General features: G+C 43.2%; 1 protein-coding gene across 1 annotated transcript; it reads left to right on the top strand.

Annotated features, from left to right (window-relative positions):
* Positions 1 to 25,932: 25,932 nt before the first annotated feature.
* On the top strand, positions 25,933 to 57,482 carry SLCO4C1 (solute carrier organic anion transporter family member 4C1). Its single transcript, XM_033164600.1, has 13 exons — positions 25,933 to 26,495; positions 32,877 to 33,140; positions 40,001 to 40,198; positions 40,764 to 40,860; positions 41,357 to 41,478; positions 42,161 to 42,270; positions 43,085 to 43,229; positions 45,357 to 45,552; positions 48,401 to 48,557; positions 50,479 to 50,660; positions 53,638 to 53,702; positions 54,527 to 54,664; positions 56,185 to 57,482. Exons 1-13 carry the CDS (start codon positions 26,258 to 26,260, stop codon positions 56,307 to 56,309), a joined length of 2,037 nt encoding a protein of 678 aa, XP_033020491.1. The 5' UTR covers positions 25,933 to 26,257; the 3' UTR covers positions 56,310 to 57,482.
* The last annotated feature ends 14,607 nt before the right edge of the window (positions 57,483 to 72,089 follow it).

Raw genomic sequence — 72,089 nt, 5'->3', positions numbered from 1 at the left:
ATAATCCCATTTTAGCTTCCAGGAAATTCTCAAGGGTTATCTACTATTTTCCCGTTCCCCTTCAACTCTTCCACCAATTACTTATTTGTTCAACCCTGCTTCCTGGCTGCCTGCCTGCCTACCTGCATTTAAATTACCAGTTAATAATAAACCTCCATTCGCCCATTGTTAACTGTCCTGCTCTCTGAAAAGACCAAGGCCGACTGACTTTTGTGCCCAGATTGAAATAGAGCTTAATAATGTGTCATCCCAAAATACTTGCAGCTCCTCCACCACAACCATCTGCCCCCCCCCTTCCCCAATGATTTGCTAGGCAGAAGGAACAAATGAAACAGTACTGAAAGGATTTGTTGAGGTAAAGGACAAGTTAGAGATGTTCTAATGAACAGAGAAGAACATGCTTTAATAGATACGGAAATAGACACCTGCATTGGAGAGAAATTTTGGTATCTGGTAAATTCATTTTCTTTTGCATAAGCCAGTAGTGGACAGTGGTCAGTCACGAACGAGGCAGCAATGGGGTCAGTATGGTGCAAGCACACAGGCAGAGTCAATCTGGTGCTCCCGCTGTTGCATTTGCACCACACCAACCTTGCAGCTGCCTTGCCTTTCCCCCCTCTACCTCTTGGTAAGAAGCAGCAGTATGACTGACTGGAGGTCAGGTGAGTGGTGACCCCCACCACCCTGCCCCCTACTAGTATGAAATAGGATTTATTCAAATTGTTTTTATTTCACTGTGGTGATGAAAACTTATTAGCATAGTTACTGGAAGTTCTATTTAAAAAATTGAGACTGACTAGTGTCATCCATTTGTAGCAAACATAAACATGCACTTCCTTCCTAATTTCAGTAATGATTTGAATGAGATACAGTAGATTTGCATAAATGAGAAAGGGTGGATAATTACAGGGGATTGCTTGATATGATTAAACCATTGGGCACTAGGGTGTGTGTGACAGAGAGAGAGAGAGAGAAAGGTTTGATATACAGATTATTTGGTGTGCTTCATTTTAGACTTAATAAATATTCCCAGATATTGTAAGTTCTGATCTTGTCGCCTCACAGTGACATGTTAAAATATTTGAATGACCATTCATGTTGACCTCTGTCCTTCAAAAATAATATAAACTCCAGGAAAATTCCCTGACTCTATTTCTGTATCAGACTGATCTGTGGAATAATTTTTTCTGTTTTCTCCTCTCACCCTCTTTCAACACAGCAGCTTTGCAGAATTATTTGTACTGGCAGATGCAATGATATTTCAAAACATCCTCTAGTTAACTTTACTTTCAGTTTGCTAAGTTTTTACTCTGCCTGCACTGACTTGGTTGGTACTGACTGGAATTTGCACAGTTATATTCAGAGTTTTTCTTTCTTTTTTTAAAAAAATGTTTAGGGGTACTCTCATTTTCCTACTCATATTGAAATACTGCCCCTCAATGAGGTCAAACTTAGATTCAAAAAATGTTTAGGGGTATGCGTACCCCTTTGTCCCCCCAGGAAAAAAGCACTGGTTATATTACATATTCACCCGGAAAACCGTAAGAGCGATCCCATGGCAATGGGGGTAGGAGATTTTGCTGCAACTGGTGGAGCAGCTGCCATATCTGAAAGCCTGCCAGCTAACTGTGGCCAGGATGAGATGTGGGTGGTGTGTCCTTTTCTCTCCCCTTCATCTTCTTCCCCTCTTTTTTCTCCTCTTCCCATTAACTCTGAGATGCCCTTAGAAATAAATAAATGTTCCAGATGTACTGAACAGCTGTGATCAGTTTGCCCCCCCCCCCAAAAAACAAAGACTGCCAAGATAGTTCAGTTGGTAGAGCGTAAGAACCTTAATCTCAGGGTCATGGGTTCAAGCCACACATTGGGCAAAAAGATTCCTGCATTGCAGGGGGGTTGGAGTAGATAACCCATGTGTGGTCCCTACCAATTCTACAGTTCTATGATTCTATGACTTTGGTCCCTGCTCTTCATAACTCCAATTTACCCCCCCCCCCCCCACCGCCAAATAAATATCACACACAAAGTAGGGAGGAGGAGGTATTCATTTGTAGAAAAAGAGATGCAGTCAGTACTTGCTTGCTTCATATCCCCTGTACAGAGCAAAGCTTATCCGTTATTGATGAAGAGTTTTGAGTTGCACTGTACAAACATTAACATAGACCTGTGCTTGGAAGAATGCCTAAAAGTGTGGGGGAAATACCTTAAAGACAACTTTAACTGCGTCACCTACTAGATCTTCTATACCCTGTGTGATGCGATTCCTATGCATGTTTCCTCGGAAGTAAGTCCCACTGTATTCATTTGGGAGTTTACTCACCTAGTTAAGTGTGCATAGGCTTGCAGCATCAGTGACTGAGACTGCACTCCTAATATCCACCTCATTCTGTTGAGCTTATTGTATAAAGTGGCCATCAGATTAATGCTTCTGTTTGGATTTTGGCTTTTTGCCAATAGGTTTACCTGTCAGTGTATGTTCTTTGAGGCTAAGTCCCAGATTATTATTATTATTTTTAAAAGGCTATCAGACAACAAAGACACATGGAGGGTAGTTAAAAAAAAATTAGTTGAGAACTGGCTGACATATAGATTGGGGTGGGGCCTCCCCCTTTGGCCCATGAGGACATTTTGGCCAAGCAGCACCACCTGCCCTTATATCAGGTGTAGGTCTGGTAAGGGCAGGGCTTGGTTGAAAGAGCATTTGCAGGCATTGCTGACCAGCTGGTTGAAAGTGGTTGCAAAGGCCCTTTCAAAGCGCAGAGCAAGATACAGGTAGCACTTTGAGAGGGGCTTCTGAAGATTCCCCCCTTCAAAACACCTGGTGTCAGCTTACTTGTGAAACTTGGCCCAGGAGAAGTAGGGGGTGATAACAATCTGGCTTGCTGGGCTACAAAAGCTCTCCATCCCAGTGTAAATGTTAAACTCAGTTCAATCTCAGTTTTCAAACGATGCTCAAAACAGATGCTACTAAAATAAAATTGTGTTCCCTTTTATATGATTCCTCTTTCTGCTGCTGTTCAAGTAGGTTTTTGCGAAGTAAGCTGGTACTTGCAATGGAAATATATTGCGGTCTGTGCAGTAGAAAGCCAGGAGTTATATCTGAGACTTTGTTTGGCATCTATTAGGAGGTTACTTCCCTGGAGCTAGAGGATTCTGAATGCACAAGATTCAGTTCAACAGGCAGAGAAAACAAACCTGAGCACTGTGTGCTGTTAGGCAGGAAGATAGATTAAGAATGAATGTTCTGTTTTAGTCCTCACTCGTGTCATTCTAATCACTACTTAGGACCTCTCTCTCAAATAGAAATAATTTATTAGAGATAAGAGTAGGTTAACAAAGTACAATCTTTTATATTTGAGTGTTTCAGGGAGCAACCCAAAGCCAAGATCTTCCAGGGGTTGGCATAAGTGGATCTCTGGCTGGGTTAGGGCTGCACCAGCTGAAGTCTCTCATCCCAACTCAAAGATATGCCAGCATAAATCCTCCATCCTAGCTCAGCCAAATGAACCCTCTCTGACCTGAAGCTAGGGTAGCCAGGGGAAGTCCTAAAAGAGCAGGATGGGGCAATGGAAATCACAGAATGCACAAATAACATCTACATTTCTGTACTCCTATTCCAAACTATTTTCATCTTAGTCACATGGACTAGCAACTCAGTGGAAGTTACACTGGCAATAAGAGAAGGGGACGACAGAGGATGAGTGAGATGGTTGGACAGTGTTCTCGAAGTGACTGGCATGAGTCTGGCCAAACTGCGGGAGTAGTTTTTAAGAGTAGTAGACCCATTCTTGAACAGAGTTTGTAACTGAGGTAAAGTTTACCTCAGTGTAAATTATGTTGGCTTCCTATAGTTTGAATTGTTGTTTGTTGCCAAAGTTTAGTCACCTGCCAGCGTGAGGGAGCCTTGCAGCATCCAGGAACTTTGTTTTTTTGACCCCGGAGGTACCTGTGCAGAAACAATAAGAAAGAACTTTTATCTAAGATGACAAAACTTACACAATTGAAAAAGTATGTTAACTTTGTTAAGAAAATATCAACATGTTAATCTCTTTGTTTACAAAATAGCTTCTGATTATGCTGAACTGCCAGTACTATTTTACAAAGGGGATTACTAGAAGGCAAAGATTGCTTCATGTCTTTCAAAGGTTCACTTTTCCTATTGGATACTTAGGTACACAATTTTATTGTACAGTAGAAGAGGGGAATGACTTTTGCCTAAATCTACATGAATGAATAGTTGCAAGAGCCTGGAGAGTGGATTGCACAAACATACTTACAGCAGCGCCATATCTTTCAACTTGTCAAACAGGGCAAGTTTCTCCTGCTATTGCTGCATGCCAATTTGAAACCACATTATAAAACATTATTGCTAAATCTTAGGTGTGTCAAGTTGTGCCAGTGGAGGCAACTCAACCTACTCATAGACTGCTTCACAAAAACAATCTCTTCATCACAGCCCTTGTCTCCCATATGTCTTATGGCTCTGCATTCTCTATTGCATCATCCAGATGATGAATGCATTTATGCAATTCATTTGTCAACATTACAGTGCATTAAAAAATGTCAGTGGGTGCCAGTTTTTCTTGCTTTAGAAGCAGCTACTCACAGTAAGCTTGTAGGTAGTTGAGGCACACATTTCATCCCTCCTTGTAAATGTCTTTACCTAAACCACATCTGGCATTTAGTGACTCAATCGACAGCACAAATGGCCTGCTCATATTTAAGCTGGTTAACTACAGCCGACTTACATTTAAAATCTTTTTACCTGCTTCCACACTGGGCATTTACTGTGGAATAGTCATGCTTTATTCATTCACTTTTACAGGACACCTGAACAACACTGTGAGTAAAACACAGCCCACTCATTCCCATCCACCCCCTACTCAGCGTCCAATTTTTTTTTCCAGTTATCAGAAAATTCAGCTTTTAAGAAACTGAAAGGAATACTGTAGGTATGGAATTTCCTCATGTGTAGATGGCTTAATGTGCTGCTATTCTGGTGGATTCTAGCTATATCTTTCTCTGTGTTCTGTCTCTCTTTTCTAGGAATCAACACCCACCTGGAAACAAGAACAGGTAGACTTTCACAAAAGTTATGTATATATATCTCAGTAGTTACTATTGTTGTGGCATGCATCTGCCTCAAGAGAGAATGGAGTGCACCGTCGGGGGTGAAGTCAAACTGCTGCGTTGACAGTACTGAAGTGACCTCCCCAGGATGCAAGCCTGGGCAGTGTGTATGCAGGTCCTGGGCTGCCCAGACAAGACCCCCCCCCCTTTTCAGTCTTGCTGTTGTGGTCTAAAGGAAAGCAGACCTATAGGCTTGGCACCAGCTCAGCTGCAGAAGTTGTCAGAAGGAGGCATACAAAATGCCATCCAACTGCCTTAGGGACACCACTCTGGTTTTCTGTAGGGTTTATTCCTTAGCCCTTTCTTTTCTTTTTTTAATATCATCATCATTATTATACCCAGGTGGCACTGTGGGTTAAACCACAGAGTCTAGGGCTTTCTGATCAGAAGGTCGGCGGTTCAAATCCCTGCCACGGGGTGAGCTCCCGTTGCTTGGTCCCAGCTCCTGCCCACCTAGCAGTTTGAAAGCACATTAAAGTGCAAGTAGATAAATAGGGACCGCTCCAGCGGGAAGGTAAACGGCGTTTCCATGCGCTGCTCTGGTTCGCCAGAAGCGGCTTTGTCATGCTGGCCACATGACCCGGAAGCTTCTGCAGACAAACGCCGGCTCCCTTGGCCTATAGAGTGAGACGAGCGCCGCAACCCCAGAGTCGGACACGACTGGACCTGATGGTCAGGGGTCCCTTTACTTTTACCTTTACACACACACACACACACACACATTGAATAAACGATCACATTTATCTTTTCATTCATTTAACATTTTGGCCTTTTAGGGCCGCAACTTCCCTCAAACTCTCCACATGATTTTCTAATATCTCTTTCTTTATACTATACTTCTTAACTCAATCATTGCTTTAAATCATCACATCCAACTTAATCACTATAATTTCATATTTACAACGACATTTATTCAATAATCTACAAAGCTCCTTGCAATCCTATCAACGTATTTGATTGAATACCATTGTCTTTTAAATAATTCGTAAATTTGGTCCAGTCTTTGATGAATTTCTGGTCCTGCTGTTCTCGGATTCTTCCCGTCATTTTGTCCAATTCTGCATACTCCAGTAATTTCACTGTCCATTCTTCCTTTGTCGGTGTTTCTTCTTGTTTCCATTTTTTTATTCCTTAGCCTTTTCTTCCCCCAAAGATAACCCTCAAGGCAGAGGAGGTTAAGGATCAGAGTTTTCCTTCTCCTAAATGCAAACCTTCCCAGTTTGCAAGCCCCATTTGTCACTCACTTCCCTCAACAGAACATGCAGAAACTACCTTCTTGACCACTGGTCCCACTACAGGGTCAATCCATCAGAACCTGTTTGCATGCAGGGTAGGTCCTTAACTCATCAATGCTACCTTCACCTGGTTAAGCTGGTCAGTCAAAGCTGTTGCCAGGATGTGGCCACTGTTGCATGTTGACAACTTCTAGGAGTCGCAGGTGAGAGCTGAGTGCAGGGAGGGGACCAAAGATAGACATAGTATCCCAGAAGGAGCACAACATGTGTCCCACCAGAGGTACTATCCCTCAGTGCTGGATTTACATATAAGCTAAACAAGCTATAGTTTAGGGCCCCACTCTCTTGGGGGCCCCCAAAAAATTAAAGGAGAAAAAACCCTGGATTTCCATTTCCAAAATGTAAGATAAAAAACAAATATAATAAAACCTACATACAGCAACAGTGTTTTGTGTTGTGTAGGCTCCTATGATGTAAGTAATGGACCCCGCCTGCTAGCCTGCCACCTAAAATATCACTGGTTTGCTCATTTCTATATATAGGGTGCCTGCACTCTGCATGGACCGGTTGCATGGCAACATGTGCAAATGGCTTTAGATACCTATTAGGTCCATAAATTACCATATAGCATATATTCAACACGAAAAACAGTGACAATTTGTTGTGGACAAAGGACAGGTGGACATATAAAGGGCCCCATTACCTCCAGTAGCTTAGGGCCTCATCAAACCTAAATCCGGCCCTGCTACCCCTCCCCTAATAACCCATACATACTATAATGTGTGCTTTATGACACAACTCTACATTGGTTTTTAAAATGAACCATGAATAATTGAGAAGCAAAATGGAAAAAGGAGAGGCATGACATCGAATACTTAAGCAACTTAAGCCACAGTACACATAAAGACAGAATTTTCTTATAAGGGCAACAGCTATTTTGTCAAATGAATTCTAAACATGACCTTCTGGGCTTTTACTAGACTGTTCCAGAAAAGTGACATTTTCATGCTTACTGATACAGATCTAATTTATTGGCAGATGGGCAGGATTATAAGAGGTGACCTGCACCGCTTACTGATTTGCCCTTCTTACTATCTAAGTTATATTAGTTGGATGGTTACAACAGGGCCATTGATTTATGCAATGCAGGGTGCCAGCACATTATTCACACAAATACATTGCTTGTCACTGGACATTCAGACACGATGAACATAAAAGCCACCCAACAAGTTTGCTCAATCCCTCTTGTTGTTCTTCCAATGATGAGGAACTTGATCTCACCAGCACTTTCTCTTGTCAACGCCAATGAGTACTTTAAATCTGGAAGAAAGGGAAACATAGTGGATTTATTCCTTTGCACCGGTGGAAATTGAAGGCTCAGTGTGAATTAGTTCAAACCAAATGCAAGTATTGCTTCTCAAACCCTTTTTGTATCTTCCCAGTATTTAGCTGTAATTCTTGCAATGCAGGGGGGTTGGACTAGATGGCGCTTGATATCCCTTCCAACTCTACAGTTCTATGATTCTATGAATTTTGAAGGATCTGTAGGGTTGGTCAAAGACATTTTATTGACTTGAGGTGAAGTTTAATCTTATTTCAATACTGGAAGCATCCTCCACACATATAGGTGCCGGCTCCTAGGGGCCAAGGCAGTTTCAGCTCCCCAATGTATTTTTTGAGGGCCCCCTCAATGTTCAGAGGGTGTTCGGCCCCACCCCTTGGCTCCTCATGATGTTGCACATGCCATGTCACAACATCGCGTTAGGGCCCCTCAATCAACTAGATGGATATCAGGTTAGTTTTCGGGGCTCAGGAGGGCGTGGTACACACACCTCTCCTCTGATTCCTTGCTACTGTTCCCTCCCCTCCCCAAACATCTGGCTAATGTTAGGGTCTGCCTGGTCTCTTTTCCACCCACACTTGCAGTAACTTTTTTTGTATGGACCATAGTCCCCAAGATTATACTGGATAGATTCACTTTCACAACTCCGACTGAAAATGAACGAATTTGCCCAAGAACAGATCCAAGCATGTGCAATTAGGACCAGCGTGTTTGTTCTGTGCTTGTAGAAGCAGTTTTGCCATACACAAATTGTTCTACAATTGTACTGATGCTCAGTGGATTACTGCAATCCTAGAAGGCAAAGCAATTTCAGTGCACTGAGCTGGCAAAAAATATGAGTGTTTTTCCATATTGGGGGGAAAGCAATGTTCAAATTGTTCACTCAAACACCTAGATCTTTTCCCTACACTTTTTTTTTTTAAAAAATGAAAACGCCCTATTTAAAAAACTCATTTCCTTGAGTTTTAGGGATCAGCTTACAAATTTCTATAAAATACAGTATTTCAAAACAAGCTAAAACATTTCCCACCTTTCATTGAAATTGCACCACACTGAACTTGTGAGGATGAATCATGTCTATGTGCTATTTTCATGCATACCCTTCCTCTGTATTGCTTTAGCAATGTTCTCCAGCCTGTGTCTTGGACTGTGTGCAGATGTGACATTTTCCTTGTGATATGAATGTGTCATCATGGCCTGCAGCAGTTCCTATTTACATTTTTTAAAAATCATCTTGCTGCGGTGTTTCTAGCATGTTTCAAGCACTGCCTGCAGTATTCTGGTTCATTCTTCCGGAAGAAAGAGGAAGTTTGCAGGTGTCTCTTGGTTAGTGCCTGTGACGTCATTGCAGCTGAGAATAAGGAACATTGAAGGAGCAGTTTTGCAACTGTTTTAAATACTAAAATAAAACCCTGATTCTTTTTTTTTTAAAGTAAGATGAATAAATGATACATATGCATTATAAAAGCATTGAGCCTCCTTTAAAAATGGTACTAGTGCAAATCTACCCATTCCTCAAAATGCCCTGACATTTTTCTTTTAATTTCCTAAAAACTACAGTATATTAACTAAGCAGACTATGTTTCTCTTCTCTGAGACTAGAGCAGTTGTGGGGCTTGCTATAAGAAAGAAAGAAAGAAAGAAAGAAAGAAAGAAAGAAAGAAAGAAAGAAAGAAAGAAAGAAAACTGGAAAATGAACAAATGAACAAACTTTACAGCAAGAATCTCCTGCATTACATTTGCCTAATTACCTAGCTAGGGGTTATTAGTAACTAGGTATAAATTATTTTTATAAAGTTTCATCTGTATCACTCTGGTTTCCTTTGGAAAGCAGGCATAGACTGGAACTGTACTGTTTTCTGATAAATCTTTTTAAGTTGCCTGCCAAGGTTGTTCTTACTTATTTATAAGCTACAGCACAAAATAGACCCAGAATTTCAGACACAAGACCCGGGAAGAGCCAGTGTAGCCACTAAACAAGGACCTGGGAATGTGGGGTTCAAATTCACACTTGGTGACCTTGGGCCAGTCACTGCCCCTCAGCCTAACCTACCTCACAGGGTTGCTGTGGGGATAAAACCAGGAGGGAGAGAACCATATACGCCACCTTGAGCTTCTTGAATAAAAAGATGGGCTACAGTATAAACGCAATAAGGAAGAATTAGGATTCCCAGCCATTCAGGCCTTTTTCAAATGGCAGTTATGTTTTAAGCAAATTGCTGCCTCAGTTGAGTTGCTGCTTGACCTCTTACTTCCCAGAGTGAAGCAAAAGGGAGGAGGCTGATACTGGGTGGTAAACCACATACATTTTCGTAGGAAACTCTCGGGCTCAGCCCTTGACTTCCTTGGGAAGGGCTGGGCTGCCTGAAACCCTGGAGAGACAGTGCCAAGTCAGTGTAGACAAAACTGAGCAAGGCGGACCAGTGGTCTAAGGCAGCTCCCAATGGTCCATTCCACCCCACTTGAAACCAGTTAGGACTACATGTTACTTCTTCACATGAGAGGACCTCTGGATGCCTCTTCATTAACCACATTTCATAGAATCATAGAATCATAGAGTTGGAAGAGACCACAAGGGCCATCCAGTCCAACCCCCTGCCAAGCAGGAAACATCACCAAAGCATTCCTGACAGATGGCTGTCAAGCCTCTGCTTAAAGACCTCCAAAGAAGGAGACTCCACCACACTCCTTGGTAGCAAATTCCACTGCCGAACAGCTCTAACTGTCTGGAAGTTCTTGCTAATGTTTAGGTGGAATCTTCTTTCTTGTAGTTTGAATCCATTACTCCGTGTCCGCTTCTCTGGAGCAGCAGAAAACAACCTTTCACCCTCCTCTATATGACATCCTTTTATATGTTTGAACATGGCTATCATATCACCCCTTAACCTTCTCTTCTCCAGGCTAAACATACCCAGCTCCCTAAGCCGTTCCTCATAAGGCATTGTTTCCAGGCCTTTGACCATTTTGGTTGCCCTCTTCTGGACACGTTCCAGCTTGTCAGTATCCTTCTTGAACTGTGGTGCCCAGAACTGGACACAGTATTCCAGGTGAGGTCTGACCAGAGCAGAATATAGTGGTACTATTACTTCCCTTGATCTAGACGCTATACTCCTATTGATGCAGCCCAGAATTGGAGTATTTCGTTGTATGGTTCTTCTTCATCGCATTAAGTGTTTCTGTTTCAGTGCTGCCTATTGCAGTGGTAGATACTGCAGACGTGTTGAGATGGATATGCTGATCTTCCAGTCAGTGGGGGAGCATTCCTTGCTGGTGCCCAGGGCAGGCGTGTGCATGCCAGGGTGTGCATGGCACACCATGGGGGCAGAGTGCCATGGAGCCGTGGCAGGTGTGCCACCAGAGAAACCCCTGTCCAGTGGAGTTGAGTGGGGCTGTACCTGGTCCTCCGGTGCAGTCTGTGCCATTTTGCTTTGAGTGATGGACTTATAGCACGCTGCGAGCTCGGCGCCGCTTTGGGAAACTTGCAGAAGTGGCACAGGGCTGGCAGGGCACATGCCTGTTGCATCCTTCTTGAGCCGGGTGGAGAGAAGGATGCAACAGCTCACAGCATTCTGCCAGCCACATGGGCTGACAGAGTGCTGTGAGGAATGTGCCCCCCCAAAAACCTGTACCCTGGGTGACACCCCCAGCCCCAGCCCTTCCACACTATGCCTCTGTGTACATGGAAAAACCACATGGAGGCAGTTCTAGCTTGCAACACCTGTGCACCTGTGTGATAATGAAATCCATAAGCTGACACATATTCTTTCAAGCTGAATTCTTAGCTCTAGCTTAATAGCTAATTAGCCGAGTTGCTGGATCTGCCCGGTTGAGGGAATCTCCCTCTCCATAACAAGTTGAACTAGTGCACGTGCAGTAACACTGACCCACCCCGAGTGTGTGTCAGTGAAATGGCTCAGCAGCGCAGAGGCAAATTTCAATAACCCATTGCTACTCCCGCTTGATTCCCCCCTTGTGACTCAGTTTTGGGTTTTCGTGTTTTCGTGAATCTTTCCATTTCACCCTTCTCTTCAGTACCGAGAAGGTGGCGATGGAGGAAAGAGAGTTTCTCAACCTTCTTCTCACAGATTATCAACACCCTGACTCAGCTAAAGAGTGTCTGTTCCAAGGCAGTGAGGGTGGAAGACTTGGGCAATTGTGGCACCTGCAACAAAATGCTTCCATTAGCCTCACCCACTAAGAGAATTCCAAGAAAATGCTGATAAGCTAGCCAGCTAATCAAGCACTCCATATGACAAACTTTAAGGGACTTGAGCCAGTGGTGTAGTGTGGGTTGCCAGAACCCAGGACAAGGCAAGTATTGTGCCCCCAACCCATGGGAGACATGGCAGGTAGGTATAGAGGAGCGAGACTATCTAGGTGCCCATTGTTACGTTGCAACGTTTATTTGCCCCATCATGTTGAAAAACTGTATAGACTGTTCAATATAGGATCTGTTATTAAGTGACAAACAGAGAACAAACAGAGGCAAGAGGGAATTGGTTAATGTGTAGCATATTTTACAAGCTGCCCATTTTCAACTCTTTTCAAGGCACCATGTCCTTGGAAGAAAGGGCAGGGGTCAGAAACTGACGATATGCACTGTTCCCTCCCCCCCCCCCCAATCTCCCATCTCCCATCTGCCACTTCTCTACTTTATTAGCTGTCTTCTTCTTTCTCTAACCACTTTTCTCCCACCTTGCCACAAACAGTGCTTCTAAGAAGTTTTCTGTGTCATAAGTACAATATAATGAAAGATACTAGCCCAATTCAAGTGTTCTTTCAAAGCATTGTTATTTCATTGACTCTATCTATAATTTGGGTTTTTTAAACTCCACATAAATGCAACTTCACACACACACACACACACACACACACATATATATATATATATATATGAAAATTTTAGGTGGTTAGGCTAAATGCCTGGATCCCTTCTTGGAATAGCCAGTCAAGCTTCCTGGTCAGGTGATAGCCTGGGTGATGGGTCATTAAGAGAACAAAGAAAGGGGCTCTGTGCAAGATAGCAAGTAGGTGGGGCCCCCTCCCGCAACTCACATTGGTTAGAAGGATAAAGGCAGAGTTTAGAGCAGAGAGTTTTGGAGTGATGTGAGCAAGATGCAAAGCAGAAAGTTGGGGGGGGGCGTTGAGAGAAAGCGGGCATTGATTGATTTCCGTCTGAATCCAAGGCTGCAGCTAATGGGAACAATACTCTCATGTGGTGTTGGTGCTGTGAACTCATCCACCGCAGGCTCAGGTTGTATATATGTGTAAATAAACCATATCTCATATGGTGCATGGCGTGCATCGATATATATTTGCAGACTTTAAATGTTTTTTTTATTATTGCTGCATTCAAAGTGTTAGCATAGTGTACTGTGGAAAATATGCATCTGTTAAAAATAACAGCGTTACCCCAATAACGCATGACTAGAAAACATGTATTAACGTTATGTCCTCTCAGATTTGCTGTGAAATTTGTCAGCTTCGATAAAGTCCAAATGCAATTTATCCTTTGGACGGTCTGCTGGAAATTTCTGTCACTTCAAATATTGAAAAGAAGCTATTTGACCTCTGTTTTTAAGATGCCCTAACCACCTCACCTGCCCGCTACAATGGCAACTGATTCTGTTAGTGTTTGATTGCTGATCATGCCTCCGTTTAGCTGAACACTTTCTGCTTTAGCACATTAAGAGAAAAGAAAAGAATTCATGTCCTGGTCACCCAGTCATGTGGTTCAGACATAAAGCCAGATGCTCACTATAGTTTAGTGTTAGGTGCCTGCAGAACACAAGCATGAATGCAACAGTTTTGAAAGGCCTCCTTGCTTGTACTGTGTGATTATGACCACAGTCTTTCTTTTTTTGGAAGTAGGTTATTCTATTTAAAAATGTTGGGGTGTTTCTTTTAGCGCCTGTTTTTTCTGATGACTGATTTTCATTTCTCAGGTAGTTGAGCATATGGCAAAAGAATTATACACAACCTGTTCATAAACACCTATTTTTTTCTTCTCAAGCTGGTTATATTTTGGAACCCATCCAAAAGTTGGTTTTCACTAGAAACATATTAACTTTCCCCTTCATGGATCACTGCCTTGTCGTGGCAAAGGGGCTTGAATTACTCAGGGAAGCTATGGACAGGTCAAGATGGACAGGTCATAGTGGAGAGTTTGGACGACAAGGCTGTATATTGTCTCCCTGCTTATTTAAATTATATGCAGAATTCATCATGCGAAAGGCTGGACTGGATGAATCCCAAACCGGAATTAAGATTGCCGGAAAAAATATCAACAACCTCAGATATGCTGATGATACTACCTTGATGGCAGAAAGTGAGGAAGAATTAAAGAACCTTTTAATGAGGGTGAAAGAAGAGAGCGCAAAATATGGTCTGAAGCTCAACATAAAAAAAACTAAGATCATGGCCACTGGTCCCATCACCTCCTGGCAAATAGAAGGGGAAGAAATGGAGGCAGTGAGAGATTTCACTTTCTTGGGTTCCATGATCACTGCAGATGGTGACAGCAGTCACAAAATTAGAAGACGCCTGCTTCTTGGGAGAAATGCAATGGCAAACCTCGACAGCATCTTAAAAAGCAAAGACATCACCTTGCCGACAAAGGTCCGTATAGTTAAAGCTATGGTTTTCCCAGTAGTAATGTACGGAAGTGAGAGCTGGACCACAAAGAAGGCTGATCGCCGAAGAATTGATGCTTTTGAATTATGGTGCTGGAGGAGACTCTTGAGAGTCCCATGGACTGCAAGAAGATCAAACCTATCCATTCTCAAAGAAATCAGCCCTGAGTGCTCACTGGAAGGACAGATCCTGAAGTTGAGGCTCCAGTACTTTGGCCACCTCATGAGAAGAGAAGACTCCCTGGAAAAGACCCTGATGTTGGGAAAGATGGAGGGCACAAGGAGAAGGGGACGACAGAGGATGAGATGGTTGGACAGTGTTCTCGAAGCTACTAACATGAGTTTGGCCAAACTGTGAGAGGCAGTGAAGGATAGGCGTGCCTGGCGTGCTCTGGTCCATGGGGTCACGAAGAGTCGGACACGACTGAACGACTGAACAACAACAACAACAACATATTAACTTTCAATGTCCCCATGCATAGGTTCCCATCTTTCATTGTCTCCTGACCTGTCTTTCTTTCTCGATAAATATGATATCCCTTCAATAGCTGTGAGATTGGCAGAAGAGGCAGTGTGGCATGTTTCACGGGTACAGCTTTCCTCCATTACAATGCCTGATGAATTTCTGCCTGTTATGCATCTGTTACACAGAAATAGCCAGCAATGGCTACTTCTGTGTTAAGAGGAACAGGCTCTCTATCGCTAAACAGATTGCAGTTTACAAACCTATATAACCTACCCTTTTCTTCCACACCAATGGGCATGTTAAGTGAACAATCGGCATAAGACAGGGCTCATCCATAGCTCTTTTTGTGCTGTATTTTATTCCACGTGTCCTGTAATTTCTAAGCATGGGAAAACCCACTGTTTACTTCTGAATCAGAACAAATGCCAATTGGGTTTTCCTTGGATTGATGCTTGTTACAATTCAACAGTAAACAAGAGGGTTTTTCCGTACCTAGAAATCGCAAGACAAATAGAAGTGTCCATGAGCCCATACTGTCCACACAGAAAAGGATGGAATGTGCTACAAATCCACAGGCAACTCTTTAAAATGGAGAAGTTGGGGTCCATTTTGTGAGATGCATATACTGAGTCTGCAGAAGCAGCTATTAGGAAGTTGATTGCACAGAGAAAGAGACTTTTCTGAGCCAGCCACATTTGAGTAATCTCTCTGTGACAAGTTGTTTTAATGCAAGCCACCACAGAGGAAACCAACTTACCTGAAGCAGACTGCTAACTAACTGCATGTCGGCCAGCATCAGATGTTGAAACTGTGGCTACTGCCCTCAAATGAGCTGTGCAGTAACTCAGCATTTGCTGGGAAAAAACTCCCCGAGCTGTTTTTGGCCAGAAAAATGCTGTAAAGTTGAGTAACACTTTTTAGTCACAAAATAAGCAATATGGGGAAAATCCCTCTAAAACACCTACATGGTCCCAGCAGCATGGCTGTTAAAAAGTCGTTGAACTACATTGACCTTATTAAACATGTATTAGAGTTGCAGATGAACTTTTTGATTGCTTGAACATACTAAGCAAATAACCCTCTCATTTGTGAAAGAATGTTCAAGTAGAGTTGACTGAAGGGGAAACATATTTTCTTCAACTCTTTAAAGATAGCAGCAAATTTGTCGTGCCATAATCCGCCACGAAGCTTATGTGTCCTTAAGCCCCACTGTTTTCAGCTGGGATGCATCGCCTGCCTAACTTTTGGCCTCCATTTTGATGCAGCAGATATCACTTGTCAAAACTACGACATGCTTAATGGAATGGAACTTAAGGCTGCAATTGTAAGCATGCTTACTAGAGCAGGTCCCGCTGAAAGCAGACATTCTGAGTAAATGTACCTATACCTGCACTGCACATTTGGTATACTATCTTGTTCCATTATATTGTTACACACAAGCCAATGTCTGAGTGGCAAGAGACTTCAGGGGTCCCAGCATTCATCCAGGGTTTGGTTTCCTTGGAATGAAAGTTACTAAAGACAGTGGTCTCTTTAACATATGTGATTTTATTTATGCATGTATTTCTTTACACATACGTACAGGCACATATATATTGAACATAGGACTCACATAATTAACACTCCAACAGATTGTGCTTCCCCATTAAGTTTCCATGGGTGCTGCCGCTATACAATATCTACTAGCCTTTGGACACGTGTGTGTGTGTGTGTGTGTGTGTACACCAGACCTTGGAATGGTTTGCTATAAAGAATGTTTGTGTGCTTCATTTCAGACCCAATAAATATTCCTAGATATTATAACTTCTTGTCACCTCTCAGTGACATGTTAAAACGTTTGAGTGATCATTTGTGCTGTCCTCTGTCCTTCAAAAGTAATATAAATTCCAGGAAAATTCCCTGGCTCTATTTCTGTATCAGACTGACCTGTGAAATAATTTTTTTTCTGTTTCCTCCTCTCACCCTCTTTCAACACAGCAGCTTTGCAGAATTATTTGTACTGGCAGATGTAATGCTGTTTTAAAACATCCTCTAGTTAATTTTACTTTCCATTTGCTAAGTCCCCCCCCCCCCCGCCTGCACTGACTTGTTTGGTACTGGTTGGAATTTCCACAGTTATATTACATCTTTGCACCAAAAAACGGCAAGAACAATCTTATGGTAATGGTGGTTGGGAGAGCTGATGGAGAAGCAATTTCCACATCTGAAGCCCTGCCAGCTAGCTGTGGTCAGGATAGATGTGAGTGGTGTGTTCTTTTCTCTCCCCCACTTTATCTGCTTTCCCTCTTTTTTCTCCCCACCCCTTTGACTCTGAGCTGCCCACCCAGTGTGTGTGTGTGTGTGTGTGTGTGTGTGTGTGTGTGAGAGAGAGAGAGAGAGAGAGAGAGAGAGAAATAAGTTTATTGAAACACAAATTCAAGATATGTGTGCCTTTACTCTTTTTATCTCTCTTGTTAGATCTGTATGGGAACTATGGAGATGATAGAAAAGGCAGAGACGGCGGTAGGAAGAAAGAGAATGCATGCAAGAGTGCTAAAAGGAGGAGAGAAGAAAGCAGGCGGAGAATGGGAAAAAGCAGGGAGGAGGAGGAGGCATTCGTTTGCAGAAAAGCAGGTGCAGTCAGTATTATTGATGAAGAGTTATGAGTTGCACCATTCAAACATTGGCATAAACCTGTGCTTGGAAAAATGCCTAAAAGTGCGGGGAGGAATAACTTAAGGACAACTTTAACTGTTTCATTTACTGGATCTTATATACCCTGTGTAATGCAACCCCATGGAAGTTTTCTTGGAAGTAAGTCCCACTGTGTTCACTTGGGAGTTTACTCACCTAGTTAAGTGTGCTTAGGTTTTTAGCACCACTGATTGAATCTGCACTCCTAATATTCACCTCATTTAATGGATCTTACTGTTTAAAGTGGCCATCAGATTAACAACGGCGTCTTTAACACATATGGCTTTATTTACACAAATGTATAGGCACAGGACTCACAGAATTAGCCCTCTGGAAGATCATTTTGTTGTTCAGTCGTTCAGTCGTGTCCGACTCTTCGTGACCCCATGGACCAGAGCACGCCAGGCACGCCTATCCTTCACTGCCTCTCGCAGTTTGGCCAAACTCATGTTAGTAGCTTCGAGAACACTGTCCAACCATCTCATCCTCTGTCGTCCCCTTCTCCTTGTGCCCTCCATCTTTCCCAACATCAGGGTCTTTTCTAGGGAGTCTTCTCTTCTCATGAGGTGGCCAAAGTACTGGAGCCTCAACTTCAGGATCTGTCCTTCTAGTGAGCACTCAGGGCTGATTTCTTTGAGAATGGATAGGTTTGATCTTCTTGCAGTCCATGGGACTCTCAAGAGTCTCCTCCAGCACCATAATTCAAAAGCATCAATTCTACGGCGATCAGCCTTCTTTATGGTCCAGCTCTCACTTCCGTACATCACTACTGGGAAAACCATAGCTTTAACTATACGGACCTTTGTCGGCAAGGTGATGTCTTTGCTTTTTAAGATGCTGTCTAAGTTTGTCATTGCTTTTCTCCCAAGAAGCAGGTGTCTTCTAATTTCGTGACTGCTGTCACCATCTGCAGTGATCATGGAACCCAAGAAAGTGAAATCTCTCACTGCCTCCATTTCTTCCCCTTCTATTTGCCAGGAGGTGATGGGACCAGTGGCCATGATCTTATTTTTTTTGATGTTGAGCTTCAGACCATATTTTGCGCTCTCTTCCCCATTAAGATCATGCTTCCCCATTAAGCTTCCAGGGGTGGGGTTGCTGTCACCAAAGCCATAGCTTTGGACTCAGCACAGACAGCAGCTTACACCTCTCTGGGTCTTTCTAGCTTCCAACTCCAGACTCCCTGGGAAACTGCCAGCTCCTAACAGGACTAAAACAAAAGGCTAGTTCCTGGGCAATTGTTTTCCTACCTACAAGACTATGTAGCTTCCAGCTGGTTGGTGTGTGTGTGTGTGTGAAGCAGGCCTACTCCCTCCTGAAAGAGCCTAACCAGCCAGCTGTTCCTATGGCAATGCATATGTACTTGAGCAGCTCTAGAAATAGAAATGGGTGCCTAACAGACTTGGCTAGGCCCATTACTGAAGCAAAGAAACTGGTTTGACCACTTCAGCAGTTCCTTCCACTTGATGAATTCAGTGGGATTTACCACTGAGAAAATGTTCTTTGGATTTCCTGAGTATTTTAGCTGGATGAGGGCCAACAGCTGGGGTCAATAGTTCAGTTTCTAACTGAATTTATTTATAATTTCCGGTATCAATTATTACATATGTTGGGTGCACAAAACTATGCAGCTGAGAAATATGAAATCTGCTAGCTTTCTTTTTCTTTTAAGGTAGGCAGTACCTGTTTTTGTAGCGTATTGCTATCAAAATGTTGGATCCTGGTTTCTAAGGGCTTATCCACACTTCCTCTTGCCCTGCTGCTTTCTCCCAGGGAAAACTGCTCTTTAGTGCTCAGTTGGCACAAGTGGCATTTCAGGTTTTCTCCAGATTGACGGTTGCTCTGATTTAGCATTAAAGAGCAGGGAAAGGAGTGGGTCAAATGGAAAACTGCTTGGACCCATGGTTTCTAGGCATGAGACAAGCTGAAGTGTGGATGAGCACTAACTGTTTATATACTTTTTTTTGGTGGAGCATAACACTATTTAGCAGGCATATTTATCACCATGGGTGTCTCATCGATTCTGAGCACCTGGAGGAGTCATGTACTGATCTGAGGATGAACCATAACAAAGTGCTTTTAAGATTAGGAGCAGAGATAATAAAGCAAAGTTCAAAACATGCATGCAGAGAATTGCTCCTTACAACATTCTTGGCTGGTAGATTAAAACAACAACAACAACAACAACAGAAATAAGGTTAAATGTTTACTCTCATCCATTAGAGTAGGGCATTCACCTCGTCTTCTGTGCATGTATTGTTGTGGTTGTTATTTATTCAATTTGCATATCAACCTTCCTCTGTAGATCTCAGGGTAAAAGAGAAACATTTTTGCCATGTGAACTTCCCTGGAGAGAGCATTCCTCAAACAGGGAGCCACTGCAGCAAAGGCCCGGACCTCTCATGGAGGTGGCACATAAAGATGATGATTGCAGGGTCTGGGTAAGTTATGCATATCCAGGGTTGTTTTTTCCCCCTCACAGAAGCTCTGCTCTGGCACCTCTCAGGTGGGTGCCATTGCCATTCTAAGAGAACAAGAGAGAAGTTCATGGTGAGCTCCGGCACCTATTTTTTCTAGAAAATAGCACTGTGCACACCTCGATTCTCTTAACAGTGCTTACCTGGGTTTGGTTTCCATTGGAAAAGGTCACAGGAGCCATATTGGCATTTTGCAAAAGTGGTGTTTATTTACAGCATTAAACACCCCCCCCCCACACACACAGAGAAAAGCCCTTCTGCTCCAACATCAGACCTTCAGGGAAGCAGCTGGCACCAGGTTCTTGCAGAACTGAGTTCTCTGTGTCTCTCTTGAGCCTCTCCCCGGATTGCAGGCATTTGAATCACAACATTCCTTAACGGGGAGGGAGGCACCTTACCGGAACAATCAAACCACCAGCCAAAATTCAGTTTCAGTGGCAGCCCTTGCATGTCAAGGTCCCAGGACACCCTCCAAATAAAATCACACTTCACACAGCAATTTAAGTTTAAGGTTTTTGGCATTATTTTGGCCACAACTTTATTTAAATACAACCAATGTGAGTGGTTGCTTAGGCATTGGTTCCGACTATCTGTCCCCTGCCCTGGGACAGAACTGATACTCGCTAGCCAGTGAAGTCAGTAAGGGTAAACACTTTATTGGGGGGAGAGAATAGGAGCTGGGGGGTCAGACACTACGACTCTCCCCAAATGCTCCCAGGGGCTCTTGCGTGGCCCTAGCCCCTTGCCAGGGGCACGGACAAAGGCATGTTGAGCCCCTGGATTCCTTTAGCAGAATACCCTTGCAGCAGCAGCATTTTGAGGCGCAGGCACAGCCGATTCCTTACCCCTCCACCAACCAATTTTAACCAATGCCTCACCTTACAAGTTGTGACGATTTGCTACGCAGTAGGCAAAAACCAAATGGCACCAGCCAATCCGCCAAATGGACAAAATTCCTACCAGGCCCCTGCCCCAAAGCAGGCGACCCCATGACAGGCATAGCAAGGTCAAACCACAAAGGCCCTGAAAACAGGGTGGGCGGGTGGGAGATCCGTTGCACGCAGAGAAAGAGAAAGCTCCATGCTGCGTGCAGAGAATTTAAAGGGCTATGGCTGTCAATCATCAACTCGCAGCATCAACATCTCCCCAACAACAAGAGGAGCTCAGTCACAACCGTGGCCATCCAAACTAACCTGCCCAGCAACAAGGGAGTTGTCTTGTTAACCCTTCCACAACACGTGGTCTCCATGATGGAGAACTCGCTTTGTTTGGCCAAACATTTGGCAAACAATGTGTCTTGAATAAATGATGTACTTGGGCCAGACCTGCATGGATAATTTCAGTTTCAATATCCCTCAGAATCAAGAATTGGAAGGGATCCCAAGAGATCACCCAAGCAAGCAAAACAAAACAAAACAAAACACCAAACACACCCCTCCTGATGCTGCTTTTCTCTGACAGAAATGAAATGTCAGGTGTTTGTCACACATATTTCCATGTGATGCGTTCTTCAATCCTGAGATCACTTTTATACAAGATTGGACCAATCCATAATCATGGAGGACAGCTATGATATACCTAATCAGCAGAGGGAAGCCTTCAACCTGCAGGCCAAAATAGGCCCACTAAGCCACACGAATCTGGCTTTTGGGGAAGGGTTAGGCACGTGTCATATTGCCTCAGGTGCAGGACAGGTAAAGCCACAGCTTCTGAGGAAAAACCTGGTACATACAGTCCTGACTTATCACATGACATTTCAGGAGCCATGGATGGCCAAAGTGGGGGATGAGTTAACACTGTCCTAACCAACCCATTCTCTTCCTTCCCAGCCTCCCTTTCTCTTTCGCCAGGCTGTGGAATGGGACTGGGCAGCAGAGGAACTAGTCCTATTTTATGCAGATGGAGATGGGTGAACAAGAGACAGCTGAAGAGGGCTGGACAGAGAAGGGAAAACAACCCTCACCTACCTACTACCTTCCCCAGCCCTTCCTACATATATGTGTATGTGTTTGCAGGTGCCAAAACCAAACATATATTATACAGTGCCAGATTTACGTATAAGCTAAACAAGCTATAAGTTAGGGCCCCACTCTCTTGGCCCCCCCAAAAAATCACTATTAATATACTTCTTCTTAATTGTATTTCAGTTCAACAATTACTTTGATAAAATACATATTTTGTTATATGCAAATGGCTTTAGATACCTAGGTTAAACAGTTAAGTTTAGTCGTGGACGACTCTGGGGTTGCGGCACTCATCTTGCTTTACTGGCCGAGGGAGCCGGCGTTTTGTCCGCAGACAGCTTCTAGGTCATGTGGCCAGCATGACTGGTAAACCAGAGCAGTGCACAGAAACACCATTTACCTTTCCGCCAGAGCGGCACCTATTTATCTACTTGCACTCTGACATGCTTTCAAACTGCTAGGTTGGCAGGAGCAGGGACCGAAGAACAGGAGCTCACCCTGTCGTGGGGATTCGAACTGCTGAACTGATCAGCAAGCCCTAGGCTCTGTGGTTTAGACCACAGCGCCACCCTATTAGGTCCATAAATTACCATATAGCATATATTCAACAGCACCAGCAGCAACAACAAAAAACCAGTGACAATTTGTTGTTGACAAAGGACAGCTGGACATATAAAAGGCCCCATTACCTTCGGTAGCTTAGGGCCTCATCAAACCTAAATCCAGCCCTGCATACATACATATATATTATATATTCAGTTCCCATGCTTCCAATTAATAAAAGGTTATATGTGTAGTTTGCATGCAAGCCTGCAGTTCTCATATGTAAACGTATGACACCCATTTTAGGATCTTATGACACTGAGACCAGGGCAGGTCCAGGAACAGAAAGTTTAAAGATTCATGAAGTCAAAGAATACCACCAATTAATAATTCAAGCAATTTACTGTAATAAAAGTGAATCAGCATATTTATTTAAATGATGTAAGACAGAATCAGTTAACACAGACATTCATAACAAGTAGCTCAGTTGGTAGAGCATGAGACACTTAATCTCAAGACTGTAAATTCAAGCCCCACATTGGGCAAAAGGTCCCTGCATTACAGGGGGTTGGACTAGATGACCCTTGGCGTCCCTTCCAACTCTACAATTCCATGTTTCTTTGATTCTACGATAAGCGATACATGACCAAACAGGCTACGTTTCAAAGGAGTGAAACTATCAGCATCCATGGAGAGAGGATGCTATGAAATTGCCCAGGGAAAGATTGGGGGGCGACAGAGATGTTGACAGGAAGGAGAGGGGGACCTGTGGCTGAATGGGTGAAGGTGTTCTCAGAAAGAAAATGGACATTGACTTGAAGCACTTGCTTTAGGAAAAGAAGGGGAGATTGCTAGAACAGGAGAAAGAGAGCACATCACACAGCGAAAGAGGCGTGTGATTGGGCTTGAAAGCAGAATATAGGAGAAGAGGAAAGAGAGTTCGGGGTGGGGGTTGACCTGTCAGTGAGAGTGTGTGCAATATTTGGAGAGCCAGTGTGGTGTAGTGGTTAAGAGCGGTAGACTCATAATCTGGTGAACCATGTTCGCGTCTCTGCTCCTCCACATGCAGCTGCTGGGTGACCTTGGGCTAGTCACACTTCTTTGAAGTCTCTCAGCCCCACTCACCTCACAGAGTGTTTGTTGTGGGGGAGGAAGGGAAAGGAGAATGTTAGCCACTTTGAGACTCCTTCGGGTAGTGATAAAGCAGGATATCAAATCCAAACTCTTCTTCTTCTTCTTCTTCTTCTTCTTCTTCTTCTTCTTCTTCTTCTTCTTCTTCTTCATATTTCTGTGAGTTTTGCATTTGATGTAGTAGGTGGGCTCCTCTTCAGCGACAGAGAGTGATAGAGAAGAGGAGAAGGATGGAGGTCCTGAGGAGAGTTCTTATATTGGAAAGAAATTCTGTCTTCAGATTTAAAACATTCCTGGTTGTTATGGCAGAAAGCAACCACTTGCATGAGTATTTAATGATTAAAATGAAAGCAAAGACTAAAAAAAGCCGTTTTCCTGTCTTATCAAACTCAGGGTGTCTATATAACTGGGTTGAGAGGTGATAACCTATCTGAAGAGCTTGTCCCTTCCTGATCTAACAATAGGAAGTTAAACATTAACTGTGATCATACCTGTCTGTCATTTCTAAGTGGGCGATTTAATTTTCCAGTTTAACAAGCAACCGAAGAAGGGTCACAGTGGGCCACAAATTAACAGCTGCCAATCAACAAATATCCTCTGGGAGGCTTACAAGCACAACACCATTAAAAATACAATATATAATACTTAAAGTCAACAACCAACAGCAAAAGACAGGAAAAAAAACCCCACAAGAGACTTTGTTAGCATACACCAGTGATACAAGCAAATTAGGCCTATTTTCCATGTTCAGAAACATAGAATTGTAGAGTTGGAAGGGACCAAGAGGGTCATCTAGTCCAACCCCCTGCAATGGAGGAGTCTTTTGCTCAATGTGGGGCTCGAACCCACCTGAGATTAAGTCTCATGCTCTACCAGCTGAGCTAGTAACTTGAAGGATCAGATACAATTTGTTTAAAATTTGAGTCTTGCCAACACTTAGATCAAAGTGGGTATCCAACACACCTGATAACAAGGGGGGGGGGAGAGAGAGAGAGAGAGAGAGAGAGATGCTTATTAAAGCATAGCAAGCTTCAGTATTCCTTGCTTCTGCCAGTAATTCCACGTGAAATCAGTGTATTGTAAACCTGGACTCCCTTTCTTCCCAAAAGTTAGAGGTGATATAACATTGATATCTCATGATCATAGTCAGAAGGAATGTGGATTGCAGCAGTCGAGAACCTCTGACCCTCCAGATGTTTCTGAACTACAACTCCTATCAGCCCTAGCAGACATGGCCAATGCCAGGGGATGATGGCACTTGCAGTTCAGCAACACCTGAGCGCCAAAGGCTCCCCATATGTCATGCCTTGGGCTGTGTGCACATTACTGTTTACTCTGGCTCCATTGTGCTCCCACCGCTGGCGTCTACAGCTGTATGCACATGGCGTTAGCCACAATCCATGTATATCCTGTGGCTTCTTGAGAAATACTCGGGTACTTTCCCTCAAAGAAGCTGTTGAGCCGAGGTGCGTACATTTCAGGCAGCTGTTGCGCATGCGCAGATGACAGCACGTGCACAAATGGCACTAAGGAAACAAATCAAGTATTGGGCAACCAGATGAAGACATCCCTGCCGTCTCTCTGGTGTGTTGAACAAGGTAAGAAAGCGACTTGAAATGCAGCAGGTTCAGGGAAACAACCTCACTGCGTTTCAAGCATAGAATATGCCCCCAGGCTCACTCCTGGTCCAAATCAGCCTGGTTGCCATGGCGTTCCTGACCAACTGCCACTCTTAACTGTCACCAAGCAGGCTGCCTTGCGACATTCCAAATCTTCCTCCTTAGAAAGGGCTCATCCTCCTGCAATAGTTAACTTCTTCTTTTTTAAACCCATTTGTGGCAGCTTTATTTATTCATTTAAAAAGCTGGATTACGTTTTCACCTGGCCCATCGATTCCATAGGTGCTAAATAAACGAATATTTCTTAGGCGTGCCTACACTCGCATACCCGTTTGCAACATTTTCACACGCGCTTCACCATCTTAGGGATTAATGTGGCAACATGGCAAGGGCTGTGTTTGTGTTTCATGAGAAAATAAATCTGGGGAGAGCTGAGTGGCAGCTCTAAAGGAAAACAAAAACACCTTAAGCGACGCAACATTTAGCGTGGACGTTGGTGACACCTACAGGTCCCCTGTTCTTTATTTCTTTTATCCCTTGAAGAATCTGAAACTATTGGAAGGCAGTGTGAGTGTGTGTGTGTGTGTGTGTGAGAGAGAGACAGACAGAGAGGGACGTCCATCAGGAAAAAAAGTGGTTCTGTTGTTCTTATTTGTGGCCTTTTGCCTGCTCCCTGCGCGCCTTTTCCTCACGCGTAGTTGAGCCGAACGAGCAAAACCGTCGCCTTGGCCATGTGAGCGGGGGAAACGCGCGCACACACAAAACTGGTCATTCCAGCAGAGCCACGCTCGCTCGCCATCTCTCCCCAAGAGGTCCCCACCTCCCGGGGAGTTTCATCCTCGGGTTTCTGCAGCTCCTCCCGGTTCCTTAAACCGGGACGGTCTCCTTGCCACACCGCCTGTGTTCTCTTGCCATTATTCTCCGCGCGCTCTCTGATCTTGGAACCGCCGAGGCTGCTGCTAGGAGCCGGCCTCGAGTCTCCGGAGACGGTGGTGGGTGGGGAAGTCGGTGGCAGGTGCTTCAGGTCCTTCCTGGGCTGCGTGCCATGAAGGAAGATGGCGTGGACAACCCGGCTTTCGAGCCTTCCAGCCCGGATGGCGCCGAGCACAAGCGGGCGGCGCTCTCCCCAGGCCGCCTCGGCCATCCGGCGTTGGGCAAGTCGTGCAGTTTGGACCCGGACGAGAACCTCTGCGGCATCGGCAGGTTCGCTCCCGCCGCGCTGCAAGTCTGCAACAACCCCAAGGGCTACTTGCTCTTCTACAGTCTCCTCTCCGTCTTCCAAGGTGAGGAGAAAAGAAGGCAGAGGGCCGCCCCCTCCCAGGAGACGGAGATTTCCCCCCGCAAGGTTTCCAAGGCGCGCGAGGTCAAGTGGATGGAAAAGAAAGGGGCAAGTAGGGCGGGGGGGGGGGGAGAGAGAGAGGATTCAGATCAAATGCCTGGGATAGCTCAGTTGGTAGAGATTGAAACTCTTTATCTCAGGGTTCGAGCCCCCATGGTCTCTTCGAACTGTACAATTCCATGGTCTGGTGAAACTAAAAGTTCCTCCTCCACCTATACCCCGCCACCTCCCCAAACATAGGAGCCAACTCCTTGGGGGACCCAGCCCCCTCAAATATTTATTGATGGGCATTGCCATTCAAATGGTATGTGTGCACCATGTCTTGGGATCCATGATGCGGGGTGGGGTTTACCTGCCCCCCATATTTAAGTTGGCACCCCTGCCCCACCCCAAATCACCCTTCAAGGTTGTGCATTAAAGGGATTTCTCGTATTTCACCGTGGGCAAGATTTTGGCAATGCACGTGATTGGACTAAAATTCACTAGATGACTTTTGGGGTCCCTTCCAACTTGATGATTCTATAATTATATGCACATCACTGGTTCAGGGTTTTGGGGCACCACAAAGCCTAGCTGAATCAGGCCACTGGTCCTTCTGGTATGCTTAGTGTGACCTATGCCAGCAGTGGCCAACCTAGATGTGTAGAGTTGGAAGAGACGCTGAGGATCATCTAACCCAAACCCCTGCAATGCAGGAATAGGCAACCGTCCCATATTGGAATTGAACCTTCAACTTTGGCTTTATCACCACCAGACTCTAATCAACTAAACAACCCAGATGTTACTGGGCTCTCAGCTCCTACCAACCCTGACATCACAGGACCATTAATTTTATTATTATTATTTATTTAATTGCATATATACCTCACCTTTTTTTCTCCAAGGAGCCAGAGGTGGCAAATGGGTTTCTCCCTCCCATCTCATTTAATCCGCACAACAGCCCTGTGGGGTAGGTTAGGCGGAGAGGCAGCAATTGGCTCAAGGTCATCCAGTGAGGTACGTGGTCTCGCAGCCCCTGGTCTGACACTTTAACCAATACTCCACACTGGCTTTTGTCAGGGATGATGAGAAGTGTGTCCAACCACGTCTGGAGGGCAGTTGGTTAGCCCCAGTGGTGGAGCTCTCTGTTACTCTCATCCTGGATAGCTTGGTTGGTTAGAGCAAGGTGCTGAAAATGCCAAGATGGCAAGTTTGATCCCCTCATGGGATGGCTGTATATTCCTGCATTGCAGAGGGTTGGACTAGATGAACCTCAGAGTCCCTTCCAAACTCTACAATTCTCTGATTCTGTGAAATGTATGGCTGGCAATGTGTGCATTATCTTTATGTATTTGTTTCATATCTGTCCCACCTTTCCTCCAATTAACTCATGGCACTGTACATCATTCTCTCCCCTCACCATTTGTCCTCACAGCACCCCGCAAGGTAGTTTAAGCCGAGAGATCATGACTGGTGAAAAGTTACCCCGTTCGGTTAATGGCTAAGTGGGGATTTGAACCTGGATCTCCCAGGTCCTGGTTCAACACTCTAACCAGCAATCCATCCTTTAACATCCGTGAACTGTAAAATAAAATGAGGCTGCAGTCCAAAAGCATGCCTATTTAAAACTAACAAAATGAAAAAAAAAGACCTTTATCTGAGAATATACCTCTTCATGTGAAATATACTAGAAATCTGTGGGACACAGCTCTTAGTGAGAAGGCCATAACTTCTCCTTACCACCACCACCACCTACTTCCCTACCAACCAGAGAACCAACTATCTCTTTACTAACACCCTGTGGGAGGCTGGGCGGAGGGCCAATCCTTTCAACTTCCACTCGCTTGCCTAGTTTAGTGTGAAGGAGAAAAAACAAGACAGCTCCCACTGCCTGGGGAAAAGACACAAACACAACACAGTGGAAGATGCAACCCGCACACTCAATGGTGGCACCAGGAATTTTTTTTTTGGGGGGGGGAGGGGGCACATAAATGGCAAAGCATATTTTTAGGTGGGCAAGTTGTGTCCCATAAGTTTAACATAAAGTAAAACAACAGTACAGTATAATTTAATAGGAGTGCAGCAATGGGAGGGCAAGTGTTGGGGGGGTGAGCTGCTTGTCCCCTGTCCCCCGTTCTGGCATCACCCATACACCCACTGGAGGGAGATTCTTCCAGTAGCAGTGGGTGTCACACAGGTGTTGGTGCCACCATGTCTTCCTGAGGCCCATGCCAAGCCTGCTGATGACGCCAGACTGTTACCACCCTCGGGTGCTATGTGTTAATTTGGCTAACAGTTCAGGAAGTGCTCTGGTGTCCTTTCACAGTTGTGGAGATGAAAGTACTTTTTGTAGGCGCAACCTTCACCTGCCAAGTCCTGGAATAACCTGCTGGTTCAAGGTGCAGGAGGACGATTGATTCTCTGTGCTCAGGGATACTTGAAGCTATTGGGTTCAGCAGAACCACCTCCCTAGTTTTATAGCCACAACTTTGGATTTGAATCCTCACTATGTTTACAGATATGACTGGCCATTTTTATTAGTCTTCCAATGTGGCAGTAATGCGATATTGAGTACACACCAGCAACTGACTGTCTCTTGCTAAGAGATCGAATTTCACAAGGACAGTTCTTACGTTACAATGGCAGCTTTGTTACACTTCCTTGTGGCTCTGTCCCATATTGCTCTGGTAACATTTGTATGCAGAAAATCACATGAGGTGGATTGATTGAAGATAAAGTTCCTTCCATCAGTCTGTTACACACAATTTCCTATAAGCAAGACATGGCAGAAACAGTGTGGGATGGAGCCATAAGGCAGTGTCACCCACGCCAGAGATGATGGGACCTTGTGTTACTTGAAGTAGAAGCGAATTGGAGTCTCCCATCCTTCTCTCAGGGACGCGGGTGGTGCTGTGGGTTAAACCACAGAGCCTAGGGCTTGCTGATCAGAAGGTTGGCGGTTCGAATCCCCGTGATGGGGTGAGCTCCCGTTGCTCAGTCCCAGCTCCTGCCCACCTAGCAGTTCGAAAGCACGTCAAAGTGCAAGTAGATAAATAGGTACTGCTCCCGTGCAGAGCCGTCTTAAAGAGATTGGCCGCCGTGGCGCAGTGATCCCTCCGGTGCCCCCCGCGTACCGCCTCTCCGCTGCCTCCCTCTCGCACTTGCCGCCCCTCGGGAGGGGGGGGTGGGCGAGCAGGGGGTGAGGGGCGTGGTGCTGGAGTGGCGCGGGGCTCTGCAGCCCTTCCAGTGCTCCCAGGACGGGAGACGAGGGCGGCCGGCTCACAGCCCGCCCGGGACCAGCATGGGCGGCAGCGGCTGTGCCGCTGGCATGCGAGCACCCGGCTGACAGCCTGCCCTTGGGGGCAGGGGCGGGTTGGGGAGGGGGGCGGCCGGTATGCCGGTGGGCTTGATCCTTCCGGCGCCCCTATGCGTCTGGGGCATCTGGGGGAGAGCTCTGGCGGCGCAAGCACCCGGCCGCCCACCCGGCTGCCCACCCGCCCGTGGGGTTGGGTTGGGGAGGGGGTGCCTGGTATGCCGGTGGGCTCATGGGGGCGCCCCTGGGGGCCCGGCGCCCTGGTGTACCGCGCCACCAGCCCAAATGGACGAGACGGCCCTGCTCCCGTGGGAAGGTAAACAGCGTTTCCGTGTGCTGCTCTGGTTCTCCAGAAGCGGCTTTGTCATGCTGGCCACATGACCCAGAAGCTGTATGCTGGCTCCCTCAGCCATTAACACGAGATGAGTGCCGCAACCCCAGAGTCAGACATGACTGGACCTAATGGTCAGAGGTCCCTTTACCTTTACCTATCCTTCTCTCATATTGAGTTGAGGTTGTGGTGAGGGATGGGTTTGTTTCTTAACCCTGTCCCTCCCACCTTCTTTCCTGCTTTTAAGGGCGCTGAACCCAAATCTTGCCTCTCTTTGTTGTGGGTGTGAATGAGCTTTGTCCCACACATTAGACTAAATGTTAGGAAAGCGAACAACACATAGGCACGTTTTTGTTCCTTCAGGAATCATACATAGCCAAAGACTTTCTACAAGGCATGATGTGTCACATCAGTGGGCAGAGGGCCTGAAAAACAAGTTCTGCCTATTGGCCTAAGCAGTTTTTAGAGATTGCAATTCATTTGCAATTCTACATCTCTAACTTCAAAAGGGACAATTTAGAACTGGGCAGCTGCATAACCAGAATGAGGCTGACCTGAAAAGTTGCAATACTAGAGCTGCTTAACTGAGTTGTATTACAGATCAGTCTTTGGGATCTTTTGGGCTCAAAGTTAGATGGTTATATTCATATATCTTAAAAAAAAAATCATTTAAAAGTAATATAATTAATTAGGAGCTCAATTTGACTTTTGAGAAAACTTCCATGCTATTGGACTGACATTGCAGTACAGTGGTACCTCGGGTTATGAACTTAATTTGTTCCGGAAGTTCCTTCTTAACCCAAAACCGTTCTTAACCTGAGGGAGGCATGCTTTCGCTAATGGGGCCTCCTGCTGCCGCTGTGCCGCTGGCGTGTGATTTCTGTTCTCATCCTGGGGCAGAGTTTGCAACCCGAGATACTACTTCTGGGTTAGCAGAGTTTGTAACCTAAGCGTTTGTAACCTGAGGTACCACTGTACTGCATTCCAGAACAGATGGTATGAAAGCATGTTGGTCTTATGGGGCTTAGGAGGGGATAAAACTTGCTAATTTTTAAGATTATTAATTGTTCTTTAGTGGGAACCCTGCTTATACAAAACAATAGAGTAGTTGCCCATGAAGAACTAACTGCACTAGTAATTTGTTTAACATATGAATAATGAAATCCTCCCTCTGAGGCCAAAGAGAAAATTTGAGAGTTCTTGCTTGCAAGGTTTGTAGTCATAGTCCAAACTTTCTTTAAATCCACCAAGGTGTTGGACAGTTCAGAGCAGCATTTGTGACGGCAGTTCTGTGTACATACCATACATTTAAATAATAGTTTACCCCTCACAGAGCTATATGTCCCAGGACTTTTAAAGAAATCACAGCTCCCAATATTTTTTTCTTGGTGTGTGTTTGTGATGTGCTTTAAATATACGGGGTGTACGCAACTCTTAAAGTGACAACCACAGCAAATGGCAAAATTTACAATAGGCAGCTTTCATAGAGGAGGAGGAGGAGGAGGAATTTGGACTTGATATCCCACCTTTCACTCCCCTTAAGGAGTTTCAAAGCGGCTAACATTCTCCTTTCCCTTCCTCCCCCACAACAAACACTCTGTGAGGTGAGTGGGGCTGAGAGACTTCAAAGAAGTGTGACTAGCCCAGCAGCTACATGTAGAGGAGCGGGGAAGCGAACCCGGTTCACCAGATTACGAGTCCACCGCTCTTAACCACTACACCATGCTGGCTCATAGGAAATTGACTCAGACCATTGGGCTTAATAACTGTCTGCAGTGACCGGCAGCTGCTGTCCAGCATTTCAGACTGGGGCCTCTCCAAGCCTTAACTGGAAATACTGGGGTTTGTGTTGTTGTTAAAGGTGCTGAAAACGAGTTGAAATGTAGTCTACTTCATTTTTCTCTGACTCTGGCAATAGTCAGAATACCATAAACCCACGCCACATATTAGCGGCAACCAGTGCTTTACTTCTATGGAAAAAGGTACCAGAACGCACCATGCACCTCATCCCCACCCCCCATCGTGCCACCACTGCTGCTTGCCTGCCCACCCGCTCCCTCCCCCCCCTCGCACCTTTGCCTGTTTACACTTTTGCCTCGCCACTACCTTTTTAGGCACCTTCCTGGAAGGGGCTTTGGCAAACGTAAAAGAGTTGTGCCAAAGCACCTCCAGGAGCTTGTGCCTGCCACTGCAGGAAGCAGCAGCGGCAGGCAAAGGTGGAGGGAAGAGGAGGGAAGAGGTGGTGGCACTGTCAAGTGCCGCATCGAAAATGCATCGGTGGCAACTAATATGGGTGAATGTTCCCTATTGTAGTGAATGGCAGTGCTTAACAAAAACAATTTCTCTTGATTTGTTTCTTCTTCTTCCTGGCATTTATATACTGTTTAATCATTCACACTTCTAAGCAGAGTCTGAAATGATGAATCGATAAATAACACACACGCATACCCCAGCTCCAACTACTTCACTGTGTATATTTTGGCTCAAATCGTTGTACCAATTTCACAATAATAAAATACTTTGGGGGAACAATACTGACGTACAACGAACAGAAAGTTACCCAGCCCATGTTGTTGTTGTTGTTGTTGTTGTTGTTGTTGTCATCGTCTGCGAGACAAGGGAGCCTATGTAGAAAGGTGCTATCATTATAAAAAATCAATGTTATCTTTCGACTATCTGATTTTATGTCTCTTTTCTTTTAGGCATTTTGGTAAACGGACTGGTAAACGTGAGCATTTCCACCATTGAGAAGCGTTATGATTTGAACAGCTCCCTCACCGGTATAATCTCCTCTGGCTATGACATTTCCTTCTGTGTGCTCTGCCTTTTTATATCCTTCTATGGAGAAAGAGGGCACAAACCAAGATGGCTGGCCTTCGCATCTTTCTTGATAGCACTAGGAGCACTTGTTTTTTGCTTGCCACATTTTATTGCGGGACCATATATATATGGGGAAAAAGCAGATGGTAAGTTCTTATGTTTTAAATGTTTCTTTCATTGTTATTTTGAAGTTCGTGTGTGTGTGTGTGTGTGTGTGTGTGTGTGTGTGTATCTCTATCTCTGTCTCTATCATCTATCTATCTATCTAAACACAAGTTGAATTTATACATTTTGTATACAGTCATACCTTGGATCTCAAAATCCTTGGCTTGTGAACAAATTGGCTCCCGAACAATCGAAACTCGGAAGTGAGTGTTCTGGTTTTCAAACGATTTTCAGAAGCTGCACCTTGGATTTTGAACAGTTTCCTACCCCCTCTTTTTATACCTGAGATTGACAACATTTATCTATGGGGTTTTCTTGTTTTGCTTAGTGTGCAATTTACCTCTATGTAAAAGCCAATAGATGGATTCCGCCATGCTCATAAAATAAGACCCATTGAATGCTCTGTCAGTAGAGATTCAGCAGGTGCCTTCTGTTTCAACCTTTAGATGCCTGCTGATAATTTTTCTATGCTGCCTAGCTTTATGCAGGCAATTTAGATGAAATACTGTGTATATCAGTATCATAGTCATGAACTGCTTTGTTGTTTTTGTTGTTTTTAGGATATAGCAATATTTGAATAGATTGATACATCAATACATAGCATGATGTACCATAATAAATAATGTGAACCTAGGGTGGGGCTATGCAGAAGAAGGGGTGAGGCTCTGGAGATTTGGACTGATTTCTACTCTGAGTTATTCATGATGAAGTAAACAGATTATAATTTGGCACGCGGTGGGAATGGTGAGGGCATGACAGCAGGGTTGAGAGCACACATGACACCCACTCCACTGTTTCCTCCTCTCGCACAGCAGTATTTATTAACCACAGGCTCTCTTGCCAGGGAGTCTGCATCCCAGGACTTTGTAACCGGAGACAGGCCTGAGAGACTCTGAATGTGCACCTTTGTCTAACTCCATTGAACTCCATCTGCTCCTATTATATTACTTAGAGTTCCCTTGAATTGTCTACCTGTCTGGTTTTTTTCTTAGTGGCTTTCTCCTTTCTTTTCCTTGTTCCTCTTAAATCTCTCTCTCTCTCTCTCTCTCTCTCTCTCTCTCTCCTGTTGGCTTTTTCCTTTCATCAAACCCGCTTTTAAAACTAAAGCAATTTGCGTGTTTAGACCTTTTAACCACCCCCTAAATAAATTCACATATGACTCAGATATTTGCTTTGGTTTTTGGCAGAATTTAGGCCACAACTTTATTGATTACAATCAAGTGAATGGTTGCATAGGCTCTGATTTGACTAGCTCCCTGGACCCTTGCAGGCAGCGCTGACCCAGAGCTCTCTCACAGGTCAGCCAAGGGTGAACACCAGGGACAGCTGAAGGCAGGAACGCCAGTCTGCCACCCTGATGTCCTCCGGACTCGGGCACGGGCACAACCCCTCTCAGGGTTGATCAAACCATTGAGTCCCTGGATTTCTTTACCAGAATACCCTTCGCATAGGAGTGGCCAGACCTTTCTGCCACCCCTATCACTTGAACCAGAGCCTATCCACAACCTTACAAGTTGTGACGATTTGCTATGCAGCAGGTGAAACCCAAGTGGCAACAGCCAGTCAGCCAAGTGGGGAAAATTCCTGCCGTGCCCCTGTCCCAACGACAGGTGACACACGACGGCATAGCAAGGTCAAGCACAAGCCCTAAATACAATTCAGTAGCCCAAAGAGGAAGCTTAGGTGCACGTGCATAGGCTTAAATAGGTCCCTTGGTGTCCTTTCTCTTGTGTCCCATTTGTCAGGTTGCTCCCAGCATCGAGGGACCTACCAATAGGGTGTTGTGGCTTGTCCAGATATTCCCACCCACAACACAGGGTTTGGTTGCCAGGTCTCACCGCAACAAGTGCCCTCTTTGAGGGAGGACCCAATTTGCAGCCCAGACTAGGGAGAGCTGCTGGAAGGGAATAAATGCCAGAAATGGGTGCAGATTTGTTTTTTAAGTGTGTTGCACGCATTGTTTGAACTTGCTGAATTTTTTTATTATTATTAGAAGTTTGATACCCTTTTATGTATTTCTGATTCTTAAGGGTGTATGTAATGTATGCATTATCACCTAAATATCTAGCATGGTGGTCCTTTAAGAGACCACTTTTCTTTTCTTTTTAACCTTTAAGGGAAACAGCTATGACCCAGAAGGCCAGCTCAGAGAGGTAATGTCTGGGTGAAGAAGTTAAATACCTAGTCTGTGAGGGCTTCCAAGCCTCATCAAAAATAAAAAGGGTATTCTACCATTAGCTGACTTGTAGTGAGTTTCTACATGAAGAGCAGAAGACAACACAAAGCAGGGATGGTCCACCTGTTGCCTCAAGTGGCAGATCCATCCACTGGTGGTGGAGCCATTTGACCCCTGTCCACCAACCCACCTGAATGCCACCACTGGCACCCACCTCCCTTTACTCCCCAGGCCACCTCAGGTGGTGTGAATGCGTGTGGCAGCATTCTTAATTTTGCCTAAGGCTAGCCCTGACACAAAAGGTGTCTCACTTAATTCTTAATCTTATGTTTTAAGATGCTCCCAGTGTTATAACATATGAATGGCATAATGGTACCATTGCATTGCATTATTAGCACTGCCATATTAACCAGTGCTATGGAGCCTCTCTATCCCATAACAGGGGGGGGAGGGAACCCAAATGGTTAGAGCAGGCCACTTCAATCTAAGCATCTCACTTCTTGCAGTTCAGAGACCTAAGCATCTCACTTCTTGCAGTTCAGTTTTGGCTGCCTACCAGCAAACCAAAGCTATTCGATGTAAATGACAGTTAATCTCCCACAGCTGCAATGAAAGATTGTTTGTGAAATAAGTGGTCTCCATAAGGGGGCTTCCCGCCGCTCCCCTTTAGCTCTCCTTTATTTTCTTGTTGGTTCTTTTTACAAGTGGATTGTCGTGAAATTCTGTAATCTTCTTATTCTGTGAGAATCTGGCAGAAGAAAACATAATCCCATTACTCTTTATCATAAGTGGAGTTAATGAGTGCTGGGAAAGGTTGCCTAGTAGGGAAGGATCCAACGTCTTTGAATAGGTGCCTGACAGAGAGCATTGCAAACACAGCTCTGCAGTCAACGGGCTGCTTGGAAGGAGGCCACGTTGACTTTCAGAACAGGTTACCCCACTGAGAGGCTTGTTGGCTGAAGAGTGTGGGGAAAAATACTTGAACTGAACTAAAAGAAATTATAAATACTACATCTAATGGCTGGCATTCAAGATTCTGGTCTATAGGCTGTGTACACAACCATACCTTTAAATCATATTCAAAACACATTCTTTCCCTCAAAGAGTTATGGTAAGTGCAGTTTACCCCTCGCGGAGTTTCAATTCCCAACAACCCTTAACAAACCACAGTGCCCACAATTCTTTGAGGGAAACGATGTGCTTCAAGTGTGCTTTAAAGGTGTAGTGTGTACACAGCATACATTTGTTATGGCTCCTCAGCTAGTGCCAGGCAGATGGTATGGTAGGCTAGACATCAATAGGGTTTCATACGTATCAATAGGGTTTCATACATTTCAGTCACCTGCCGCCCCAAACAAAGTAAATGAAGTGCAGTAGAACAAGGCTTTAGTAGACTTTCAGATGGGGAAGAGTCAAATTAATACGTCTATTTGAGGCATCATCTTTTAGCCCAGTGGTCAAGCACATTTCATCTTCACCGATATGGGATGACACAGACTCGCTTTCCCCCATTATACATTCAAACTGGCAAGGTTTCTAAGGAGGATAAATTGCCACACAGTTGAGGTTAGCAGAGCAGGGTTGGAATTCAGGCACTCTTCATGACAACCTCACTGAGGACACAAGGAGAGCTCTGCTAGATCAGACTAAGGCTGATCTCGTTCATCATCCTGTTCTCACCATGGCCAAGCAGATGCCAGCCGGAAGCCTGTAAGCATGCTGGACCTGAGCACAAAGAGTGGATGTCACAGGCGGGATTCTCTGCAACTCAGAGGCAGATGACTGCACTATCAACTAAATATCTAGCAGTGGAGGTAGACCGCAGCCATTGTGGTCAGCAGATGCAAATAGCCTTATCCTCCATGAATTTTTCTATTCCCTTTTAAAAGCCTTCCAAGATGGTGCCCATCACTACCTCTTGGGGAGAGTGCTGTTGCACTCACAACCCCTTTGTGGGCTTCCCATAGGCATCTGGCTAACCACTTTGAGAACAGGATGCAGAACTAGATGGGCCTTTGTCCCGATTCTGAATCTTCCAGCATCCAACTTCATTGGACGGCCATGACTCCTAGTATCATGAGAGATGGAGAAAAACTTGCTTTACATTTTCTCCATACCGTGCAAAATGATATACATCGTTATCATTTTCCCACTTAGATTTTCTCCAAACTACCCCCCCCCAAAAGAACAGTGTAACCTTTCCTCATAGAGACTTCCTCTTGCACCTTGTTTCAGCACCATAATATACTTTCTGAGATGCAGTGGCATACATTTTTAGCAATGTAAACACTTCAATGACTCACAAAGTCACTCTTTTTTGCTTTGGCGGCCAAAAAGATCAGAAAAAGACCCCGGACAATATAGCAATGAACTGTAAGGGAGACGCAGAAATCTAAATATTTGTGGCGTGACACCCCTCTTGTTTGTATTTATTTTTGATTCAGATTTGTCATGGCCAATGGCTAGTTTTGTTGTTGTTGTTCAGTCGTTCAGTCGTGTCCGACTCTTCATGACCCCATGGACCAGAGCACGCCAGGCACGCCTATCCTTCACTGCCTCTCGCAGTTTGGCCAAACTCATGTTAGTAGCTTCGAGAACACTGTCCAACCATCTCATCCTCTGTCGTCCCCTTCTCCTCGTGCCCTCCATCTTTCCCAACATCAGGGTCTTTTCTAGGGAGTCTTCTCTTCTCATGAGGTGGCCAAAGTACTGGAGCCTCAACTTCAGGATCTGTCCTTCTAGTGAGCTCTCAGGGCTGATTTCTTTGAGAATGGATAGGTTTGATCTTTTTGCAGTCCATGGGACTCTCAAGAGTCTCCTCCAGCACCATAATTCAAAAGCATCAATTCTTCGGCGATCAGCCTTCTTGATGGTCCAGCTCTCACTTCCGTACATTACTACTGGGAAAACCATAGCTTTAACTATACGGACCTTTGTTGGCAAGGTGATGTCTTTGCTTTTTAAGATGCTATCTAGGTTTGTCATTGCTTTTCTCCCAAGAAGCAGGCGTCTTCTAATTTCGTGACTGCTGTCACCATCTTTGATTCAGATTTGTCATGGCCAATGGCTAGTACAATAAAGTTATTTGGATTGGAATAAACATAATGAATGATACCAGCAGTTTGTGACTTCATTTGAAAAAAAAAAATTAGATGTCCAAAGCAATTATGTATTCTCCCCCTCTCTTTTTAAAAACCCTACATTTCTTCAGGTGAACACTGTTTTGATAGACAGTGATTCTCATAATTCAGATTAATTAAATGGGAGCTCCCTCTAGTGGCATTTATTATTATACCTCCTTTCGACAGTGAACGCTAATGGCGAACACCACCAGGACTGTAGAAAAAACGGGCCATTATGAAACAAGAGGGAAGCAGCAGCAGCCTTGAGGGATCCTGAAAGAATGCAGGGAAAAAAGAACTTTATAAGTCCCCCCCCTCTCTAAAAAAGCAGCAGCTCAATAAAGACTGAGCAAGATCAATAGCCATAGAATGACATGACAAAACGGGATGCCCTGCTTAGAGGGAATAGCTGGACTGAAATTTTTTAATTTTAGATAGGAGGATACACAGCAAAATTTTGTTGCAGATTCCACTTGCTATGCTACTAATGTGCACCCATAATAATTCTTTGAAAAACATAGGAACGTTGGAAGCTTCCTTCTGCAGAGTGCTGGTCCAGCTAGTTCAGTATTGTCTACAATGACTGCCAATGGCTGTCCATGATTCCGAGCAGGAAGATTGCAACCTGGGACATTCTGCATGCAAAGCAGATGTCCTGCCACTGAGCTATGACCCTTCTCCAAGGAAGAACTTGGTACCATCTGAAAGCTTGCCTTCCATATTTCCATACACATTGGGTCAATAAAAAATGTAATCTTACCTGCACTGGTTATGTGATATGAATATCCAAGCTATATCAATACTCTTTCAATTGAGCAAAGTTAAAATATCCCCACAAGAAAAGTCAGTGATCTTCACGGAGCAGTGCTGACATTATGCACAGTGAATATTTTGCAGCTCTGTGAAAGGTATTTCATACATGTATGTCGTGTTATTTATGATGATGGATAAAAATGCACTATATAATTGTATCTAATAATAACAATAGCAGCATCTATCCATATAGCACTTTTTGTGTGTGTGAGAAGGTGTTCAAAGTACATAAGATATTATTTTAGTAATCCTTACCCACCACTCTGCAATGGTGCTATTATCTCTAATGGCGATATTATATAAATTGCAGGAGGGCGAAGCATAGAAGTTGAAAGGTAGTTTCATTTTAACATTTAACATTTCGTCGTTGTGATTCATTCTCACTCGCTTCCAGTGTCACCCTCTGTTCCAGGGCTATCCAACACGATGCCCTCCAGATATTGCTGGCTTACAATTCCCATCAGCCCGAGCCAGCATAGCCAATCATCAGGGTTGATGGGAGTTGTAGTCCTCACATGGGCTACCCAAGATTTTTTTGAAACAACCATTGAAAGTTCTTATCTTGAACAGCCTGTATCTTCTCCCCATGTCAGATTAACAGCTGCTTTATAACTTCTTCAGCATTGTGCACCAATTGTTGGGTTCAGTGGTACCTTGGACAATCAAAAACCTATGATAATTCACCTGAAAGCAAATAAATTTCACCGATGTAACAAACTGTCACTTCCAGATATCTGCCCAGTAAACCTGGCTGCAATTAAGAATGCCACATGCAAGCCTGGATTAAAAAAGTCTGAACTCTCCAACTACTTCTATGTTTTCCTTCTGGGACAGCTGATAATGGGAGCAGGTGGGACTCCTCTTTACACACTGGGAACAGCTTTCATCGACGATAGCGTCCCCAAGCACAAGTCTTCCGTCTACATAGGTAAGCTTAGCTGAAATTTATTTCAAGAAATGTCCATTTATATTGATTATCCATCAGTATTTGGAAGAATGTCCATAGTATCTCTTGTGCCTTCTGTTTGTTTACTTACAATTGTATACATGCCTACAAGACACATAAGCCCTGCTGAGTCCAATGGGAGTCCAGTGTGTGCAGAACTGCAAGAGGTTGAACACACGCTAAAAAACAAATAAATGGCATAGTGGTTAGAATGCTGGACTAGGACCTGGATTCAAATCCTCACTTGGCCATGAAACTCATTTAGACGCCCCTTTTGCGAGGATAAAATGGGGAGGAGGGAGAACCAGGTACGTCTCCTTGAGCTCCTTGGAGGAAAGATGGTGTGTAAATGTCATAAGGGATAAAAGTAAATAAGTTGAATATATGTGGGGCTCGCCCCTGGGATCAGCTCCAGCCTCCTGCATATTTACTCTGCACGCTTTCAGTGGGCTTCTGTGGAATCTAAAAGTGATCAACCTGTTTTGGCATCTAGGCTAAATGCATTTTGGATCCTTGCAATGCAAACTATTATCTTTCTACTCTGCAGGAATTGGTTATGCCATGTCGTTGATGGGTCCAGCTATCGGTTATGTATTAGGAGGACAGCTGCTTAACATTTATGTTGATTTCAATCGTCACCCAAGGCAAGGAGGTTCCCCCTCTTCTTTTTCCCTTTTACTTCCATAGTGTTACCCTAGAACTCCATCACCCGCCCTCCCCAACAGCAATGTTACTAAACTTTGCATTTTAGCCTTATGCCAAACAGATAAAAAATATACCCACTGGATGTTGAACTGGACTTGGGGGGCTTGCATTAGGATGTCAGAACAGCCACAGAGTTAAGAAGCATTTTCTTTAGTTAACTTACTGATTATTTGCTTTTGATCAATGAAGTAGAAAAATAAAACTTAGTTAGTGAACCAGAACTGTAAAAGATAGTAATTTCCCCAGCTGGTGAGGCAGCAGTACCATTGTTTATATAATTGTTATTATGTTGGATCATAAAGGGCTCAGTATGTGATGAATAAGCCAGGGGTGTATAACTTATCTTGCAGAACAGCCTGGCGGAATGTACTGGAAAGTGACTCAGCTAATCATGTCTGTATTAAAACTGTGTTTGCTAAATTACTATCTTTCTAGACATGACATCACTCCAGAAGATCCACGTTGGGTTGGAGCTTGGTGGGTAGCGTTTGTTGCATGCAGTTTCTCTACGTGCCTTTTGGTAGCACCGTTTTCATATTTCCCAAAGCATTTGCCAGGTAAACACATTTTCTGAAGCAGGAGAGAAGTGCCATCCTGAGTGGTTAGGGCCTCGAATATCTAGTTGGAAGCTCTAAGGTTCTAGTATGAAAGGGGCTTGGAATATATACCCTGCCTTGGCCTAAACATGGCTTCACTGTTCCTGTTTTATGGTGGCCTGGATTTTGTGAGACGCTTGAGAGTCATTTGCGTTTCTTGTTTTAGCCCTCATAGCCATCAACGGAGAGATAACAGTTACGTCTGTCCACTTGCACATGAGAAATTCCACTAGTGCAACAAGTTTTTCCTTCTGCCTTCCAATGCCTTGTCCCCTCAAATCTGCTCCAGAATATCCCCTTATCCTCCAGAGTAGATGTGGCAGTCCTTTGTGGGCTGAAGGTGGAGAGGAGGACAAAGAAGTCCCATTGTGCTAGCTCATGCTGTGTTGCTTTCCCCTAGGCTTATCTGACAAGTAATATTACTGAAGTACTGAAAGTAGCGCGCATGTGCGCGTGTGCGCGCACACACACATTGGTTGACTCCAAATGGTCCCAGATGTGGAGCTTTGTGAAGTTAATTTGTCAAACATTAAGAACAGCAGCTTATTTCCATGTGATTTCTGTTCTCTAGTGCCAGGTACAGCTGTTAATCATGCCTTTCTGTTACCCTATATGCTTGATGAGCTTTCTTCCTCTGCCCCAGGTACACACAAAGTACGAGCCGAAAAGATTTCTGAAGCACATCATGGTGGAGCTGACATTCAATCTGAATATGGTGGGAGGAGTTTCAAAGACTTTCTGCTGACACTCTGGGTAATTATAAGCAAGGAATCTAGAAGAGTTTCCTCAGATTCATGTCATTGCCTATTTGTGTGCTTGAAGGGCAAATAACACTTCCATAGACAACATGGCCCTGTGCTCATGTTTCATTTCTGGTTGGGTGCTAAATAAGATTGGCTACCTCATCACGTTATTTAATTCATAACGTTTGGTAAATGGGACAAAGTGAAAAACAGAATTATAACCCCAAAGCAAAGGACAAATGCTTTAACTAGTAATAATACAGTTTATCAACACATACTTTTTTTTTTAAAAAAAGCAACAACACCCACAAGTAAATCTGCTTGTCAATGCACAGTCACTGATTATTATCTCTCAAAACTTGTTTTGTGCCCACCTCTTCCCCTAAGCCCAAGTTACACATGACATGAATGCAATTAACATGCACAGTTTGAAAAATGTAAATAGTAGCTTCAGGGGGATTGCAAGCTGAGAGTTTAACCAATTTCTCCCTGCCATGGTCCAAACAGAAATCCCTGCTTGGAAACTGCCATTTGCAACAGAAGGGAAGCCTGCGTTTAGGCCAGCGGCATCCCTTGGACCATCTCAAAGTGACATTATTTTTAATCCCTTCCCAAATAATGTAAGAAGGAGACAGAACTGACTTAAAAATGAACACATTACAAAAGTGCTGCAAACCAGAATTAGACTTGTCCATCCATTCCTAATAATAGTTTATGGACAAAAATCCATATCAGTTCCAATATTTGCATTATCAAACTTGTTAATTGCAAAAATATAAGAAAATGTCAGAAGTCACAAAATAATTCCTCCCCCTTTTTCCTAGTTGCTTCTGAGGAACCCCGTGCTGATGTGTCTTGTATTGGCTGCTGCAATGGAAGCCTGTGTTGCCACTGGCTTTGCAACTTTCTTGCCCAAATTTATAGAAAATCAGTTTGGATATACATCCAGCTATTCAGCCACCTTAGGAGGTAATGTATTTCTCTTACGTATTTTACAGAATATGCTCTTAATCTGTTTACTGCTTGAGTTTAATAACAAAGGAGAGTAAAACTGGATTAGTAATACAAAGTCTGCAGTTCTAAACAGGTTTACTGGGGAATAGAGAGCCAGTGTGTTGTAGTGGTTAAGAGCGGTAGACTTGTTATCTGGGGAACCGGGTTCGCGTCTCCGCTCCTCCACATGCAGCTGCTGGGTGACCTTGGGCTACTCACACTTCTTTGAAGTCTCTCAGCCCCACTCACCTCACAGAGTGTGTGTTGTGGGGGAGGAAGGGAAAGGAGAATGTTAGCCGCTTTGAGACTCCTTCGGGTAGTGAAAAGCGGGATATCAAATCCAAACTCTTCTTCTTCTTCTTCTTATATGGTCCACTGAACCCTGTGAGGCTTATTTCTGTGCAAATATGTTTTCCTAGTGCATGGCTAAGAAATACCCTACAAGTGTTCCTATTTTCTGGGAACAGAACTGGAATTACAGAAGCCATCCCAGTTTCTGATTTGACCCCCAAAGGTCCTGCTTTTCCTGAATAGGATGTCCCTATGTTCATTGGAGAAATGTTAGGGTGTGTGTGTAAGAATCAGCTAGGAACTGAGCTGATGTCTCTTGGCCTGCATGCTGATCCCTTTGAGAGGAGTCGGGGAAACTAGTCACAATGACTGTGTCAGAGACAGTATTTCTGAATGTTGATTGCTGGGAATCACTATTGGGAAGAATGCTTACAGGCTCCCCTGGGCATGGACTTAGCCACCTGGAGAACAAGATGCTAGACTTTGACAGCCTTTGGCCTGATCAGGCAAGAATGTTCTTATATTTTTAAGCAGTATGAAACTCCTGTTGGCTAGATCTTTATTTAATTGCTTCTGCATTAGCCCTGGGTATGTCAGACACTGGTCTTGACTATGTGAATTGGAAAGGGGACATACCATCTTTTTGTGCTGGTGTGGGAAAGTTTTTCTGAACATTTTAGGGTGCTAACAAATTGGTAGTAGCAGCAGCTTTTAAGAAGTCACCCTTTTTCCACTTTCCATGTGTGTGACCACAATTCTATCCCCTGCCCCAAATGTGAAAACACCTTTCCAGAATATGTCTCTGTGGCTCTTAGGATGAGGCTGTACCATAAAGAGGCTTTACTGGGGGCACAGCTTGAGTTGGCATTTTTGTTTTTTGTTTTTAAAGGGAGCCTACTTAGCGTAACATGTAGTTTGGCACTGAGAGAGCATGCTAGCCGGAAGAGAAAGTGCAGTTGAGATCAAAGATATATAACCTTTGGCTTTTTGTGTGTGGCATTAGATTCATGCATAACAGTGCAGTTAGGTTAACTGGCACTGTGATGCGCAGTAAAAGTTGACTGTCAAACCACATGGGTACAAAATCAAAATGATTTGAAGCATGTGGTAAGATGGATTTTGGAGTGGCAAGCTAGGGTGGTGCGGTGGTTAGAGTGCTGAACTAGGACCTAGGAGAGACACAGGCTGAAATCCCCACTCAGCTGTGAAACTCATTTGGTGACCTTCTGCCTCTCAGTCTAACCTACCTCACAGGGTTGCTGTGACAATATGGGGAAGGGGGAAGATCATGCACACTACCTTGAGTTCCTTGAAGGAAAAGGTGGGATATAAATATTATAATAATAAATAAACTGATTTAACTGTTGTTTAGATATTCTTTAACATTCAAGATATTCTTAAGCCCCTTTTGTGTGTTATAGTAATGTAGGTCTTTCATGGGTAGAAAGGGAAATGGGGCCTAGCCTTGCCTTAACATGATGCGCTTCACGAGTCCTGCCTCCTTGATGTTGGTAGCTGTGCGCAATGTTGTGGTAGGATTAGCATTATAACCCACTTTAGCTTCTACCTGTGAAAGTTTTATGTGCATGTACCATTTCTATATGTTCACTGTTTTATATTTTCTTGAAACAAAATAGAAAATTCTTTCCAGTAGCACCTTAGAGACCAACTGAGTTTGTTCTTGGTATGAGCTTTCGTGTGCATGCACACTTCTTCAGATACCTTGAATTATATTTTCTTGAATTATTGATTACTGCTATTTTTAACAATAAATGTTAATTCAATCTCTGTTGTCACCTTGTTTTCCCGCAGGACTTGTGTTGGTCCCAGGAGCAGCATTAGGTCAAATCATAAGTGGTATCTTAGTTTCCAAGCTCCAACTAAATTGCAAAAGCATACTCAAGTTCATCGTCCTTACTTGTACAGTGGCGCTTGGATTCAGTATGGTCTTTTTAATTGCTATATGTGGGAATACGCCATTTGCGGGTGTCTCAGAAAATTATAACGGGTAAGTATTTGTTCAAAAGAATAAAAACGAGATGGGCCTGACTGTGTGTATACTGCTATGAGTGTATACTGTGTGTATACTGCTGATGACAACGTAGTGTGCGCACGCTCAGAGGATGACCTCCAAACCATCTTAAATATATTTGCAGAGGCTTACAAAAAGTTTGGCCTATCACTCAACAACCAAACAACCAAAGTGCTTGCACTAACAAGTACAAAATAACAACTCTGCAGCACCACAAATCCAACTCAATGGTGTAACGTTGGAAAATGTTGATCACTTCCCCTACTTGGGCAGTTATCTCTACACAAGGGCCGACATCAATGCCAAAACCCAGCATTGCCAGAGCTCTATGAGTGCGGCTTTCTCCCGATTGAAGTGCAGAGTGTTTGGGGACCAGGACATTCGAAGGGAAACAAAAATGCTTGTTTACCAGCCTTACGGTATGCTTGTGAAACATGGACCACTTATAAACGCCTTCTCCAACTCCGTGAAAGACTCCAACAACGGTGTCTCCAACAAAATTACACATCACTTGGGAAGACAGGTGAACTAATACCAGTATAGTGACAGAAGCAAAGATCACCAGTGTTGAAGCAATGATTCTCCAACATCAACTTCATTCGACTGGTCATGTTGTGTGGATGCCTGATGATCGTCTTCCAAAGCAACTACTCTATTCCAAACTTAAAAATGGAAAGCGTAATGCTGGTGGTCAACAAAAGAGGTTTAAAGACTGTCTGTCTCAAGGCAAATCTAAAAAAAATGTAGTATGAACACCAACAATTGGGAAACAGTTGCCTGCAAGTGCTCCAATTGGAGGACAGCCTTTAGCAAAGGTGTCATGGGCTTTGAAGACACTTGAACTCAGGACGGAAGGGAGAAATGTGCTAAGAGGAAAGCACGCTTGGCAAATCCACACTGTGATCAACTCCCGCCCGGAAACTAATGTCCCCACTGTGGAAGGACATGAGGATCCAGAATTGGCCTCCACAGTCATGGACTCATTGTTGAAACCGTGTTTATGGAAGGCAATCTTACTCGGCTAAGAGTGATTGCCAAAGAAGAAGAAGACTGCAATGAGAACAAAAATCCAATGCAGCTAGTTCTTGGGGTTAGGTGTTCTGAGCCTAATTATGCATGTATCACTTGACAGCTAATCGGGGCTGTCACAACACACAGTGTGATTCATTAGCAGTTCATTAGTCCTGTCACATTTGACGGAACTTGTCATCTTTTAGTCAGTACATATTGGGGGCTTTATCCAGTATAGCAACACAAAGGCAGCTTTCGGTTCATGTTCTCTAGATTGGAGCCATGGATTTTGATATGATTCTGGCTTCTAGACTGAAGATTGTGATAACTATTAACTATTGACAAATATCTCCTTTTGGTACAAGGAATACTAGAAAGTGGTGGTAGTCTTCCTCCAAGTGTAGTTGGATGAAATGGACTATCTGGACCCATTTCAGCCAATACCATGGTCTAGCATTGAAATAGCCTTGGCTCTGATGGATGACTTTTGTTAGAAGAGAGGCAGAAGGAATGTGACCCTACTGATTTCCCTTCTCAGTGGCTTTTGAAACTGTCAACCATGGTATCTTACTGGACCAGGGCTGTGGGATGGGAACCCTCCTACCTGGAAGGTTGGTTCACTGCACTGTTTAGACACCTACTGAAAACCTATCTCCCCAGGCACATTATTTAGTTAGCATTTGTTTTAATTATTTTATCTTTGTTCTTAATGGTGGTTTTACGTATATTTATTTTTAACTGGTTTGTGTCTTTTAGCCATGTTTTATATATAATTTGACCTGTGCACCATTTGGAGATTTTTTTTATTTTTTTGAGCAAGCAGTTTATAAATTTCTTAGATAAAATTGTAAATAAATAAGTTTCATGGGGGGGACGGGACGACTTCATCTCCATACTATGTGCTGTGTAATCCCTCAAGGTCCCACCTTGTCCTCTATGCTCTTTAATAATCTGTTTGAAGTCCTCAGAGGGTTTGGAGTGAAAGGTCCATCGTCTTGTTTGGATCCCAGGTTCATTCTCTGGTATATCTAATTTTGAAAAAAACTTAGGTATCAGGAATGTGGAAGACCCTGTTAAAGGTTTTGGAAAGCAGCTACCAGCTGGAGTACAGAGCACTGGGGCGGATATATAAATGTGTTCATATTTTTTTAAAAAAATGGTTCAGTGAGCCCTCCCCCTCAACATCAAACCCTGATCTCATTAAAAAAAAAATTAAATGCAGCACTAACAGCAAAGGTGCTAATTTTAGCCACACAATTTCTCATATTCACTTTATGAATAGAATAATAAATATGCCATGTTGCAGAGGGCAAGAGGCTGCATCCCTCTGAATACCAGTGCTGGGGGACAGCAGCAGGAGAAGGCTATTGTGGAATACTCTGCCGACAGAGATTCACCAGGCACCTTCTGCTTCAACTTTTCAACACCTGCTGAAAACTTTCCTATTCTGTTAGGATTATGTAGGCAATTAATAATACATTTCCATTATTTCAGATAATACATCTTTCCATTATTTCAGATTTTAAAACTGTTTGCATGGTTTTTGTCGTATGCTCTTAGGTTTAACTTTTGGAAACCGCTCTGATATTTTGTATGAATATAGGCGTATAAATATTTTGATAAATATAATGTCTGTGTGCGGGATTCCTGACAGCACTTGGCTGGCCACAGTGGGAAACACAAGGCAAGACTAGATTAGATTTTGATCTGATCCTGTAGGGATCTTATGTTCTTAATTGTTCAGAATATGTTCTTAGGAGATACCAAAAGCTGCATATGCTTAGCTGATTTGACTTTTATCTCTCTGTTTCAGGACAGGCACATTATCAAACTTAACTGCACCTTGCAATGCCCACTGTAGATGCTTGCGTTCAAACTATTTACCAGTCTGTGGCACAGATGGAATCCAGTATTTTTCTGCATGTTATGCAGGGTGTGACTCTGCTGTTACTATTCAAGACGGTTCAAAGGTATTGCCATTTTATATCATGGGTTGAGAATGCAGAATTTACCTTAGGTCTAAAGGGTGGCAAAATGAATTTGGCTGGCGGGCAGGATCCTTATTTTCCCCACCCCCTGCAGAACAGACCTGTCAGTCACCTGACACCATCTGCCCATCACCTGACAAATCTGCCAGTCACCTGATAACACCTGACAGCTTCAAAGGGGCTTGCTCTGATAGGGAACTAAGAATGAGCCCCTTTGAAGGTGCACTGTCAGCTGATTGGCAATGAAGACACATATTCAAAGGGACTCGTTGTAGCTGCTGATCAGCTGATAACACTGGTTAAAGTCCACTTGGAGGCATTCAAACCACATTTGCAAGTGAAAAACTTCATTGGGGCTGTCACTGCAGATCAGCTGATTGGATGCTACACTGAGCCACTTTGAATGTGCACATTCAGAACCAGCCATCTGACTGGTGCTCCTAACCAAGCCCTGCTTTCCAAGGTACAATCAGGAGCACACTTTAAGCTTCCAGTTGTTCCACTGCAGCCATGCCTTTGCCTACCCTGCACCTCATGCCACATATGACATTCGTGTGGTGCAGGTGAGTGTGGCTTGTCTAAAACAGCTTCTCAGCCCAAATTCGGCCCACTGGTCTGCCTCTTAGTTCTAGGTGCTGAAAGTGTTTACAGTGTCACCTCTGGTTACAAACTTAATTCGTTCCGGAGGTCCGTTCTTAACCTGAGGTACCACTTTAGCTAATGGGGCCTCCCACTGCAGCCACTGCGCAATTTCTGTTCTCATCCTGAGGTAAAGTTCTTAACCCGAGGTACTACTTCCAGGTTAGTGGAGTCTGTAACCCGAAGTCTTTGTAACCCGAGGTGTTTGTAACCTGAGGTACCACTGTATTTAGCAAACATATCGTTTTCAAATGTATAGTAATTCATTAATTTTCTTAATTATTATTAGCATTTGTACAACACTTGTATGAATAGCATGCAAGAGAAGTTATTTTCTCAACACAAATTTATTAAAGCATGTTTTGGGGGTTGGTCTGGTAATTTGAACTCTTCAGTTCAGATAGATCTTGATTCTTCCATGCTCATCACTACATAAAATATTTTCATATGATGGCATGACAGCAGTGAGGATGGGATGCGGGGCTGGTCCGCTCATGCATGCTTCTCCATGCCTCATGTGTGTAACTATGGCGATAGTTTTCAATTGCTCCTCCACACAGCAAGATAGTTCTCATTACAGTGGTACCTCGGGTTACAAACTTAATTCGTTCCAGAAGTCCGTTCTTAACCCAAAGCGTTCTTAACCCAAGGCGCACATTCCCTACATAGGCCTCCCACAGCTCCGGAAGCAGATTGTGTTCATATCCCGGGGCAAAGTTCGCAACCCAAGACACCACCTTCTGGGTTTGTGGAGTTCATAACCCAAAGCGTTCGTAAGCAGGACTGTTCGTAACCTGAGGTACCACTGTATTACTTGGATCATAAGGCAAGTTAGCTTAAGGAAGTTCACAGAAGGAAAGTTTGCCATCCCCCTCATCTCCCCTACTGCTAGCTATGTCCCCACCCCCTAAAGAGTGAGAAGCCATCTTGAACAATGTTGGGTTGGGCATGGGGGGGGTGCTGGGGACCAGGGAACTGTCCTTCCTGTGAGCTTCCTTACATGGACATTCTTAGGTTCTAAGCCTGATTTCCTCCTCCACCAGCCCTATGTCCAGGGCAGTGTTCCAGGCGCATTGCAGAAAGTGTGGATCAGCTTCATGCTCCTCCCTTTCCTGTTGAAATGAAGGCAGTTCCATAGAAACATCTTCTCTGTTTCTGCTGTAATTGGTTAAGCACTTTGTTATTTAGTATTGCTAATACAGTACTGGAAATAGTGATTACTTCATTTGTTCTGCTCATATTTGTATATATGCACTGTTTATAGGTCTTCGCCAACTGTGACTGTGTTGTGGACCCCAAATTTACCATTGAGAATATCATCCATGGGGCTACCCCTGGGAAATGTGCATCAAACTGTACATCCCTGTCTCTGTTCCTTGGCTTCTTCTTCTTCACCATTGTTTTTACGTTCATGGCAGTGACACCAACAACAGTGGCCATTCTAAGGTAGTTTTCATTCTGTTTTTATCCTACTTACTGATCACTGCAAAATGCTAGAAATTTCCTCTCTAATTTTTTTTTAAATAAAAAAACCCAACTCATTCTTTTTGCCCCTCTCTGTCCTCCTTCTCTAGCACAATTCAGAAAGGAACAGAGGGTTACATCCAACTAAGTTATACTCAGAGTAGACACATTGGAATCAACACAGCTAAGTTAGACATGCCCATTCATTCCAGTGGGCAGTATTCAGCTAAATAAATGTGTGAACAGAATGACTTCCGCTTGTCCAATGGGACTTTCCCTGCTCTCCTCCTCATGTGTGCTTCCTGTTCTCCACAAACCCATTCTGAAGCATTGGGGAAACCCCCCCAGAACAGGCACATGCGGGGGGGGGGGAGAGAATGGGGGGGGGTAAATCCTGTTGTGTAAGTGGAATTACTTCCATTTGCACAAAGTGCTACTCAGTGCTAATAAGTCTACTCTGAGCATGACTAACTTTGGATACAATCCAGAGATATTCTGGGTGGAGGTGAAGGATATTGATTATGTTTTAGTTTTTTTTTTTACTTCTAGAAAAGTATTCCTTTTAAATGAAGTTAAGAGGGAAGAAGTGCCATACGTTACGTGACTAATGTGTGTTTTAGTGGAGTGGTAATCTGTAAAATTGTTTATGAATATAATTAGCGATATAGTTGATGTCTATAGATGATGAAGTACAGGTAACACTCAACTTATGTGGATTTAGATTTATGCACACACACACACAAACATGGTAAAAGGGACGCAAGTGGTGCTGTGGTCTAAACCACTGAGCCTCTTGGGATTGCCAATCAGAAGGTCGGCGGTTCAAATCCCCACAATGGAGTGAGCCCCCGTTGCTCTGTCTCAGCTCCTGCCAACCTAGCAGTTCGAAAGCATGCCAGTGCAAGTAGATAAATAGGTACCCCTGCGGTAGGAAGGTAGACGGTGTTTCTGTGCGCTCTGGTTTCCATCACGGTTGGCCTGAAAGTGAGATGAGCGCCACAACCCCATAGTCACCCAGGGGTCCTTTACCTTTTACCTCTCTCTTCTATATATATATATGGTAAAGGGGGGTGGAAATGGAGTAGGTGTCTGAAAAAAAATACTTTTGCTATTCTATCTGCCATTAAACCTAATGCATTCTGACTATATATGATTTTGGCTTCAGGCGTTATCTCTGGAACATAACCCCTACTTAAGTTGAAATTTGCCTGTAAGTTCAATAACACAAACAAGCTGAATATGGGTGCGGGAATCTTATAGGGGAGAAATCTGATTCAGTTTGCATTTGAAGTCAAACTTACCAAACCCACACTTTCTGAAACAAGGGGTGAACTGAAATACAGCCATCCTCTGAAATACACAATTTTTAAAATTTTGCAGTGTAGTTCTCTCTAGTCAAGCAATGTGTACAAAAATGCACATACAGTCGTACCTTGGTTTGTGAATGCCTTGGTAAGTTTTGGCTCCTGAATGCCGCAAACCTGGAAGTGAGTGGCTGCGGCTTCCGATTGAGTGCCGGAAGCTCCTGCAGAGAATTGGAAGCCATGCCTTGGTTTTCAAACTTTTTCGGAAGTCAAACGGACTCCCAGAATGGATTACATCCAAGAACCAAGGCACGACTGTATTAGGGTGAAGGGCATATATAAATATATATATTAGTGGACACAGCATGTGAAATGCATTTACTAGGGGAATTTGCTTGCAAATATGTATATATTTTCAAAACTGCATATTACATATTAAAAGAAACTTGCACTAAAAGGCTGACACATTTTCATAAGGTTTTTGCAATGCAAATTGCTGTTAAATTTAAGATAGGAAAAAATTAGAAACAGAGATAACAGAAAGTTGATTGATTTGTCCATCTGTGCTTGGATGTATAGAGGGATGGAGAGGCTGACTATTCCTAATAATAATAATAATAATAATACTCTATAGTAACCTGAATGTACCAGTAAAATGTATACGTAAGCAAGGCTTTTCCCCTGGTTTGAAGGGCCCTTGGCAAATAGGTGGGCCCTCGCCTAAACTAGGACTCCCCCACAGTTGATTTATTCATCCGTGGGCAGCAACAGGACTTACGTTTGAAGTCATTTGGCCTCCACTGGCAGCTAACATTTTAATTTCCTGCACTATAGCCCAGCACTGGGAAAAGGACATTTATTTAACAGGGACCCAAGTTAGGCACCAGTGGTAGGGACTGTGTGTTTTCCAGAGCCCTGGCAGCTGTCTGATGATGCTGGGTGCTGATATCAGGCTGGACACTAATCAGTTATTGGTTGGAGCTTATGGTTTTATTTTTTGTTGCCTATTCCAGAATTCACACCAGCAGCCTGGATAGCCAAAACAGTTAAGATATTTTGTAGGCAATGTATCGCATAACAACTTCTTCTTTGTGGATAACAGTATCCCTTGCTGTCTGTGTGTTTTGGAACTCTCAGACGATGCAAAAACTGTTCTTTGATGTTGTAGAATCACATAATAATTTTGCCTTTCCTTAAAAACTAGATGCGAGCATGGAACAATTTACAGATACATTATTGAATGTGATTTTCTTGTTTATCATGCTTTTTTATTGTGTCTCTTGTTTATTCTTAAAGACTGCATTTTTTCTTAAGTAGGCATTGTGTCTACAAAATTACAGAATGAAAACAAAAACTGTTTTCATACTTCCAAATGAGAAGCAACAAATGGAAGCATGATTTGAAAATATAGATGAACAGAAGAAGCAGTAGATTTGAAAGTTACATTGCTGCCATTTTCTTAAACTTCAAATCTTAATGTATTTTAAAATTGAATGGGGTTTTCATACCAATTTTGGTGCTGTCCCTCACTGCTGTTTTAACATTTGCATTTTTAAGGTAGCTATGCATGTTTTATACTGTCAACCATCCTTATAATTTCTGCTGAAGGATGGTATAAATCTCTATTAAAAAATAAATCAAACTTTGGTTTACAGGTGTGTACCAGAAAGGCACCGATCATTTGCTATGGGGGTTCACATGCTCTTTCTACGAATTTTGGGTACGTTTTGTAAAACCTCTATACTTAAGTATAGGAACAATGGTCACAGTTCTAAGGCTCACAAGTGCTCTGAGGTTCCATAGTTATCTATGGAAAATGAAGGATCGGGATGTTACCTGTAACAGGTAACAGGTGACTGGTTCATGGTTGATGTAATGTACACTACCATTAGCTATATTCAGGCTCAAGTTTAAAATATATCTTTCTTAAGTTGATATTGACTCTGGAGGAGATACCACTGATAATTTATTGCTGCTGATTTCCATCTCTACTCCCCTACTGCTTATCAGCCAAATTTGACCAGTGGATTGGGCCCATCAGCGTATCACTGTATTACTGAAAATTGGTGGATGTGGGGATTTGCCCTCCCTTGCTACAACAATTCCAAATTTGTCTGACAGTTCTGTGTTAAAAACTTTGCCAAGCTCTACGTTTCATTTCCATTTTGATGACATATCAAGTGAAAATTTATTAAAGATTGAGGAAAAACATCAATATGGTGACACTGGCTAGTGTGTACAATCAGAGGGCATGATGAATGCACAGAGAAATGTTCTTGGTTGAGAGAGCATATTGCAGAGGTAACATTTTCCATTTTCCATAGTTTTAGAAATATAAACTACATCTTTAAGTCTTGTAATCATGCATTTTGTTAAAGGCAAAAATATATTTATATTATTTTGGAATAATTGAAGCTTTAATAAGAGCCTTCTTTATAGGCTATAGAAGTCCACTATTGGTACAACACCTCTATTTTACAGCATAGTTTCCGCATTTGAGTTTGCATTTTCAGTTGTTGTTTTTCACCACTCCATCTTCTACAGGCAGCATACCTGGACCAATCCTGTTTGGTGTTTCAATAGACAGTACCTGTACGCTGTGGGATATAGATAAGTGTGGACTTAAAGGATCATGTTGGACCTATAACAACCACAGAATGGCCTACATGTTAGTGGGCATAAGTAAGTATCTCTCCAAAGCCTTGTGGTCCAAATAGTCTGAGTCTGAACAATTCCAGCGAAGATATTGGATGGGGGAGGCACCTTGTACTCATACCAAGAACAAACTTAGTTGGTCTCTAAGGTGCTACTGGAAAGAATTTTTTATTTTATTTTGTTTTGACTATGGCAGACCAACACGGCTACCCACCTGTAACTTATTTCTCATTTGTCTGGTATGCTAAGCAAACTGAATACATGGTCTGAGGATCGGCAGTTTCTGATTTTTATTGCTTGCTAGGGGCAACCTAACGTGCCCTGATGCTTGCTGGAAGTTATTGTGACAGAAACGGACAGATGTCAGTTTCATATGAATGCAGTGATGAGACCATAAATGGCTGGCAGCAGATGTGAAAGAGGAAACTGGAAGTCATCCCTTGTCAGGACGGACTCACCTGGTAGGGTGGAGCTGCAGCAATAGCCTCCCAGCAGAGGTGTCACTGCTGCTTACCAAGATGGGCTGGGTGGGGTGGCTACTCAATGGTGAGACTGGCACTTCGTGGGCACATTGTTGGAACCAATCAGCTGCCCTGGTTGGTATGGTCACACAGCCTCAGCCTTGCACACTGGCGGAGGAAGGTGGGTGCAGTCCGCACCGCTCCGGGTGTCCTCCCTAAGCGGGGGTGACATTTGGTGCTCAGACTCCCATGCCTACCGCGAGCTGCCAGGGAAGGGGCAGGGGAGCCGCTGCGCTGCTTTGCCGGTTCCTTCCTCTCCCCTTCCCACTCACCTGCCTCCTTCCCGTCCTCTCCAGCCGGGAGACACAGGCGGGCAGTGTGCCATTGTCCCGTGCTCCCGGCTGGAGGAGATAGGCAGGAGAGTGGGAGAGGGAGAGGAAGGAAGCGGGATCAGTGGGTGTGCGCGCATATGCTCTGCCACTGGCCTTGCAGTCCTACACATGGCAATCTGGCAGGCCTCCCTCTACACAGAGCACTACTTCTGCCAGTGTGGTGTAGTGGTTAAGAGCGGTAGACTCGTAATCTGGTGAACCGGGTTTGCTTCCCCGCTCCTCCACATGCAGCTGCTGGGTGACCTTGGGCTAGTCACACTTCTTTGAAGTCTCTCAACCCCACTCACCTCACAGAGTGTTTGTTGTGGGGGTGGAAGGGAAAGGAGAATGTTAGCCGCTTTGAGACTCCTTTGGGTAGTGAAAAGCGGGATATGAAATCCAAACTCCTCCTCCTCTTCTTCTTCTTCTTCTTCTTCTTCTTCTTCTTCTTCTTCTTCTTCTTCTTCTTTCTATAGCCCCCTCAGCGGGCCAGTGCCAATTGTAGACTTCAGCTTAATTGGCTGCCTTTTAACTTATCAACAAATCAATCAATGTGTGGAATACCAGAGCTTCAATACAGGTTATGTTGTTGAGATCTCCAAAGAGGTGTGAAATAAATCTGCAATATGATAAACAGAAAGCTATCACTGATTGCTAAATTAGCAAAAGTGAAATTGTTAAAATGCTGCAAATCTTCTTTCTTTCCCTTCTGCAGGCGCCTGTTGCAAAGTCATCTCCATCATTTTTACTGTTACAGCAGTTTTCTTATATAACCCTCCACCAGAGCAACTGCAGTATTCAGAGAAGAAAGAAGAAGCAGTGACTTCTGTACAACTTTAACACGACAACCCCCTAAATTTTTCATAGAAACTCGCACGCAAAAACTAAGACTGAAGCGTGTCATAGCAGCTGGCTCTGCTAAATATGAATCATGCCAGCACTGGAGCACATCTTGAGCAACTGTTTCAAGTATTTTTTTAAAAAATAAAAACAATAAACACAGCCTGTCAGGTTTATTTCAGTCACCTCAAACAATGTTTCATTCAGGAAAAATACCATGAGGTTGGATCCATGCAATTCCATTAAGAGTATTCTTCCACTAGGTGAGAAGATGGGGAGAAGAGGAAATATGCACTGATTTCCCACTTCCTTCCTCAACCTCCTCTGACAACCTCCCAAATTTGCACCAGCCTGGGAGGAGGAGGGGTTGTGGGGTTGCAGAGGAAAGAGGAAACTGACAAAAATTGCCTCCAGAAATAAACCCCAGTGGGAGGTACCACTGGATAAGGATCTCTTCTGCAAACAGAAAAAGGCAAATCTGGATCCAACCCCCTAGAATGTTGCAGAATATAAAATAGCACTTTGTTTTAATCTTATGTCAAAGAGATCAAGCATTTGGAGGCACATTTAAATTTTATGTTGTTTGTTTCTGGTCATCAGCAGCTATATGTGCAATTGGCTTTATTTAGGAGCTCGTGGGCCACCAGCAGATTTATGACACTGCTGAACCCCACAGAAGCACTTTCTGTATGAAATAGCGGATACATGTAACTACTGCTGTTTTGCGAATAATGACAGCCACATGCATAGGCCCACTTATTCATGCATTTGGTATCTCCACAAGCCCAGCAGTTGCCTGAGCATTTGACCTGACCTGTCAGTGAACTGTGATGCACTACAGAGAATTAGCCACCTAAGAGCTAATTTTACTTGTTTAAGCTCTTGTAATGTTTTCTACAAACCAGGCACACTATGCAACAATACTGTTGGCTAGTTGGCCATAGATGCAAAGTGCTTTAAATTTATTTGCACCTCTGTCTCTCAAAGGATAAATGTGGATTGTTTACATACATACCGGTAGCTTGCCAGGTTGACAAAACCGAGTGCCTGTTTTCTAGGCTTTCTTTGACTTGTAGGCTTTGACTTGATAGAAATGGTACATTTACACCATGGGCGTGTGAAAATCTTTCTAGCGATTTTCTTGAATTCTTTTGTTGAGCCACACAAAGACAAAATGCTCCCGGAAATGCCTCTGTTGTATAACATTTTATATGCTTTCATATATATAAAAGCACATATATAATTTCCTATATGTATGAACATCAGAGGCATTTGCCAGAGCACTTTGTCTTTGTGTGGCTCAACAAAAGAATTCAAGAAAATCGCTAGAAAGATTTTCACATTGAGGACCCAGTACCATTGTTTAAGTGTGTGTGTGTGTGTGTGTAAAACCATAGGAATACTAACTCAAAAAAACTCAGTTAGAGGTTATTTTAAGCTCTTTGTTTATGTTCAAGAAAAATGGTTGCTGCCATGTCACCCAACCCATTTGATGTAACTACTTGAACCTTTGGGCTATGCCTGTTTATAAACAGACTAATTTTAGTCAGGAGAATCATCTGTGTTTTATCTACTATTTAAACCTGAAAACTAGTTAAACCAATAACCTTACACATTTTTATGTGCCTTGCAGTGCCATTAGGTGTGTGTCACCATTCATATATGAACAGTGCCAACCTCAGATGATTTTTTTTTTAATGTCTGAACACTCAGATACACAACTTTCACTGAAGTGTATCTGAGAAGTGCAGAAATAATATGTCTATATTTGGACATTCATAAAATAAATTCACGATTCTTGTCATTCCAACATCAAGGTAAACATTCTCATGCGTTCTCAGTGTTAGTGCCATAAATTGGAGTGCATTGAATCTCAAACATCTTCATAAACGCTAGGATATGTGGGGATGTTATCATTTCCCACCTTATTTTCAATCACATTTCTTTCCATTAATTCCAAAATAATGGCGAGAAGGAGTAATTTAGAATGCATTTACACCATCTTATGCCCCCAGCAGTCATGAAAATATTGCTACTTGAATGTATGGAGCAGCTTCTGTGTTTCACAACATGACTTGTATGTTTTTATGAGTATCAGAACAGTGGTCCTTGGGATCATTGGCAATAAAAAGGTTCTGTAATAGATCACCGAAAAAAGAAGCCTGCACAAGTTAGGTTCTCTTCAGCACAAGCAAGTGATATACAGTACTTTACTCCTCTGGTTTTTCAAGCTTTTTCAGTTCTACATATTATTATTATTTTGTCTCAGTATTTTGATTCACAAGCAATGTGAATCATAATCTCTTCTTGCAGTGATCTGGACAAAGTTATCAACCGTTCTGTTTGTGTCTTTTTTTTTTATAATGCAAATACATCCATAGGGTTAGAAAACACCTTTGGTTTTATATGTACGGTATGTTGGATTATTATGTTAAAGGGCTGATCATTTTAGAAGCATTAAAATGCATTTAGAAAGAAATAGTTGGGCTTTTTGCCATTTTAAAGCTAGCCTTATTATGATTGCCAGAACCTTTCTTAAACCAAATGCCTTAAAGAGTTCAACCACAATCCAAAATGTGGGTGAGCAAGGCAATGGGAAGATTTTCTCTTTTTTTCCTCCATAGCAATCTGGTTCTGTCAGGATTGCTTTTTGTGGCTCCCCCTTGTGAATTGTGGGGAGTACTTTATTGCATTTAGGCAAAATGAAGTTGCTGGCACAGAGCTACTTACATAACATTGGCAAACACATTTCTCTAAGTTTTGGGGGGTAGGCTATAGTCCTGGACCCATTTATGTATAATTTTCCTGCAGAAATCACTCTGCTCTCTTTCCGATACCTTTCTATACACATTGCTATTTAGGTGCAGGATTGTATATAAATCCTCTTTCAATTACAGTGTAAAGAACCTATCAAGATTTTTTTATTTTAAGTGTCAAATAGTATTTTCCAATGGAAGCCATCTAACAGAGTTAGGTATGCTCAGGCTCTGTGGACATTATGATTTTGCTCTTTGCAAGCTAACAGAATACTCTTTTTTATATTGCCACCGAGTGCCAAATAATTGCACTATATTGTTCTATCAATAAATGTATTTGTGTGTACATATATGCATATCAAGCAACTCTATGCAAAGATCCTGAACAGACTGTACTCCTGTTGTGTTGAACAGTTTCACATAATATTTTGAATGAAAGAGTATTTTAGAGCATCACACCAAGAGGTAAAAAGCCTTACCATTTTTTTATTTTGTTGAAACAGATTATTTTTAAATATTTGACTTGGAATAAAGATTTCTTTCAAATGTATTAATGTTGTGGACTCTGCTTTCTTTCTGAATGATTTAATAATGTTGTTGCATTTGCTTATTAGCTTAAAAGTTTTAAACCAAATGTTGCATTCCAAATATAAGGCAAGACTTATGCAAAACCTGTAATCAGGAAGAATTTAAAGCTGCTGTCAGGGCTATTTCCCAGGTCATTTTTATATATTTTATTCAGGCTGCAATTTGCATCGATGTCTCAGTAGATACATGTAGGACTGCATTCTGATAACATTTATAACTCACTTTCCAGTTAGGATTCTGAAATATACTTGGAGTCAAGTGTGAATTTCATGCTCTTTATTCAGCTCATAGTAGTGAGGAATGCAGTTCCCCCAAAACGTTTGCTTTATATACACTATTTACACAATGGGCCCCACGTTATTGGCTAATTCCGGGATACTCCTGTATGCCAATCAGAGTGCGGATTCACTTCCACCTGGAGCTGGATTGGGTGGCTCCTGCAGACCAATCAGACTGCTGCAATCTCAATCCTATTGTTCTGGGACCAGTCAGACTGCTGCAATCTCAATCCTATTGAACTCAGTACATAACAGATTCTCAAAGAGGGGTACAAAGTCAGAGCACAATATGTCAATATAAAATCAGACTGCTAAAACATGAGGATAGTAAACATTAATTATAAAGCAAGCCTAAGCAATAGAAAGCCTGTCAAAAATATCTGAAACACACATGTAAAGGGGGCACCACTGAAACTCTCAGCAGTGGGCATCAGCCAAATAGATGAGAGGACTTGCAAGTGGTTCTCTGATCTTAAAGAGCAGAAAGGCATTTCTTCTTAAATTACACAGCATCAAAGCTCTGTTTGGCAATGGGCACCAGACAATCCCAGCTCCTAGGTTCACTTACCTGTTTTGAGTCATATTGCTGGAACAAACACACTAGTGCCACTTCCACAGTTTTATGAGTGCATATAACATCTTTTTGCTTACATCTATGAAAAGCATGCGTTGTGTGAAGAAGTGGCTCATATTGGGCCATGAGAAAAGAGGACCAAACTTTTTAGCGGTATTCCGCCAACAGATGGTGCTGTTGTTTCTCGTAACACAACCTCTCTTGGAAGCTGAATAAGGTTTTTAGGCTTTGCTTAGTTTTTAAAAGATCAGAGTAAAGAAGCTGCGACAGATTCAATCCTTTATCACAAGAAATGCAACCACCATTTAAAAGGGTGGGGCAGTTATTTATTATTATTATTATTATTATTGACTTCTAATGGCGGAAACGACAATTCAGTCTTGGAGGGTGGACCGGAGACATTGACTCTTCCTGTACATCTTCCTGTACATGCAATAGGGAAGAGATACTATGCATTGTCTTTAAAATATTTATATAACTCTTACTGAAAATTCGACAGCACATACAGTAATACAAGCAAAACAATCAAACCTAAGATATTTTGACTCCACAGATAAACTAAACTAAACTAAACTAAACTAAACTAAACTAAACTAAACTAAACTAAACTAAACTAAACTAATGGACCTATGAATATTGACGGCAATGTAGTAACTCATATTGGACAGAAAATGATTTCTCTATATAAAAGCACATAGAATATTTCTGTCTGAGGAAACTAATGGTTTTACCTTTCTCTTCCAGCAGGCACAATCAAATAATGTTGGATTTATAGGTTTATGCTGTAGTTAGATCACTGCATTTTCTTAACTCGGATTTTTAGTTTCACTTTTTTTTGTTAAGCTATTATTCTAATAATGACTTCCCTCCTAAACAGAAAGAACAGCAGAGAAGTAACAATGCCTTACAATTGGGTGCCCAAAGGTTTATATATAATGGAATTGGTCACCCTTGTTTCTTATTATTTTTGTGCATGATAAAATTAAACACCCATATTTTGACCTGTTTGCTTTGTCCTCTACCTTCATAACTTGGATCAACCGTTCCCAAAGGACAATTTGCCACACCTGTCTGTGCCACCTAGCTGCACAGACTTTCCCTAGTGTTTTCCATGTCAAAGCTATTCCTACTTGTGCTGCCACTGAAAAGTGGCTGATCAATCCTCTGCTCTATGGACCTTCATTGCCCACATCAAACAAAGTCAACACTACTACATCAAACAGTAGCATAACTATGGTTTGCTTTGTAATGGCTTCCATCTCTAACTAGATCACAGTCCAAAAAGTTTCCCCCTTTGGAGGACACCACACGAACACGTATTGGGGCAGCTCCTCTAACAGATTCTTGTGGATTCACTGGAAATGAGAGGCAATCTTCTTGGAGTTAAACCCCACTTGTGTATGTGTTTGAGCTTTGGCCCTCTAATTTGAGTTTAAGTAGTCTGCAGGGCCATCTTTAGCAGATGTGGCGCTGGGGTGCAAATATCCGCCCATTGCCCCAGATTACCACGGATGGGGTGTGTGTGTGGAGCTGCATACTGCCAGCCATGCCCCCCCGCAACTCTCCCCCATGCTGCTGTGGGAGAGCAATCCCTGTAGAGGCTTGGGAAGGAAGCAGCATGCCCCCCAGCCATATAGTTGGTGGGGCGCAGCTTCCATCCTAAGCCTCTGTGGGGATCGCTCTCCTCCCACGGAGGCTTGGGAGGCAAGCTGCATGCCCGCCAGCCATATGGTTGGCGAGGCGCAGCTGGCGGGTGCAGGGAAAATGGAGGCCACTGGCAAAGTCGTGCAGCCCCCCCCCACTCACTGAGGTGCCCCTGAGAGGCCGGCGCCCTGGTGCACACTGCTAAACCTGATGGGGAAAAACGGTTCTGGTATGAACAATCCTCTGCAGTATCTTCTGTGTATGATTTGTTTCTCATTATACCTTCAGTGACCATGACTTTACATTTTTAATGCTATTCCTCTTGAGATTATAGTATGCTTTGTCAAAAGCAATTGTCCTTTTCTGTTCATAAGTAAAAAAAAAAAAGCCCACACAAATTCCATTTATAGAACATCATTTATTTCAAGGGCCTTTGTTTTCATAAAGACACCCACACATATCAACACATCACTAATCAACTCTAGGTGGTCATCTTGAATGGGGGAGCTGGCAGATGGGATTTCCAGCCCTTGCGATGCTTTTTTCCAGCTCAGAAACTACAGAAGGTAAAGAAAGAATAGTGGGGCTGATTCTGTCAGGAGGCAAGGAAGAAGCCAACTATGGTAGATAGCAGGCAATGGAAGTTGTAAATGTAGATGACAGTTGATCCAAGAGTAGATGTGAGACGTTGGGAAGACTATACTCTTGTGTCAGGAGATGAATATGGAGTTCAGCATTGGATAGACCTTTGAGACCTGGAGAAGAAGGCCCCATGGGGCTTGAAAAGGAATGGTTCACATTCTAGGCACATTCTAGGCTGAAATTCTGGAGTGCCACTGCCAGTTAGCATAGTGATATTGAGCTAAATGGACTGGTGGTCTCATTCAGTTTCAGAGAGGGCCAGGGTCAATAATGGAGGACTGGATGATGTCTGCTCCCATATACACATGCAAACAATTTCCAACCTGTTCTGTGCTACTGAACCCACTGATTCACCGCACTTAAATACACTAACTACTGTAGCCTAGATTAAAATCTCCACTTCGCCTACAGGCAGGGGTGCCAACTTGAATAAAATATTGGGGATGGGACGGGAGCATAATCGATCATAAGACATGGCACACACAAACCATTTGAATGACATGGCCCATCAACTTTTGGGGGGTCTAGCTCCCTGAAATATTTTATTGGGGGAGCCGAAGGGACCTTGGTCCCTAGGAATTGGCTCCTATGCCTACAGGCATACAACAAACACAAGAAAAGAAGACACAGATTTAAGTCTGAACAGGAACTGACAAAAAGATCAATCCACATAATCCCATTACTCTATCCAGGGTCTCTTTTTGTTTCTAACCAAGGAGGATTTAAAAAAAAAAAAAATCCAGCAAGCTAGAGCAGCCCGCAGTGCAGATGACAGGGGCTCAGGAACTCCAAGCTAATTACCTACAGTAAGTGAATTGGAGCTGTTCAAGTGAGATATTGGTGAATAAGCATATTAAAGCAGCCATAAGAGGAGATGTGAAATGAGACAAAAGAAATGAGGGATGAAACTGTAATGCTTGGAAGGAAAGGCTTCAAGAAGATTAAGAAAATGACATTACTATTGTGTTTCGGTCTAGTCAAAGTGGGTGACCTTCATCTGAAATGTTTTGTAAGTCAGTTCTTTATGCTCCAAGAGCATGGGCACATATCAAAGTTGGTTGCACACGGATTCAACTCCATTCCTGGGGAAGAGTTTAAAAGTTGGGAGGAATTGCAGCAGAAATCAACCACCTCAGCAGATCACAACCTTTCAGAGACATCCCTGAAGAAGCGGAACTAATATTCAGATGAGTTCACACTGTAAGTTTGTGTTATGTGAATTTATGTTAATATCATGTATTTTGCCTAATTATTGCTCATGTCTCATTTTCCTGCCATGCCCCTAATTTGTTAGTGATATTTCCTTGCTGTCATTCTGAGACACTGCTTATAGGCAACCGCAGTACTCCAAATTGTTCTTCATCACTCTTAATTTTCTCCCACCTTCCAGGCCTTACTGGATCCCAGCTGAATGCCTGCTCCATTCATCTTACACAAAAATTAGCCAATTATGTTCTTAGAGTTGTGTATATTCTCTTAGCATCACTCACCATTTTGATTCATGCAACATCACTGTGATTCTATGGGTGTTATGTAGACAGGGTGGGTTGCATTGAACGTAGAGTGAATTCAAGGTCTTGTTAGTGCAAGGATTACTGCTAATGCAATGGGACTTTCCATCTTGTCCTTTCACACACACCCAAATCTGTTTCCCGGGGTTCTAGGGGATGTGGTCCTGTTTAAAGTCCTAGAGATCCATGAGGAACTGAGTAAAGATTGGACCAGGGTTGCAGGACTTTTCAGGGTGCGAATGGCACCCCGGAATGGATCATGTCCGCACCCGAGGTCCCACTGTACCTACCACAAAACCTGCCAACAGCTGTAATCAATAAAGCCTGTGGCCTGGATAATCCCATACTGCTGTCATGGCAGGATCCCAAGGGATGTGCTGTATGCGGTTTTAGGCACCAGGCCTGTTGGTGGACCAACTCTGCATTATAAAGATGCCTGTAAACATGATATGAAGGCTGGCAACATTATCCCGCTGTGTGGGAATCCCTTGCAGACAACCACAGTGCCTAAACAGACAGTCAGGTTGTGTATCCACAGCAGTGACCAGAGAAGAAATGATCACTGGGAGGGGCACAGAGAGAAGAAATGCCATGGCACATCTGTAGCAGTCAAACTGGATACCTTCATCTGCCCCAGTTGTAACAATACATGTCCCTCCCATATTGGTCTGTACAGCCACAGCAGGTGCTGCAACTTTTCCAGTGGTTTCACTTTATCACTGATGGCACACTCCTCCATCCATTGGATGCCAACACTGTCATGTGTCTTATAAAATAAATGAACAAACCCACCTGTGTTGTTCTGCCCTTGGCTTCACTGCACCTGGGCCCACAATCAATGGTGTAGCATGGAGAGGGCTCACAGGGGCAGTTGCCCCGGGCGCACAAAATTTAGGGCACAAAATTTCAATACTTGGTGCTGCCTCAATACAGCTGTGCGCTTCCATCACTGGGCTCCATTGAAAATGGCTTCTCCATGCAAACCATGGAAGAGGCCTTTCCAGACAATGGAATGACTCTTCCTTTCTTATCTCTGCAGCTGCAATCTCCTGGGTGATATGGATGCCATTAGGCAGTCGAATGTGCACGTTACTCTATCCATTTACCTCCCTTTCACCCCATCCCCTCTGCACAGCTCCTGGCACTGGCAACCCATGCTATGCCACTGCCCACAATAGACAACATCTACATATTTGGAAGGGGGTTTCTTTTCTTTTGTCCCCCTTTAATTATATTGTAACAGACAATGGGAAGACTTTTTCTTTCAACTTTCTTTTACGCCTCAGAAAAACAGGATAGTGCTTCATGATATGGAATTGTTTAGAGCATCAAACCAACTTTATTTACGTTTTGAAGGGCTCCCTCAGTCTGTGTTCTCTTCCTCTCGCCTCAAGCCAGAGGAAGTGAGTGTTGCTCTTAATTAGTTCCTGGTTCATCCCAGGAAGCTCAACATACCCAGGTTGCATCTTGTGGCTCTTTGATATTGTTACAACAAGCAACTGCTGCGCTCGCAGTTTGAAAACATTTCTGGCAGTGTCACAGCTGGGTTGCAAATGGTGCATCATATGAAAGATGATCTGATGTGCCCACAGAGAAACCCTCCAAGCTATTGTGCAATACTTTGTTGATACTAGAGGGTGGTAGGAATTACAAATGCCTGGAGATCAGTCCTGAATTCTGAAAAAAGAAATGCGTGCAATTCAGTACCACCCTGGGATCAGAGAAAAAATGAGAGTGGAACAGGATCTTATATGAAATAGTGTCTCATACAGTTGGGTATCATGATAAAGATAATTTCCTATTCACGCTGAGGGTTCAAATCAAGTGAAAATGAGTAAGAGCCTGTGCAGATATTCTGCATTGAACATGAGGAAAGTCTGGAGCTGTGCACAAAGAGCTTGCATTGGGGACAGAGCTTGCATTTGTGCGCCCTGCCCCTGGCCTTGGACACAGTAAGAACTCACATGTTTCAGGCAAATGCATGACACAGGCTTGACTCCTGTGTTGTTGTTTTTGGTCTTAGGGAAGGTGAATTGGAAGGTCATCTTGCACAGTGAGGAGTCTCCTTCACACTCACAATAGAAAAGGATGTATGGCAGTTCTCGTTTGTAAAGGTAAAGGTAAAGGGAACCCTGGCCGTTAGGTCCAGTCATGGACGACCTCTGGGTTGCAGCACTCATCTCGCTCTATAGGCTGAGGGAGCCAGCGTTTGTCTGCAGACAGCTTCTGGGTCATGTGGCCCAGCATGACTAAGACATTTCTGGCAAACCAGAACAGCACACGGAAATGCCATTCACCTTCCCACTGGAGTGGTACCTATTTATCTACTTGCACTTTGAAGTGCTTTTGAACTGCTAGGTTGGCAGGAGCTGGGACCGAACAACGGAGCTCCACCCCGTTGCGGGGATTCAAACCGTCGACCTTTTGATTGTTGAGCCCAAGGCTCAGTGGTTTACACCACAGCACCACCTGTGTTCCTCTCACCAGAAATCTGCTGCATTTCAGCATCTGTGACCTGCTTTTCTTGCTAGGAAGGATATCCCCTCTTTAAATTTTCTTGGCTCTAGAAACCTGGACATGCATCAGGAAAAGAAAACAACCTATATACTCTTTTGGTGTGACAATTCAACCTGATTATCTGCATGTCTTTTCTGAATTCTGCAAGATATGGTCAAGATGGGTGCTTGCGTAAGTTCTTCACTGTCTAATATGGAATTTGGTAGTTGTATAAAATCTTATTCTGGATACTGAGATGTCATTTCAAGATTTATTCCACATGGGAGAGAATGTATTCTTCACAGTGTATAGTATTTGTCACCACTGTGAAGAAGGTAATACCAAAAAACAAGAATATTCTGAGCTTGGGACAATAGTGGAGTGATTCTGGATAGGTTACAGAGTAGCTCAAGAGATGGATATTTATTATACTATTTTAAATATATATATATTTATGTCCCAAGTTTATTTTTCAATGGGGGGGATCCAGGCTTCAGGCATATATAAAAAGGTAAAGGGACCCCTGACCATTAGGTCCAGTCGGCAGACGACTCTGGGGTTGCGGTGCTCATCTCACTTTAATGGTTGAGGGAGCCGGCGTACAGCTTCCGGTTTCATGTGGCTAGCATGACTAACCCACTTCTGGTGAACCAGAGTGCGCACGGGAAATGCCGTTTACCTTTCAACAGAGTGGTACCTATTATCTACTTGCACTTTTTGGGGTGCTTTCGAACTGCTAGGTTGGCAGAAGCAGGGTAACTGATGACAGGTAGAGCCCCCCCCCTGCATTGGCAGTTTATATTATCTTTCCCTAATACAAAAGAAATAGAAGATAGAAGCATTCAGATCAAAAAGAAAGAGCTTAGTGATTTTTTGCATTCGGCAGGACTGAAGGTTTCATATTATGGTTCCAAACAAAGATATCCAAAGTTCGAAATCCATGACTAGCTTTCATTCAGATGGTTTAAAACAGGGGGAAGAAACCTCAGGCCTGGGGGGTCAAAAGTGGCTTCCAAACCTTTCTATCTGGCCCTCAACACATTCCTCAGACTTCACTGGGGGTATTGTTTTTGTTTGTTACTGTTATGCATTTTTGGATTTTTTTAATGTTGCAAACTGCCCTGTGATCCTCAGACGAAAAGCGGCTTAGAAATTTAATAAATAAAATACCGGTAATAAATGAACAAACCCAATTCCAGACCCTCCAAGTGTCCCTATTTTCTAGGGACAGTCCTGGATTTACAGAAGCTGTCCCAGTTTCTGATTTGATCCCAGAATGTCCTGCTTTTCCTTAGGAAGTCTCTATTTCCATTGGAGAAATGTTGGAGGGTGCAGAGTTATGTGACCCCCCTCCGAGCCAAGGGGGTCATCTGAAGGCAGTCCTGTATAGGGAAGGTGGTTTTTTTGTGTGAAAAATAATGTTTAGTTGTATATATGTTGGAAGCCGCTCAGAGCGGCTGGGGCAACCCGGTCAGATGGGTGGCATCTAAATAAAACATCATCATCATCATCATCATCATCAACAACAACAACAACTGAATAGGAATGCCCCTTATTTCATTGGAGAAAGTTGGAGGGTATGCCCTACCACAATCACAGCCCTCTCCAATACTTGCTTCACACCCTGCTTGAATGTTTTTGCCTGGCTGGAATGTGCCCTTGAGCTGGCAACTGGTTGAGGCGTGGCAACTGAATGCATATAACATTTATTTGGTAGGTCTGGTAATACCTCTTAAAAAAAAAGCAGCTCTCATCCCTCAATGCTAGTTTATCTTTTAAATGGAGTTCATTTGGATTTAATGTGGCTTTTGGCGGGGGCCACTCATTGAAATGGGATCCAACTCAAGGACTAAAGTTACTCAAGGATATTGTGGATAATTACTCAAGGATAATGTGGACAAAGGTAATCTGTTCTGACTAAATGTGCGTGGATACCTAGCACAAGATAAATTGTATGTAGTGTAGAATATGTATAGAATAGCAGAATGCAAATGTTATGTCCTAAGCCTTTAAATAGCAGATAAAGTACAATGCATGCACTAATCAAATTAAGATGAGATTTTGCTCTTTCAAAACAAAGAAACATTACACCGCAGAGAGGTACAAACTGTATGGATAATTTATGTAAATTGTGGATTCAAATTAATTCAATTGTTTTGTTCTTTTGAGAAAGCCTTACTCTATCTTTTTTAAAAAGTGGATTTCTTTATTCTGTAGCACAAAAACAGGGGTGGGAGAACCTGTGTCTCGCCAGATGTTGATGAGTGACAACTTCCATCAACCCCCCACCCATTGGCCATGCTGACAGGGATTGATGGGAGGTGGAATCGAACAACATCTGCTAACTCCAGTGAGAGAACAAAAGTGAAATCTCATTACTAATTCATTCTAGGAAAATGACATAGAACTGTTTTAGGAAGCAATCTGTGGAATCTAGGAGGACAGTGTTTGAATTGTTGATATACTGTGCAATACATTTCAGATTATATGCATAACGGGTGCAATTATGAAACTCACACTTTAGCTTTTTGCTGCAGTGTTTTCAGGGAATATTGAGTTTTATTCATTGCCTTATGGCATGTTGCACTTAGTAATGAAATTGCTACTAGTCACTATGAAATGTCCTTTTTTATACGAGGATTGCAACATTACATTGGGATAGGCAAGTCCCACCCCTCATTCCTCACACTGTTTAAAGACTAAAGAAACCAAAAGATAGATGGACAAGGCCAACTTAATGAACTTCCCTTCATTTAATGAGTTGTATGTGTGTGTATATATATATATATATTCCCAGGTGTGAGTCCTGATTGCATACCTACCAATGCATTGAAACCTTCAGTGGTGCATACAGACTCCTGAAATTCGGCTTAGGCATTAGCTATAAAGGAAGAGGCATTTAACACAAAAAGAAAATCTTCAGTAGATATTCTCTAAGTTACTCATTCCTTGTGTTATTTTAGTCGCCCCCCTAATGGCACGTTGATGACATTTATTGGAGTATAAGCAAAAGCTGATGTACTCAGCACCAGACTCACCACCTGTCTGGTTCAATATTGCCCACCCCAGGGGTATGGGACTTCCAGCAAGGGGGTCCAATTGGCCAATTAGGCAATTTCCCCAAGGCCACACCCACCTGTCAATCAGCTGACACCACTGGGTTCCTGCTGGGAACTGGTACAATGACAAAGGAGCAGGATTTCACTCCCTTCTCATCAGCTGACGAGTAGAGAGTTCAATCCTTCTGGGTACTGCTTTGCCACCACATACAGTATGCTGCAAGGAACATGCTGGAGGGGCAGAGAGCAGGAATGAAGTTTCCACTTATCAGCTGATGAGTGGTCTTAAACCAGGAACACTGTGGATCAGATACTGGCTTCCTTGGCTATCGGTGACTGTTGCTCAAATGAGGCAATTAAATATAATTTCAGCTGCACATCACAGCCCATATCCTTCTGGCTTGGGAAATAAGAGGACCGATCTGGTGGCCTGGCTGGCTGCTTTAAGACTCCCAGATTTGTTCCCTTCCTCCTACACTGGGAAACTTGTAGCTGAAAGAGTCTACCGAGTCTCCCACCATGTCAGCAGACCACTGGACTTCATCCTTTCTGATTATCTGCCTGCAGCCTGCCTACATACATCCTACTCAAGGTAATTGCTCACATTTGTCCTGAGTGTCTGGCAATATTATATTTTTGATTCAGATTTGCAGCTAGGTGCATAGATAATTTGGGGCGCTTTGGTAACCGTAAAAATCCAGCCAACAAGAAACATTTAACTCAGCTCTACAAACGATATATTTCCACAAGAGAAAATATATCTGAAACTGAATCACCACAGCAAGGCCATGAGGTTCAAGCGTTGTTGTTTTTAGCAGCATATAATTACTTGTAGAATGAGCTGCGCTCTCTATTTTTTCCTATTTTCTGCCAGTGTGCCATTGCTAACTGGAACTGGTACAGTATGATCGGCTGATGTTTTAAAATACATATCATGATTGCATATGAAATAACCAGTTGTGACTTGCAATACAATTTACACAGTTCACCTTTATGTGTGAGAGAAGCTTCCCATGAACAGCTCCCGATATATTTAATGGAGCCTTTCAAATTCTTGCTTTGCATCTTCTCCTTTTTTTTTTACTGTGATGCCTCTGAACAACTACTGCAGCAAAACAAGTGAAATCCTAAATAGAATGATCACAAAATATATTTCATTTAAAACAATGGTACCAAAATGCAATAGACTATTAAGAATGTGACTGGCAACAGAAGCAATTAGAATGTAATCAGGAATCAATCGTGTTAATGAAGTGCATTAGTTCAAATATATTACATCCTCAGAAAGGAAAATTACAATGAAGCAACAGAAGGAAGCCCCACTGAGTTCAATGGGCCCTACTTCCAGGTAAATGTGCATGGGAATGCAGCATTAAATTCCACATACTGTCCATAGTAGCTACTTTCATCCTTGACATTTTAAAACTGGACACATACCAGCAATATACTCTATTTGATAAATTAGAATAGAATAGAATAAATCTTTATTGTCATTGTCCCCTTGCGCGAAACAATGAAATTCCTCGGTTGCTATATCAACTCAAATAAAGTACTCCACATAATTTAAAAATACTAATAAACACAGTACAATACAGGTCAATATAACAAATAAAATAAGATGACTTCAGAGTCCAAAGTTTCCATTTAAGGCCAAAATTGCTCTAGGAAAGAAACTGTTCTTGAGATGGCTCGTTCTCGCCTTCATTGTTCTGTATCTCCGTCCCGATGGCAGAAGCTCAAAGAAATGGTGACCAGGGTGTGATGGGTCTCTTGATATGGGTCTCTTGATATTAATACAACTGATGACACAAAATGGCAGTTAGAATGGAAAGCAAATCTAGAATGTTCTGTTTCTGTATAAAGAATGGCGCCAGGCTGAACTTATTACAAGAACGGATCAATAGGGCACTTAATACTCCACTTTTTGCCAGTCTATCTCATGAAACAGCTAACAGAAATAGAAGAGCTACCGGTACATAGGAACAGAGTAAAAATAAGAAAAATGGGAAGACCTCTGGATGGAGGCTAATAAGAGAGGCCATTAAATAGATATATAAAACCATGAAGAATATTGAGAAGGTCAGGCTGGCACTTCCATTTTCCTTTATCCAATAAAGAGCAAGGTGACATTCTATGAATCTGAAAAGTGTAAAGTTAATAGAAGAATACTGTGGAACTCATGGCTACATAGATCAGGCACGGGGAACCTTGGTTTTCCTCCAAATGTTGCTG

This window comes from Lacerta agilis, chromosome 11, assembly GCF_009819535.1.
Source record: "Lacerta agilis isolate rLacAgi1 chromosome 11, rLacAgi1.pri, whole genome shotgun sequence".
NCBI lineage: Eukaryota > Metazoa > Chordata > Lepidosauria > Squamata > Lacertidae > Lacerta > Lacerta agilis.
The sequence above is the reverse complement of the archived record's forward strand: the minus strand, read 5'-3'. Positions and strand labels throughout refer to the sequence as shown.

Bases quoted from the DNA above. Each gene is read 5' to 3' on its own strand.
- SLCO4C1 (XM_033164600.1), top strand. From the start codon at position 26,258: ATGAAGGAAGATGGCGTGGACAACCCGGCTTTCGAGCCTTCCAGCCCG. The intron at 41,479-42,160 runs GTAAACACATTT...CCTCTGCCCCAG, and splicing joins TTTCCCAAAGCATTTGCCAG to GTACACACAAAGTACGAGCC. The intron at 45,553-48,400 runs GTAAGTATTTGT...TCTCTGTTTCAG, and splicing joins GTCTCAGAAAATTATAACGG to GACAGGCACATTATCAAACT.